Raw genomic sequence first — 71,098 nt, 5'->3', positions numbered from 1 at the left:
TTCACCTTCCTCCATCTCGGCACATCCCGCTACGTCACCATAGATCTATCTGCCGTTCGTGCAAGGTTCAAATTCCTCGGCTTTTCCCGTGGCGTCACCATAGATCTTATTTTCAATCTTAGTGCTGAATGTTATCTTTTCAATATATTTTAGATTCTACTTCCTCGGCTTTTCCCGTGGCGTCATCGTGCTTGCCCGGAAGAACCCACCGCACAAGATACGGCTGCTGAACCCACTCACAAAGAAATCGAACACGATGTTTGAGGCGCGGATGCCATCTCGTTTTTCCGAAATCAGTCGCTGTTATCAAATCCCCGACTATGGTCTTCGTTGCCACACATTACCCGCCGGAAATTGGTTGGGTCGATGAGAGCACTCCAACTAAGGATATAAATGAAGATGGGGATTGGGGAGAAGGAAGATTTTCGATCAAGAACCATGGTTTCCGTTCCATTACCCCGTTCAATGGTGAACCGTATGCGATAGCTGCGGACAATTTTGAGATCGGAAGAATAGTGTGCACCAATATACGGTTGCAGCAGCGCGCGAGCACCTGTCAAGATGGAGACACTAATTTCATTTCCAGAACTTGGACGTCAGAAGTTCTACCTTGTGGAGTCGGATGGTGAGCTGCTGCTTGTGTTGTTGGTCAGCGCGGCTTTGGCGGGCAGACCATTGGTGTACCGTGTGGACACTCAGAGCCGCTCTCTCCATCCGGTCACTAACATTGGCGATAATGCCTTCTTCGTGAATTATATCCGGTGTATCTCCGTCGACACCGAGTGTACCCGACACTTCAACCTCGGCAGCATCTACTACACGGATTTGGGTTATATCGGAGCGTACTCTCATGATACAAATGCACGGGATGAGTGGCCATTACGTGTGGATAGAATAGGATTCTACGGTTTGAGAAATGAACACGAGCCATACCGTTGGAGGATGTATTGGCCTCACACTCTGCAGACGGAAGGAGTTCAATGAATATTTCCTTGGGGAATTGCACGAATGGAGCGACGGAGAAATATATGAGGAGGAATGAAGAACAAATTCATTCATCCTAATCTTCTTGTTGTCCATACATTGCGTGCGTGATCTTGTATATTTTTGCAGCTTAGTTTGTCGTGAACATTAACAATGTTATTGGCTGCTTTTGGCTCGCTGTATGCGGTTTACCTATGTATTATACTTAGTTTTCTCGATTATGCTGCTGTGAATTTATCATATAATAGCTTCTAGATTTGCTACTAGATTTGCTGCCATATTGGGCAAAAAACGAGGGCCAAAAGGCATAAATAACCCCGAAGATTTGCTACTAGATTTGCTGCCATATTGAAGAAAGACAGAAATAGAAGCTTCTCTAGATTTGATACTAATTTGGTGAAAAAGACAGAGAGAGAAAGAGGGGAAAAGGTGCTCTTCAAAATGCCAATTTGGGCCGAGAGAGACAAAACCCAGCTCCTGCTCACGTGCAACCAAACGCTTCTCGTCCCGTCCCACGCGGTCCCTTTCTACCAGCCCCACGCGACGCGGCCCCACACGACGCGGCCCCACGGACGACGCGGCGCAACACGTCGGCACGAACGTCCAAATAAACGGATTCCTTCCGTCCGAGCTCCTTCGCGGGTCTTCAGACAAAGGCTAGGGTAAAACTGAGGAAAAACTAAGGGGCTGGGGAAAACTGAGCACAACTAAGGAACCGAGGGCACGAAAATAGAAATCCCTAAAAACTATTGTGGTGAAGAATATGTACTTATGTATCTTATTTCTTAATAAGTTGCTTGTTGAGCGGTAACCATGTTTCTGGGGACGCCATCAACTTTTACCTTTGTTGAATATCATGTGGGTTGCTATGCATGTTCGTCTTGTCTGAAGTAAGGGCGATTTTCATGATCAAATGGTTTGAGTATGCATATTGTTAGAGAAGAACATTGGGCCGCTAACTAAAGCCATGAATCATGGTGGAAGTTTCGGTTTGGACACAAATCCTCAATCTCTTATGAGAATATTATCTGTTGTTAAATGCTTATGCATTAAAGAGGAGTCCATTATCTGTTGTCTATGTTGTCCCGGTATGGATGTCTAAGTTGAGAATAATCAAAAGCGAGAAATCCAATGCGAACTTTCTCCTTAGACCTCCGTACGAGCGGCATAGAGGTACCCCTTTGTGACACTTGGTTGAAACATATGCTATGCAATGATAATCCATGTTAATCCAAGCTAATTAGGACAAGGTGCGGGCACTATTAGTATTCTATGCATGAGGCTTGCAACTTATAGGATATCTTATACATAACGCATATGCTTTATTACTACCGTTGACAAAATTGCTTCTATGTTTTCAAAATGAAAAGCTCTAGCACAAAAATAGTAATCCATGCTTCCTCTCGCGAAGGGCCATTCTTTTACTTTATGTTGAGTCAGTTTACCTACTTCTTTCTATCTTAGAAGCAAACACTTGTGTCAACTGTGTGCATTGATTCTTACATGTTTACCTATTGCACTTATTATATTGCTTTATGTTGACAACTATCCATGAGATATACATGTTACAAGTTGAAAGCAATTGCTGAAACTTAATCATCCTTTGTGTTGCTTCAATGCCTTTACTAAGAATCTATTGCTTTATGAGTAACTCTTATGCAAGACTTATTGATGCTTGTCTTGAAAGTACTATTCATGAAAAGTCTTTGCTATATGATTCAGTTGTTTAATCATTGTCTTTACCATTGCTTTGAATCACTCCATTCATCTCATATGCTTTACAATAGTATGATCAAGATTATGTAAGTAGCATGTCACTACAGAAATTCTTCTTTTATCGTTTACCTACTCGAGGACGAGTAGGAACTAAGCTTGGGGATGCTTGATACGTCTCCAACGTATCTATAATTTCTGATGTTCCATGATTGTTTTATGACAATACCTACATGTTTTGTTCACACTTTATATCATTTTGATGCGTTTTCCGGAACTAACCTATTGACGAGATGCCGAAGGGCCAGTTGCTGTTTTCTGTTGTTTTTGGTTCCAGAAAGGCTGTTCGGGCAATATTCTCGGAATTCGACGAAACGAAGACCCAACATCTTATTTTTCCTGGAACTTTCAAGAAAGTCAAAGGGGGACCAGAGGGGAGCCCTGGGGGCCCCACACGTGTGGGCGGCGCGGCCCAAGGGGGGGCGCGCCCCCCTAGTGTGAGGAGGCCCCGTCCTGACCTAAAATATCGATACCAATTGACGAAACTCCAGAAAGACTCCAGGGACGCCGCCACCATCGCGAAACTCCAATTCGGGGGACAGAAGTCTCTGTTCCGGCACCCTGCCGGGACGGGGAATTGCCCCCGGAGTCATCTCCATCGACACCACCGCCATCTCCATCGCCATCGCTGTCTCCCATGATGAGGAGGGAGTAGTTCTCCCCGGGCTGAGGGCTCTACCGGTAGCTATGTGGTTAATCTCTCTCTCATGTACCCCAATACAATGATCTCATGAATTGCCTTGCATAATTGAGATCCATATGATGAGCATTGTATCATTATTAGTCTATGTGCTACTCTTGTGATGTTATTAAAGTATTCTATTCCTCCTTCACGGTGTAATGGTGATAGTGTGTGCATCGTGTAGTACTTGGCGTAGGTTATGATCATAATCTCTTGTAGGTTATGGAGTTAATTATTACTATTATAGTATTGATGTGATTTATTCCCCCTTCATAGTGTAAAGGTGACGGTGTGTATGCTATGTTAGTTCTCGGTCTAAATTGCAATGATCTATTATGCTCTAAAGGTTACTTAAATATGAACACCGAATGTTGTGGCGCTTGTTAACTCCGGCTTGAGGGAGCTCTTGTAGCCCTACACAATGAATGGTGTTTGTTATCAAACAAGAGTATATGTAGCACAAGTGAGGAGAAGTTACTTATTTATTATGTGATCAATGTTGAGAGTGTCCACTAGTGAAAGTAGGATCCCTAGGCCTTGTTTCCAATACGCAATCATCGCTTGTTTACCGTTTTACTGCATCTTTACTTCCTCGCAATATTACTACCATCAATCGCACGCCGACAAGCACTTTTCTCGGCGCTCGTTACTACTGCTCATATTCATTCATACCACTTGTATTTCACTATCTCTTCGCCGAACTAGTGCACCTATACATCCGACAAGTGTATTAGGTGTGTTGGGGACACAAGAGACTTCTTGTATCGTGATTGCAGGGTTGCTTGAGAGGGATATCTTTGACCTCTTCCTCCCTGAGTTCGATAAACCTTGGGTGATCCACTTAAGGGAAACTTGCTGCTGTTCTACAAACCTCTGCTCTTGGAGGCCCAACACTGTCTACAAGAATAGAAGCACCCGTAAAAATCAAGGTTCAGCTTTACGATAAGAATCAAAAATTCTAAACCAAGCATCTTTAAAACTCTCCTCATCCCCTTGTTTAAAAGTAAAGATTAATTCATGAGGTGGAGAAGTAACAGGTTCAGAGCTAGACATGATAACAAAATAAACTAAATGCAAGTAGCTAATTTTTTGTGTGTTTTTAATATGGAGAACGCAAACAAGATAGTAGATAAAGTAAAGCTAGCAACTAATTTTTTTGTATTTTGTTTTAGTGCAGCAAACAAAGTAGTAAATAAAATAAAGCAAGACAAAAACAAAGTAAAGAGATTGGAAGTGGAAGACTCCCCTTGCAGCGTATCTTGATCTCCTCGGCAACGGCGCCAGAAAAAGAGCTGCTGGCGTGTAGTTGACGTGGGAGATAGAAATCTTTGTGGTGTAACTTTTCTTCAGGTCCCCGGCAACGGCGCCAGAAAAAGAGCTTGATGCGTGCAGTTAACACACGTCCGTTGGGAACCCCAAGAGGAAGGTGTGATGCGTACAGTAGCAAGTTTTCCCTCAGTAAGAAACCAAGGTTTATCGAACCAGTAGGAGCCAAGAAGCACGTTGAAGGTTGATGGCGGCGAAGTGTAGTGCGGCGCAACACCAGGGATTCCGACGGCAACGTGGAACCTGCACAACACAATCAAAGTACTTTGCCCCAATGTAACAGTGAGGTTGTCAATCTCACCGGCTTGTTGTAACAAAGGATTAAATGTATAGTGTGGATGATGATGTTTGTTTGCGAAGAACAGTAAAGAACAAGTATTGCAGTAGATTGTATTTCAAATGTAAAGAATGGACCGGGGTCCACAGTTCACTAGTGGTGTCTCTCCCATAAGATAAATAGCATGTTGGGTGAACAAATTAGAGTTGGGCAATTGACAAATAAAGAAGGCATAACAATGCACATACATATATCATGATGAGTACTATGAGATTTAATCAGGGCATTACGACAAAGTACATAGACCGCTATCCACATGCATCTGTGCCTAACAAGTCCACTTTCAGGTTATCATCCGAACCCCTTCCGGTATTAAGTTGCAAACAACAGACAATTGCATTAAGTACGGTGCGTAATGTAATCAACACAAATATCCTTAGACAAAGCATCGATGTTTGATCCCTAGTGGCAACAACACATCCACAACCTTAGAACTTTTCGTCACCGTCCTGCATTCAATGGAGGCATGAACCCACTATCGAGCAATAATACTGCCTCTTGGAGTTACAAGTATCAACTTGGCCAGAGCCTCTACTAGCAACGGAGAGCATGCAAGAACATAAACAACATATATGATAGATTGATAATCAACTTGGCATAGTATTCAATATTCATCGGATCCCAACAAACACAACATGTAGCATTACAAATAGATGATCTTGATCATGATAGGCAGCTCACAAGATCTAACATGATAGCACAATGAGGAGAAGACAACCATCTAGCTACAGTTATGGACCCATAGTCCAGGGGTGAACTACTCACACATCGATCCGGAGGCGATCATGGCGATGAAGAGCCCTCCGGGAGATGATTCCCCTCTCCGGCGAGGGTGCCGGAGGCGATCTCCTCGAATCCCCCGAGATGGGATTGGCGGCGGCGGCGTCTCTGGAAGGTTTTCCGTATCGTGGCTCTCGGTACAGAGGGTTTCGCGACGAAGGCTTTAAGTAGGCGGAAGGGCGGAGTCGGAGGAGTCACGGGGGCCCCACACGCTAGGGTCACGCAGGCCCCCCTTAGGCCGCGCCTCCCTAGTGTGGCGGCGCCCCGTGGCCCCACTTCGTTTCTCCCTCGGTCTTCTGGAAGCTTCGTGGAAAAATAAGCCCCTGGGCGTTGATTTCGTCCAATTCCGAGAATATTTCATTTGTAGGATTTCTGAAACTAAAAACAACAGAAAACAAGAATCGGCTCTTCGGCATCTCGTCAATAGGTTAGTGCCGGAAAATGCATAATAATGACATATAATGTGTATAAAACATGTGAGTATCATCATAAAAGTAGCATGGAACATAAAAAATTATTGATACGTTTGAGACGTATCAACCAGCTTTTCCAGATCTTTCACAGAGAGATCCTTGGACAAGCGGTCAACATCTTCCTCGCCAGTGTACATCCAGAGGGGGTTCTTGCGAGCCTGTAGAGGCTGCTCCCTGATCCTAAGGAAGTGTGCAGTAATTTGAACACCCGACAGTTCTTTACCGCGGGTGTTCTGGAGTTCATGAATGCGCTTTATGAGAGCATCGGTAGCCGATATTTCTTCGGCAGTGACTTCAGCGTCCCAAGAACGGCGCCTGAGGATTTTTGCGGTACCATCAAAGGAAGCAATGTTGTATTCTTGAGAGTTTTTCTGCTCCTCTTGGATGTACAGCCATCTCCTACGCCACCCTTCGACGGAGTCGGAGAATTTGACGTCGAAGTAATCGACGTCAGAACGGATGCAGATAACAACACCACCCACATTGTAGGCAATGTTACGAGAGCTGTTGCAGCGAAGATAGAAGATGCGTTTCCATAGGCCCCAATGAGGATGGGTCCCGAGAAAGCATTCACACAAGGTGATAAAGATGGAAATATGGAGGATGGAGTTGGGAGTCAGATGATGAAGCTGAATCCCTTGAATGAACAGCAATCCACGAAGGAACTCATGGATGGGGGTGGAAAGGCCGCAGATGAGGTGGTCGATGAATGTTACCCGGTATCCGATGCGAGGCGTAGGGAAGCTTTCGTCCCCAGGAAAGATCAGCGCCTCTTCTTTCTTCATCAGCCCAAGCTTCTTGAGGGCGCTCACGTCTTGGTTTGAGATCTTGGATCTATCCCATCCAGAGATCTCCGCCTCCCCTGTCGACATGATGGTTCCTGGAGCGGTGTGCCGGAGGAGCTTGGTGCGCGGTGGCATTCAAACATGTGTTGGAGGAAAATGGAGATGAGAGGAAGCGCAAGGAGCTTGGGGACAACAATGGAGATTTTGCAGAGAGAGGGGAAGAGTCGAGCGGCGCAGCGAAGGGAAGGTTTGAAGAAGAAGGAGATTATTTATACTAGGAAATCGATCCGTCGCGTTGTTGGATAAAAAGGAAATGAATCATATGCCCTACACGTGTCTACAGGGGTAAAACCGTATACTCATTGTGAAGTTACTGGACATGCGCTGCAGCGCGCGTGCCGGAAAAAGCGGAGGACGTGTGTCCCCCACTCCTGCGACGTGTCAAAGGCACATAAGTTTGGACCCACACATCAGAGACACGACAACTCTCGCACCTTCCCAATACAGAGTTCGTCGCTATCGTCAGCATTGACGTAGTCACTGGAAAATTTCGAGTACGTATTTCAACATAGCGGCAGGAGACTACTACCGAGGATTCAAGTAAGATAACTTCGAGAGCCTTGGATCAAATACAAATATTTGTTCAAATGCTCGGGGGCTACTTTTATCCAAAGTTTTATGATTATTTCTGATAAGAGGATGGCATAAAGGACAACAAATATATGGTGGTTCAAAAGAAGCTAAAAAGTTGAGTCTACAACCAAGAATAAAATACTTGACTGTAGCCTCGGGGGCTACTCCCATCGGGAGAGCTGGTCGCGCACCCGATAAAATAAAAAGAGGAGCAGAAAGGAGTTTTTTTTTTACTTGAGCCTACACCCAAGTATAAATACTTGCCTATAGCCTCGGGGGCTACACCCGATAATTTGTGCTGAGAAAAATAATTGATAAAATTAAGGGAAGTATGGTTGTCGCCATACATTTACGAGTCATACATAACTCGAAATATACTCCCATCGGGAGCGTCAAGATATTATCATTGTTGACTCGATGAAATTGGCTATTTCAGCAGTCGATAAAGGTACTCGACAATATATTCCTGGAGCGCGTCCGCCGCGAAAAACCTCTGGATGCCGTAAAACTTTACGAAGGTAAGACCCCAGGTTCTGTCCTGAGTGGCGTGGCATCGCACCCGAATGCACTCTGCAACTTTTTCCCGTATCAACAGATACGAAGAAACATTCCTAGCGAACGAGCTATGGATTTTATAAACATGACTGGAATTCGATTCATGAGTAAGTCCTAAAGCGGCACGAATCGAATTACGGCAGTATTCCGAGGTCATGTCTAGGGACTTGGCTTTGAAGTAGGTTTTTGTGGGTTTGCCACGAGAGAAGTTAACTGGTACCTGATCCATCAGATGAACCATCCACATTTACCATTATCCCTGTACAAGATATAAATGTCTCGAATAAATTATCTGTAAATGACTCGAAGAATTTATGGGTGAATTGTATGATGGAGATTTTACTCGACTCTACTATTCAAGCAAAATCTCGGGGGCTACTGACATAGGCATCCCAGATGGGCCTGCCGAAGATAGTACCCGGGGTTTATTGGAAGCCCATTACCCAAAGTTTATGAAGCCCGGAAGCCCATGAAGACGTCGACTATGGCAAGTAGAGATAGATTAAGAATATGGAGATTTGTAACTTTACGGGTCGGATTCAAAGAGTCCCCCGGCAATTGTAACTTGTGTAATACGAAACCCTCGGCTCCGCCTCCTATATAAGGGGGAGTCGAGGGGCAAAGAAAGGACCGAACTTATTGTCAATCCAACCCTAGTTTTAGCAGTCGAGCACCTTTTCCGGCTGAAACCTTCGAGATCTACTTGCCCTCTACTTCCTCGAAACCCAAGTCTACAACTTGTAGGCATTGACAAGTTGATACCTTGTCAACCGACCACCACACATCCTTCCATTGTGTCGCCACGGAACGTCCCCATTGATCAACCAATGCAGTAGCAAAATGCTGCCGTATGTATCTCCAACAATAGTTCCCACCATTTCTTTTTCCGGTTGCGGCGATGGCGGGAAAACCGATGGGAGGAGCGGTGTCTTGCGACGCTCGAGGTATAAGCGTCTCCTCTATCTTCACCGTCTCCTCCCTTTTTGTCGAGGTCGAGGAAGAACCACGCGGCGCATCACGGATGATGATGTCGCTGCCTCGCCTCGGCGGCGGATAGTGCCGCCGACCGCTCCCACCTTGCGGAGGCTGATGAGCCGGAGCGGGAGGATGCGAGGTACGCAGATGTAGCGATGGACTGTGCCGCCTGGAAGAAGACGAATTTTCGTGAGGATCATCGGCACGCTGTGGGCAATACATGTATGTCGCAAGCGACACCCCACCCATACAACCAAGAGCATCGTCCTATTTTGTTGAATTTTTCATCGTCGGGGCTGGCAAAGCGCCCGATTTCCGCCTTTTGCTCGTGTTGGAAAACGGCCGGCCACTCCGGGATGTCAGGAGCCCATAGAGGCTCTGCTACGCCATCGAAAACTATGCTTGATTCTCTTTCATAAGGGCGTGGAGGTCGTCGCCTTCCGGCGCCGGTGGGATGGCGTAGCCGGTGTTAGACAGGTGCCAGCTATGTGGCAACATGTACTCCGGCGGCACCAGCAGGCGCACATGGAAGAGGACTTCCGCCTCGTCGAGGGTGAAGGTGTGCGGGCGGTCCTCCCGAATGCCACTGCTGCAGCCGCCAATTTTTTGGTTGTGCGCCATGGCCGTAGAAGATGATGTGGTCGGGGGGCTACGGTCTTTTGAGGAGAGGGCGCGCAGGGGAATTTGCGGAGAAGATAGTGCATGTGCGGTTTAAAGAGGACGACGACAGTGCATGTTGATGACGCACAGAGCTCATCTATCGGCGTGTTCCTCTAGCGGGCGGTGTTGCGTCATGTCGCTGCCTCGGGAACCAGTGCACCCATTGAAGACGACGACCAAACTTCTGTGTGTAATTTAAAACGTGACCACCGCTTTCTCTCAGAGGCAGGATGGTCCCGTAGTACCAATCCAATATGGTGCGAGGCGCTGGCGCGCTCGACACGTAGGGAGCGGCAAGAGCGTGTCGGCGACTTTATTGGGCTCCAAAACACGACGCTTTATTAGGCTAGCCAGTGTAGCCAAAAAAACTGCGCTAGATCCCGAAATATCTATCGGTGATGCTATGGGGATCATTGATGGGATGCTCTTAGGGGCATTCTTAACCGTATAAGTCACTCCCGATCTCCTCCCACAACTGATGTTTGGACTAAACCTAACAAGATTGATCTTTAGTTAAATTTTATTTGATTTGACCAACTTGTTGAAAATTTGACTAAATTAGTGATAAGGGGTTGCCCGATCTTCTCAGTAAGCACGGTGGTGGTGATGAACACACGATAAGCACAGCGGAGATGACACGATGAGGAGGTGGAGATAACTTGTATGACGCTGACAAAGTCTCTAGATTGATTCATGTCGCCAATGCAACAGCTCTCAACCCTGCAAGATATTCGCAACTCCACACACTTGCACACGTAGCCGCCGACCACGAAGCGGTAAATTGCAATCTTCTAATCCCCAATGGAATAGCAGATCACACAAACATTAGCAAAACACCAGATCGATGCGAATTGGTGTATAGATTCAATAGAGTTGCAAAGCAATCAACTATGAACTAGGGTTTATCTTAAACGTGGTCTAAATCTATTATGGGGGCGTCCTAGGGGGCGGTCGACCGGGCCAGGGACCGAGCTGTGACTGGACCAAGGGGCGGGGCTATCAGTATACCTGTCCGGATGGCACCGGTCTAGGAACCGGCGGGCGCCGGGCTCATCCGGCGTTGGAGCCGGTTAGACCGGGTGTGGGGCCGGGCCGGCCAGCGTGGCAGCCGGTCGAGCCGGGCGTAGTGCCGGCCTGGACTTCCTCCTTCGCGCATGCCTCCCTCTCCTCCCTCGCGGATCCATGAGGCGACTTCATGTCCAGCACCATGTCCAGATGTTCTTCTCCTTCTCGTGCGATGCTTCCTTTATCCTCGTACCTGATCATACACAAGTCAAAGGATTTAGGTAGTATAAAATTCCCATCAATCAAAGTATCGTTTAAGAACAAGTTCACCTATTGTTTTAGTCGCTTCGCACGAGCTCTTGTCATAGGTCCAATTCTGACTTCATTGGACTTGAGCTTCACAACAACATCTTCTTCATCTTGCAATGACGGAGGTAGTGGTTCGGTAGGGATGTCCTCATCATCTCCCCCCTTCAAAAGGTGTCGACCTCGACGCTCCAAGGTCTTCTCCGTCATATGGTGTCAAATCAGCCACATTGAAAGAATTACTAACACCAAAATCATCAGTTGGAAGATCTATAGTGTATGCATTATCATTGATCTTGGCAAGCACTTTGTAAGGACCAACACCACGAGGAAGCAACTTGGACTTCCGAAGCTTCGGGAACTGATGCGTGTAGTTGACACGTCCGTTGGGAACCCCAAGAGGAAGGTGTGATGCGCACAGTAGCAAGTTTCCCTCAGTAAGAAACCAAGGTTTAATCGAACCAGTAGGAGTCAAGAAGCACGTTGAAGGTTGATGGCGGCGGGATGTAGTGCGGCGCAACACCGGGGATTCCGGCGCCAACGTGGAACCCGCACAACACAACCAAAGTACTTTGCCCCAACGAAACAAAGTGAGGTTGTCAATCTCACCGGCTTGTCTGTAACAAAGGATTAGATGTATAGTGTGGATGATGATTGTTTGCGTGAAAACAGTAAAGAACAAGTATTGCAGCAGATTGTATTCAATGTAAAAGAATAGGACCGGGGTCCACAGCTCACTAGAGGTGTCTCTCCCATAAGATAAATAGCATGTTGGGTGAACAAATTACGATCGGGCAATTGACAAATAGAGAGGGCATGACCATGCACATACATGATATGATGAGTATAGTGAGATTTAATTGGGCATTACGACAAAGTACATAGACCGCTATCCAGCATGCATCTATGCCTAAAAAGTCCACCTTCAGTGTTATCATCCGAACCCCTTCCGGCATTAAGTTGCAAACAACGACAATTGCATTAAGTATGGTGCGTAATGTAATCAATAACTACATCCTCGGACATAGCATCAATGTTTTCTCCCTAGTGGCAACAAGACATCCACAACCTTAGAACTTTCACATCACTCGTCCCAGCATTTAATGGAGGCATGAACCCACTATCGAGCATAAATACTCCCTCTTGGAGTTAAGAGCAAAAACTTGGCCGAGCCTCTACTAATAACGGAGAGCATGCAAGATCATAAACAACACATAGGTAATAGATTGATAATCGACATAACATAGTATTCTCTATCCATCGGATCCCGACAAACACAACATATAGCATTAAAAATAGATGATCTTGATCATGTTAGGCAGCTCACAAGATCCGACAATGAAGCACATAAGGAGAAGACGACCATCTAGCTACTGCTATGGACCCATAGTCCAGGGGTGAACTACTCACTCATCACTCCGGAGGCGATCATGGCGATGAAGAGTCCTCCGGGAGATGATTCCCTCTCCGGCAGGGTGCCGGAGGCGATCTCCTGAATCCCCCGAGATGGGATTGACGGCGGCGGCGTCTCCGGAAGGTTTTCCGTATCGTGGCTCTCGTACCGGGGGTTTCGCGACGAAGACTATATGTAGGCGGAAGGGCAGGTCAGGGGGCCACACGAGGGCCCCACACACCAGGCCGGCGCAGCCAAGGCTTGGGCCGCGCCGCCCTAGTGTGGCGCCACCTCGTGGCCCCACTTCGTAAGTCCTCCGGTCTTCTGGAAGCTTCGTGGAAAAATAGGCCCCTGGGCGTTGATTTCGTCCAATTCCGAGAATATTTCCTTACTAGGATTTCTGAAACCAAAAACAGCAGAAAACAACAACTGGCTCTTCGGCATCTCGTTAATAGGTTAGTGCCGGAAAATGCATAAATATGGCATAAATTATGCATAAAACATGTAGATATTATCAATAATGTGGCATGGAACATAAGAAATTATCGATACGTCGGAGACGTATCAGCATCCCCAAGCTTAGTTCCTGCTCGTCCCGAGCAGGTAAACGATAACAAAGATAATTTCTGGAGTGACATGCCATCATAACCTTGATCATACTATTGTAAGCATATGTAATGAATGCAGCGATCAAAAAAATGGTAATGACATGAGTAAACAAATGAATCACAAAGCAAAGACTTTTCATGAATAGTACTTTCAAGACAAGCATCAATAAGTCTTGCATAAGAGTTAACTCATAAAGCAATAAATCAAAGTAAAGGTATTGAAGCAACACAAAGGAAGATTGAGTTTCAGCCGTTGCTTTCAACTTATAACATGTATATCTCATGGATATTGTCAATGTAAAGTAATATAACAAGTGCAATATGCAAGTATGTAGGAATCAATGCACAGTTCACACAAGTGTTTGCTTCTTGAGGTGGAAAGAGATAGGTGAACTAACTCAACATAAAAGTAAAAGAAAGGCCCTTCGCAGAGGGAAGCATTGATTGCTATATTTGTGCTAGAGCTTTGGTTTTGAAAACAAGAAACAATTTTGTCAACGGTAGTAATAAAGCATATGTGTTATGTAAATTATATCTTACAAGTTGCAAGCCTCATGCATAGTGTACTAATAGTGCCCGCACCTTGTCCTAATTAGCTTGGATTACCGGGGTTATCATCGCAATACACATGTTTTAACCAAGTGTCACAAAGGGGTACCTCTATGCCGCCTCGTACAAAGGTCTAAGGAGAAAGCTCGCATTTGGATTTCTCGCTTTTGATTATTCTCAACTTAGACATCCATACCGGGACAACATAGACAACAGATAATGGACTCCTCTTTAATGCATAAGCATGTAGCAACAATTAATGTTCTCATATGAGATTGAGGATGTATGTCCAAAACTGAAACTTCCACCATGATTCATGGCTTTAGTTAGCGGCCCAATGTTCTTCTCTAACAGTATGCATGCTCTAAGCATTAAATGAGTGGTAAATCTCCCTTACTTCAGACAAGACGGACATGCATAGAAACTCACATGATATTCAACAAAGAGTAGTTGATGGCGTCCCCAGGAACATGGTTATCGCACAACAAACAACTTAATAAGAGATAAAGTGCATAAGTACATATTCAATACCACAATAGTTTTTAAGCTATTTGTCCCATGAGCTATATATTGCAAAGGTAAAGAATGGAAATTTTAAAGGTAGCACTCAAGCAATTTTACTTTGGAATGGCGGAGAAATACCATGTAGTAGGTAGATATAGTGGACACAAATGGCATAGTGGTTGGCTCAAGGATTTTGGATGCATGAGAAGTATTCCCTCTCGATACAAGGTTTAGGCTAGCAAAGTTATTTGAAACAAACACAAGGATGAACCGGTGCAGCAAAACTTACATAAAAGACATATTGTAAACATTATAAGACTCTACACCGTCTTCCTTGTTGTTCAAAACTCAATACTAGAAATTATCTAGACTTTAGAGAGACCAATTATGCAAACCAAATTTTAGCAAGCTCTACGTATTTCTTCATTAATAGGTGCAAAGTATATGATGCAAGAGCTTAAACATGAGCACAACAATTGCCAAGTATCAAATTATTCAAGACATTTTATAATTACTACATGTAGCATTTCCCGATTCCAACCATATAACAATTTAACGAAGAAGATTCAACCTTCGCCATGAATACTATGAGTAAAGCCTAAGGACATATTTGTCCATATGCAACAACGGAGCGTGTCTCTCTCCACACAATGAATGCTAGGATCCATTTTATTCAAACAAAAACAAAAACAAAAACAAACCGACGCTCCAAGCAAAGCACATAAGATGTGATGGAATAAAAATATAGTTTCGGGGAGGAACCCGATAATGTTGTCGATGAAGAAGGGGATGCCTTGGGCATCCCCAAGCTTAGACGCTTGAGTCTTCTTAAAATATGCAGGGGTGAACCACCGGGGCATCCCCAAGCTTAGAGCTTTCACTCTCCTTGATCATATTGTATCATTTCCCTCTCTTGATCCTTGAAAACTTCCTCCACACCAAACTCAAAACAACTCATTAGAGGGTTAGTGCATAATAAAAATTTACATGTTCAGAGGTGACATAATCATTCTTAACACTTCTGGACATTGCACAAAGCTACTGGACATTAATGGAACAGAGAAATTCATCCAACATAGCAAAAGAGGCAATGCGAAATAAAAGGCAGAATCTGTCAAAACAGAACAGTTCGTAAAGACGAATTTTAAAGTGGCACCAGACTGGCTCAAATGAAAATGCCCAAATTGAATGAAAGTTGCGTACATATCTGAGGATCACTCACGTAAATTGGCATAATTTTCTGAGTTACCTACAGAGAATTAGGCCCAGATTCGTGACGAGCAAAGAAATCTGTTTCTGTGCAGTAATCCAAATCTAGTATGAACCTTACTATCAACGACTTTACTTGGCACAACAATGCACAAAACTAAGATAAGGAGAGGTTGCTACAGTATTAAACAACTTCCAAGACTAAATATAAAATAAAGTACTGTAGTAAAAACATGGGTTGTCTCCCATAAGCGCTTTTCTTTAACGCCTTTCAGCTAGGCGCAGAAAGTGTATATCAAGTGTTATCAAGAGATGAAGCATCAACATTACCTTGGGCGTTGGGAGTTGCCTCAACAATGCATGTTATCTTATCTATGTAAGTTTCAGAGGTTCCCTTTTCATTACTCTTAGGCTTGCTATTCTCATTAAACAAATTTTCAGGAACAATCCAATCATAATTCTTTTCTAGTGCCTCGAACATTCCTGCGAGCTTGCAAGGTATTGATGTCTTAATATCCCCTACATCATTAATATTATTAGTGTACTTTATTCTGTTGGAGATATGCCCAAGAGGCAATAATAAAGTGGTTATTATAATATCTTTGTGTTTATGATAAATGTTTGCATACCATGCTATAATTGTATTAACCGAAACATTGATACATGTGTGTTATGTAAACAACAAGGAGTCCCTAGTAAGCCTCTTGTATAACTAGCTTGTTGATTAATGGATGATCATGGTTTCGTGATCATGAACATTGGATGTTATTAATAACAAGGTTATGTCATTAGTTGAATGATATAATGGACACACACCCAAATGAGCGTAGCATAAGATCAAGTCATTAAGTTCAATTTGCTATAAGCTTTCGTTACATAGTTGTCTTAGTCCTTCGACCATGAGATCATGTAAATCACTTACACCAGAAGGGTACTTTGATTACATCAAACGCCATTGCGTAAATGGGTGGTTATAAAGATGGGATTAAGTATTTGGAAAGTGTGAGTTGAGGCATATGGATCAATAGTGGGATTTGTCCATCCTGATGACGGATAGATATACTCTGGGCCCTCTCGGTGGAATGTCATCCGATTAGCTTGCAAGCATATGAATGGTTCATAAGAGATCACATACCACGGTACGAGTAAAGAGTACTTGTCGGTAACGAGGTTGAACAAGGTATGGAGATACCGATGATCGAACCTCGAACAAGTAAAATATCGCGAGACAAAGGGAATTGGCATCGTATGTAATTGGTTCAATCGATCACTAAGTCATCGTTGAATATGTGGGAGCCATTATGGATCTCCGGATCCCGCTATCGGTTATTGCTCGGAGAGGAGTCTCGACCATGTCTACATTGTTCACGAACCGTAGGGTGACGCGCTTAAGGTTCGATGTCGCATAGGTAGATTCGGAATATGAGATGGAGACCGAATGTTGTTCGGAGTCTCGGATAGGATCCAAGACATCACGAGGAGGACCGGAATTGTTCTGGAAGAATTCTGCTGTTTTGTATTTCAAGAAAAGTTGTTCTGGAAACATTCTCGGAATTGGTCGAAATAAAAAACAGAAGTTCTTATTTTTTCTGTCACGCAGACGGAGTCCAAAGGGGAGAAGGAGAAGAGCCAGGGGTGGGCCACATCACAGGCCGGCGCGGGCCCCCCCAGGCCGCGCCAGGGTGTGGTGTGGGCCCACCAGGCGCCGACACTAGATGGGTTTCGTGAAACCCTAACCCTAGTTCCCGACTATATATAGTGGGATAGTTTGGCCGGCCAAAGCTGCTCCGTTCGCAACCCTAATTTGCCACCTCTCCTCCCTCCCGGTTTCTCTGCTCCGGCTTGGGCGAAGCCCTGCGAGAATTCTCCTCCACCACCACCACCACGCCGTCGTGCTGCTGGGATTCCGTGGAGATCTACCACACCTCCGCTGCCCGCTGGAACGGGGAGAGGAAGGAGCTTCATCGACACCGTACGCGCGACCGAGTACGGAAGTGCTGCCGGATTGCAGCACCGGGGACGATCATCTACATCAACAACGAGATTAATCTCGTAGACTTTGGAATCTTCGAGGGTTAGTCTCATCTCCATCTCGTTGCTTCGATCTTGTAGATTAGATCTTGGGTGTTCCATAGATTAGATTTGTTGGTTTTATTCGTCTTGCGGTAGGAAAATTTTTGTTTTCTATGCTACGAACCCCATCAGTGGTATCAGAGCCATGTCTATGCATAGATCTGTTGCACGAGTAGAACACAATGGTTTTGTGGGTGGTGATGCTTTTGTTGCTTTAGTTTGTGTACTTTGCTTCTTGCGGGATGGTGGGATGAAGCGGCCCGGGCTAACTTTACATGACCGCGTCTCATGAGACTTGCTCCACGCTTGACATGCAACTTGTATTGCATAAGTGGCTTTGCGGGTGTCTGTCTCTCCCACCATAGTGAAGATTGTAATTTGCACTTCTATTGTCAACATTAGTATCACCGTTGTGGTTCATGTTCGTAGGTAGATTGGATCTTACTCGAAAACCCTAAACCACGTAAAATATGCAAACCAAATTAGAGGCGTCTAACTTGTTTTTGCGGGGTTTGGTGATGTGATATGGCCATGATGTGATGATGATTATATTTGATGTATGAGATGTTCATTATTGTATTATGGCAACCGGCAAGAGCCTAATGGTTGTCTTTAATTTTTGTTAAAGACCTGCGTGTCTATTCATCATGTAATAGCTTTATTTCAAGTAGTTGTTATAGTAGCTATAAGTGATGGACAACCATGAAGCGGCGCCACCGACCTTGACGCCATGCTCTGGTGATGATGGAGATCATGTCCGTGCTTTGGAGATGGAGATCAAAAGCACAAGAAGAAAGGCCATATCATATCACACATTATGAATTGCATGTGATGTTAATCCTTTTTATGCATCTTATTTTGCTTAGATCGCGACGGTAGCATTATAAGATGATCCCTCTCACTAAATATCAAGATAATAAAGTGTTCATCCTAAGTATGCACCGTTTCTAAGACTTGTCGTTTCGAAGCATCTCGTGATGATCGGGTGTGATAGACTCTACATGTGCATACAACGGGTGCAAGCCAGATTTGCACACGCGGATACCAAGGTTGCCTTGACGAGCCTAGCATGTACAGACATGGTCTCGGAACACGGGATACCGAAAGGTAGAGCATGAGTCATATGAATGATATGATGAACACTTGAGTGTTCGCCTTTGAAACTACATCTCTTCTCGTGAAGATCGGACTTGGTGTAGTGGATTTGGTTCGTGTAATCACTAAGACAATGCGAGGGATGTTGTTTTAAGTGGGAGTTCACCTAGTTAATTTAAGAATTGAACTTGAACTCATTTTATCATAAACTTAGTCTAAACTCTTTGCAAATATGTTGTAGATCATGGCACCCCCCACCATCAATTTTAACCAGTTCCTAGAGAAAGAAAAGCTTAAGGGCAATGGTAGCAACTTCACTGACTGGTTCCGTCATGTGAGGATTTTCCTCACTGGTGGAAGCCTGCAATATGTGCTCGAAGCACCGCTAGGTCCCCCACCACCTCCTGCAGTGTCCGAGGACATAAAGAATGTTTATGAGACTCGGGCAACTCGGTACTCCGAAGTTCAGTGTGCCATCTTGTGCAGCTTAGAGGCAGAGCTCCAAAAGCGTTTTGAGCACCACGACCCTTGTGAGATGATGCGTGAGCTCAAACTTATGTTTGAGACTCATGCGGCCGTGGAGAGCTATGAGGCCTCGAAGCAGTTCTTTACCTGCATGATGGAAGAGGGCAGCTCCGTTAGTGAGCACATGCTCGTCATGTCCGGGCATGCGAAGAAGCTCAATGACTTGGGGATGATGATCCCTAACCAGTTGGGTATTCATCGTGTCCTTCAATCACTGCCACCAAGTTACAAGAACTTCATGATGAACTACAACATGCAGAACATGAATAAAGATTTACCTGAAATCTTTTCCATGCTGAAATCTGCTGAAGTAGAGATTAAGAAGGAGAACCAAGTGTTGATGGTCAACAAGACCACCAGTTTCAAAAAGCAGGGCAAGCCTAACAAGGGTAACTTCAAGAAGGGCGGCAAGAAAGTTGCAACGCATCCTGAGAAGCCTAAGGCTGGTCCTAAACCTGAGACTGTGTGCTATTACTGCAAGGGGAAGGGGCACTCGAAGCGTAATTGCCCCAAATACTTGGCCGATCTGAAGAGCGGCCACGTCAAAGAAAGGTATATTTGATATACATGTTATTGATGTCTATCTTACTGGTTCTCGTAGTAGTGCACGGGTATTTGATACTGGTTCGGTTGCTCACATTTGTAACTCGAAACAGAAACTGCGGAATAGACGAAGCCTGGCAAGAGACGAGGTGACGATGCGCGTTGGAAATGGATCCAAAGTCGATGTGATCGCCGTCGGCACGCTCCCTCTACATCTACCTTCGGGATTAGTTTTAAACCTCAATAATTGTTATTTGGTACCTGCGTTGAGCATGAACATTATATCTGGATCTTGTTTAATGCAAGACGGTTATTCGTTTAAGTCTGAGAATAATGGTTGTTCGATTTATATGAGTAATGTCTTTTATGGCCATGCACCTGAGATGAATGGTTTATTCTTATTAAATCTCGATAGTAGTGATACACATGTTCATAACATTGATGCTAAGCGAATTAAACTGAATGATAATTCTACTTATATGTGGCACTGTCGTCTTGGTCATATTGGAGTGAAGCGCATGAAGAAACTCCATTCCGATGGACTTCTTGAGTCACTTGACTTTGAGTCACTTGACAGATGCGAGGCATGTCTAATGGGAAAATGACTAAGACTCCATTCTCTGGTACAATGGAGCGAGCTACAGAATTGTTGGAAATCATACATACCGATGTGTGCGGACCAATGAGTGTAGCATCGCGCGGTGGTTATCGTTATGTTCTAACCTTCACGGATGATCTGAGTAGATATGGATATATTTACTTTATGAAACATAAGTCCGAGACTTTTGAGAAGTTCAAGGAATTCCAAAGTGAAGTAGAAAATCAACGTAACAAGAAGATTAAGTTTACGCGTTACGATCGCGGAGGCGAATATCCGAGTTATGAGTTTGGCATGCATTTAAAGAAATGTGGAATACTTTCACAGTTGACACCGCCGGGAACACCACAGCGTAATGGTGTGTCCGAACGTCGTAATCGAACTCTCTTAGATATGGTTCGGTCTATGATGTCTCTTACTGATTTGCCGTTGTCGTTTTGGGGTTATGCATTAGAGACAGCCGCATTCACTTTAAATAGGGCACCATCTAAATCCGTTGAAACGACACCTAAGCTGTCGTTCCTTAAAGTTTGGGGTTGCGAAGCTTATGTAAAGAAGTTACAACCTGACAAGCTAGAACCCAAAGCGGAAAAATGCGTCTTCATAGGATACCCTAAAGAAACAATTGGGTACACCTTCTATCACAGATCCGAAGGAAAAATCTTTGTTGCCAAGAACGGATCCTTTCTTGAGAAGGAGTTTCTCACTAAAGAAGTGACTGGAAGGAAAGTAGAACTCGACGAGGTTGATGAACCTTCTCTCCTAGATCGGAGTAGCGCGAGTGCCGGAAGAAGTTTACGCGCAGCCTACGGCGATAGGAGAGGAAGCAAATGATGATGATCATGAAGCTTCGAACGAGGAAGCTACTGAACCTCGCAGATCGACGAGGGAACGTACCACTCCTGATTGGTATGATCCCTGTCTAAATGTCATGATTGTGGACAACAATAATGATGACCCTGCGACGTATGAAGAAGCGATGATGAGCCCAGATTCCAACAAATGGCAAGAAGCCATGAAATCCGAAATGGGATCCATGTATGATAACAAAGTATGGACTTTGGTAGACTTACTCGATAGCCGCAAGGCCATCGAGAATAAATGGATCTTCAAGAGAAAAACAGATGCTGATGGTAATATTACTGTCTATAAAGCTCGACTTGTCGCAAAGGGTTTTCGACAAATTCAAGGAGTTGACTACGATGAGACTTTCTCACCCGTAGCGAAGCTAAAGTCTGTGAGGATTTTGTTAGCAATAGCTGCATTTTTCGATTATGAGATTTGGCAGATGGATGTCAAAACGGCGTTCCTCAATGGTGATATTGAGGAAGAGTTGTACATGGTACAACCCAAGGGTTTTGTCGATCCTGAAAATGTCGACAAGGTATGCAAACTTCAGCGTTCCATTTATGGACTGAAGCAAGCATCCCGGAGTTGGAATCTACGCTTTGATAGAGTGATCAAAGACTTCGGTTTTATACGGACTCATGGTGAGGCCTGTATTTACAAGAAAGTGAGTGGGAGTTCTGTAGCATTTCTGATATTATATGTAGATGACATATTATTAATTGGGAATGATATAGAACTATTAAGCAGCGTTAAAGGTTATTTGAATAAGTGTTTTTCGATGAAAGACCTTGGTGAAGCAGCGTACATTTTAGGCATCAAAATTTATAGAGATAGATCAAGACGCCTAATAGGCCTTTCACAGAGTACATACCTGGACAAGATTCTAACCACCACCACATACCTTTCACAGACCTTGGGCGAAGCCCTGCAGGAATTCTCCTCCACCACCACCACCACGCCGTCGTGCTGCTGGGATTCCGTGGAGATCTACCACACCTCCGCTGCCCGCTGGAACGGGGAGAGGAAGGAGCTTCATCGACACCGTACGCGCGACCGAGTACGGAAGTGCTGCCGGATTGCAGCACCGGGGACGATCGTCTACATCAACAACGAGATTAATCTCGTAGACTTTGGAATCTTCGAGGGTTAGTCTCATCTCCATCTCGTTGCTTCGATCTTGTAGATTAGATCTTGGGTGTTCCATAGATTAGATCTGTTGGTTTTATTCGTCTTGCGGTAGGAAATTTTTTGTTTTCTATGCTACGAACCCCATCATATTCTATCAATGTCCATCTTTTCAAGGGTACTAGCAAAGTTTGTGCAAGAACCAAGCATCTTATATTTAATAAAGACTTTTCTAGCCTCTCTTGCTACACCACCAAATTCTTTAAGAAGGGTTTCTAAGATAAAATCTTTCTTTTCCCCTTCTTCCATATCACCAAGTGTGAGAAACATGTGTTGGATTATAGGATTAAGATTAACAAATTTAGTTTCCAACATGTGAACTAAAGAAGCAGCAGCAATTTCATAAGTAGGAGCAAGTTCCACCAAGTGTCTATCTTCAAAATCTTCAGTGGTACTAACATGAGTGAAAAAATCTTCTATATTATCTCTCCCAATTATAGACCCACGGCCTACCGGTATGTCTTTTAGAGTGTACTTAGGAGGAAACATGATTAAATAAACAAAAAGTAAATAAAGTAAATGCAAGTAACTAATTTTTTTGTGTTTTTGATATGGAGAACAAGACAGTAAGTAAGGTAAAGCTAGCAACTAATTTTTTGTGTGTTTTGTTTAAGTGCGGCAAACAAAGTAGTAAATAAAGTAAAGCAAGACAAAAACAAAGTAAAGAGATTGGATTGTGGAGACTCCCCTTGCAGCGTGTCTTGATCTCCCCGGCAACGGCGCCAGAAATTTGCTTGATGCATGTAGTTGACACGTCCGTTGGGAACCCCAAGAGGAAGGTGTGATGCGCACAGTAGCAAGTTTCCCTCATTAAGAAACCAAGGTTTAATCGAACCAGTAGGAGTCAAGAAGCACGTTGAAGGTTGATGGCGGCGGTTGTAGTGCGGCGCAACACCAGGGATTCCGGCGCCAACGTGGAACCTGCACAACACAACCAAAGTACTTTGCCCCAACGAAACAGTGAGGTTGTCAATCTCACCGGCTTGCTGTAACAAAGGATTAGATGTATAGTGTGGATGATGATTGTTTGCAGAAAACAGTAAAGAACAAGTATTGCAGCAGATTGTATTCAATGTAAAAGAATAGGACCGGGGTCCACAGTTCACTAGAGGTGTCTCTCCCATAAGATAAATAGCATGTTGGGTGAAAAAATTACAGTCGGGCAATTGACAAATAGAGAGGGCATGACCATGCACATACATGATATGATGAGTATAGTGAGATTTAATTGGGCATTACGACAAAGTACATAGACCGCTATCCAGACATGCATCTATGCCTAAAAAGTCCACCTTCGGAGTTATCATCCGAACCCCTTCCGGTATTAAGTTGCAAACAACGGACAATTGCATTAAGTATGGTGCGTAATGTAATCAATAACTACATCCTCGGACATAGCATCAATGTTTTCTCCCTAGTGGCAACAGCACATCCACAACCTTAGAACTTTCACGTCACTCGTCCCAGATTTAATGGAGGCATGAACCCACTATCGAGCATAAATACTCCCTCTTGGAGTTAAGAGCAAAAACTTGGCCAGAGCCTCTACTAATAACGGAGAGCATGCAAGATCATAAACAACACATAGGTAATAGATTGATAATCGACATAACATAGTATTCTCTATCCATCGGATCCCGACAAACACAACATATAGCATTACAAATAGATGATCTTGATCATGTTAGGCAGCTCACAAGATCCGACAATGAAGCACATAAGGAGAAGACGACCATCTAGCTACTGCTATGGACCCATAGTCCAGGGGTGAACTACTCACTCATCACTCCGGAGGCGATCATGGCGATGAAGAGTCCTCCGGGAGATGATTCCCCTCTCCGGCGAGGTGCCGGAGGCGATCTCCTGAATCCCCCGAGATGGGATTGGCGGCGGCGTCTCTGGAAGGTTTTCCGTATCGTGGCTCTCGGTACTGGGGGTTTCGCGACGAATACTATATGTAGGCGGAAGGGCAGGTCAGGGGGCCACACGAGGGCCCCACACACCAGGTCGGCACGGCCAAGGCTTGGGTCGCGCCGCCCTAGTGTGGCGCCACCTCGTGGCCCCACTTCGTAAGTCCTCCGGTCTTCTGGAAGCTTCGTGGAAAAATAGGCCCTTGGGCGTTGATTTCGTCCAGTTCCGAGAATATTTCCTTACTAATATTTCTGAAACCAAAAGCAGCAGAAAACAACAACTGGCTCTTCGGCATCTCGTTAATAGGTTAGTGCCGGAAAATGCATAAATATGACATAAAGTATGCATAAAACATGTAGATATCATCAATAATGTGGCATGGAACATAAGAAATTATCGATACGTCGGAGACGTATCAGGAACCTATCCTTGCGAAAATGTACCCAGACCATATCACCAGGCTTGAACAACATCTACTTGCGCTTCTTGTCTATCACCCTTGTAGCATTGTTCTTGCCTTTCTTCTCTATCAACTCTTTAGTCTTCACATGTATCTTCCGTACAAAATCTGCCCTCTTTGATGCCTCCATATTGACTCTCTCATGTATGGGTAGAGGCAACAAGTCAAGTGGAGTAATGGGTTTGAAACAATATACCACCTCAAACGGACACAGCTCTGTGGTAGAATGTACCGCCCTGTTGTAAGAAAAATCCACATGCGGCAAACAATCTTCCCACTCCTTCAAGTTCTTCTTGATCATGGATCTTAACAGTTGTGACAATGTTCTATTCACCACCTCAGTTTGACCATCAGTTTGGGGATGACAAGTAGTGCTAAAAAATAGCTTCGTCCCCAGCTTTCCCCAAAGTGTCTTCCAGAAGTAGCTCATAAACTTCACGTCACGATCAGAAACAATAGTCTTCGGGACTCCATGTAGACGTACAATCTCCTTGAAAAATAGGTTAGCAATATGCGACGCATCGTCGCTCTTGTGGCAGGCAATAAAGTGTGAAATCTTAGAAAATCTATCCACTACCACAAATATAGATTCATGGCCTATTTTAGTACGCGGCAAACCAAACACAAAATCCATACTAATATCTTCCCGTGGTGTAGTAGGTGTAGGTAAAGGAGTATACAAACCGCGAGGCTTCAGCTTGGACTTGGACTTGTTGCAAGTAATGCATCTCTTCACATACCTGTCCACATCCCGCCTCATCTTTGGCCAATAAAAGTGATCAGCGAGCATGACTAGCATTTTCTCACGCCCAAAGTGACCCATCAAACCTCCAGCATGTGATTCCTGCAATAAGAGCAAACGCACAGACAATTCTGAAACACATAGTTTGTTAGCTCTAAACAAGAATTCATCATGTATGTGATATTTCTCCCATGCTTTACCAATAGCACACAAGCGATATGGTTCAGCAAAATCATGATCAGTGGCATACAAATCACATAGTACTTCTAATCCAGGAATTTGAACATCAAGTTGAGTTAATAACATATTCTTCCTAGATACAGCATCAGCAACAACATTATCTTTTCCCATCTTATGCTTAATAACATATGGAAAAGACTCAATGAACTCAACCCACTTAGCAAGACGCCTATGCAAGTTAGATTGAGCTTTCAGATATTTCAAAGCTTCGTGATCAGAATGTATGATAAATTATTTTGGCTATAAATAATGTTGCCAAACCTCAAGAACTCTAATTAAAGCATATAATTCTTTATCATAGATAGAAAAGTTCAACTTAGCACCAGAAAGTTTCTTAGAAAAATATGCAATTGGGAGACCCTCTTGCATCAACACACCACCAATCCAATACCACTAGCATCACATTCAATCTTAAATTCTTATTGAAATCAGGAAGTGCAAATAACGGTGCAGAAGTTAACATACGTTTCAGCTCATAAAATGCATGATCTTGGGCTATGCCCCACTCAAATGCAACACAATTTTTAGTCAATTCATTCAAAGGTGCAACAATAGTACTAAAATTGGGCACAAATCTTCTATAAAACCCAGCAAGATCATGAAAACTTCTTACTTGACTCACATTCATGGGAGTAGGCCAATTTTGAATTGCTTCAATCTTAGATGAATCTACTTTTACTCCATGCTTAGAGACAACATAACCCAGAAATATGACCTTATTTTTGAAAAATGTGCACTTCTAAAGATTACCATAGAGTTTATTATCACGCAACACTTGCAAAACATGTCGAATATGCATAGTATGATCAGATTCATTGCGGATGTAAATTAATATGTCATCAAAGTATACAACCACAAATTTTCCAATAAAATCACGTAAAACATGGTTCATCAGTCTCATGAAAGTACTAGGGGCATTAGTCAAACCAAAAGGCATTACTAACCACTCATATATACCAAATTTTGTTTTAAAGGCTGTTTTCCATTCAGCCCCCTTTTTCATCCTAGTTTGATGATAACCACTACGCAAATCAATTTTAGAGAAAACAACAGCACCACTCAGTTCATCTAGCATATCCTCTAAGCGTGGAATAGGATGACGATATCGAATAGTAATGTTGTTTATCGCTGTACAATCTACACACATGCGCCTTGTACCATCTTTCTTAGGAACTAAAATAACAGGAACTGCACAAGGACTAAGGCTTATGCGGATATAACCTTTGTCGAGTAGCGCCTATACTTGTTGCTGAATTTCCTTCGTCTCTTCGGGGTTCGTCCTATATGGCACTTTATTGGGCAGGGAGGCGCCGTGGATCAAGTCTATTTGATGTTCAATACCACGCAATGGTGGCAATCCTGCGGGCACCTCCTCCGAAAACACGTCGCTGAATTTCTGAAACACATTAGAAACACCAAGAGAAATAGGGGTCATGTCGTTAGAAAACAAAACCCCACCCTTGTACATGAGCACAAGAGGCATGGCTGTAGGATCCTCACTAAACTCTCGCATATCTTTTTTGGTGGCTAATATAACTAAGGAATTCACTCTCTCAATTTTCGTTATATCACTCATGGCATTACAATTCTCTCGCCTATCTATAGGTGCATCCTCCAAGTGTACTTCAGTTTTCTGACGAGATTCGTTGACAATTTGATGTGGTGACATAGGCTGCAAGTTAATTTTCTTGCCCTGAATTCCAAGTGATATGTATTGACACGGTCGTTGTGTTGCACAGAACGGTCATAGAGCCATGGCCGACCCAATAGTAAGTGACACACCGTTATAGGAACGACATCAAAATCAATGGAATATTTGTATGGCCCTATCTCAAAATCAACACGCACCATGTGGTTTACCTTCATCTCACCATTGTTGCTCAACCACTGAATATAGTATGGATGCGGGTGCGGTGCATACTTCAGTTTCAGCTTGGCACATAACTCCCTGCTTGCTAGATTGCGACAACTCCCACCATCAATAATGACCTTGCAAGCTTTATCGGGACCAACTAGTGCCTTTGTTTGGAACAAATTGCAGCGTTGAGTAGATGCACTCGGCTGCACATTAAGAGCACGCCGTGACACAACAATAGTGCGAGCTTCAGGCGGATAAGCATCTACACCATCACTGTCATAATCATCATCTTCTGGAGGCTCCGGATCAGCATCATCTCTAGTCTCATACTCACTGTCCCCATTAATAATCATGACCTTGCGGTTAGGACAATCTCTCTTGAAGTGACCATTACCACCACATGTATGACAAACCATATCTCGGTTGCGCGCTATAGACATGCTAGAACCACTTCCACTTGTAGTAGTTTCGGGCTTCTTTGTGTTGGACACATTGAAGACCGGCTTGCTAGATGAAGTAGGAAACGTTGCGGGGCGCGAGGATAGCGCCGGTACCATAGGAGGCAGCACCCTAGGTGTGTAACGCCCAACACCAGTAGCACGTCCCTTGATTTGCGCTTCTTCAGCTAATTGTGATTCAGTTTCTCTTGCATGATGTAGCAGCTCATTCATTATAGTGTAACGGTGATGACGAACAATGTCTTTGATATTATACTTCAAATATAAGTTGCGTATCATTTTAAACTATATCTAATAAGTTGGTTACCCAAATTATTAGTAAAAAAATGTCTTAAAAAGCAAAGTGACTTTGTATTTAAAAACAGAGGAAGTAAATTAGTGGAATGATGGAGAAGGACATGAAGATGCTTTGGTAGCTCGGTTGGGCGACACGTACGCTGCTTTTACAGTTCCTGTTGCTTTAAAAAGTGTCCGTCTCGTTTTCCGTCTGGGCAGGGCAGCGCAGGAGAGGAGACTCCATGGGTGGAACGTGGCGACGGGTCTTCCTGCCGCTGCCGGATGCCGGCCGACGCGCGCGTGAGGGTCGAGGAAGGAAGCCCAAAATATCCCCACCGCCGGCCGTTTTCTCCGTCCCTCCGACCCGACCTAATCAACCCCGGCGCCAGCCTCAGCCTGAGCCCATCCTTCCGGCCTGGCCCAAGTCAACCCGCCCCTCAAAGCACGACAACCCCACACCGCCGGCACCGCACCGCCGCACCACCACCGACCCTAAACCAGATCGCCTTTCTCCGCCTCCCACCCTAGATCCCCAATTCCTTCCTCCCCGATCCGATCCGCCGCCATGGACGACGACGACGCATCCATGTCGCCCTCGCTCTCGCCGGCCTCCTCCTCGCCGCTCCCCGTCGCCTCCGCGCTCCCCATCTCCGACCCCGTCACCGTCGCCTCCGCGCCTCCCGGCGGCCTCATGGCCCTGGCGCTCCCGATCCAGAAGCACGCCTCCTACCCCACCCACGCCGGCAGCACCACCACCGGCGGCGGCGGCCGGGAGGACGCCTGGAGCGAGGGCGCCACCTCCGCCCTCATCGACGCCTGGGGGGAGCGCTTCGTCGCGCTCGGCCGCGGCAGCCTCCGCCACCCGCAGTGGCAGGAGGTCGCCGAGTCCGTCTCCGCCCGCGACAACTACTCCAAGGCCCCCAAGTCCGACGTCCAGTGCAAGAACCGCATCGACACGCTCAAGAAGAAGTACAAGATCGAGAGGGCCAAGCCCGTCTCCTCATGGCACTTCTTCGACCGACTCCACGTCCTCCTCGCGCCCACATACAACAACAACAACAACAACCACAAGCCCGCTGCCGCCCACCCCAACGGCCGCAACACCGTGCCCACGGCGCTGCGCGTCGGCTTCCCACAGCGCAGCCGCACGCCGCTGATGCCCGCCGCCGCCACCACCGCCAAGCGGAGGGCGCCGTCTCCCGACATGTCAGCGGCGTCCTCCGAGTCCTCCGACGGGTTCCCGCCGGAGCCCGTGCTCCCCGCGGCCAACGGGAATAAGAGGAGGAGGACGGAGCCCGCGGACGCCGCCACCGATGGCGACCGCGTGCAGGGCATGCGGGACCTAGCGCAGGCCATACGGCGTTTCGGCGAGGCCTACGAGCGCGTCGAGACGGCCAAGCTGGAGCAGACCGTCGAGATGGAGCGCCAGCGCCTCGACTTCGCGCGGGAGCTCGAGTCGCAGCGGGTGCAGTTCTTCCTCAACACGCAGATGGAGCTATCGCAGGCCAAGAACCACGCCTCGCCCGCTGCCCCGGCCGCTGCTAGGAGAATGCCGTCCGCTCCGGGGGATTCCTCCTCCCGAAGGATGGCGCCGGTTCAAGATTCCTCCTCCAGAAGAATGTCATCGTTTCCTGATGCCAGGACGAGCAGCAATCACCATGGCCGGTACCGCACCAACGATGGTGGTAGCCGGCACCATCATCGCCCTGCCCCTCGCCCGCACTACCAGTACCATGAGAACAATGTGCCCGCCTCTGCAGCAGCCAGCGATGACGAGGTGGAGGAGGACGACGACGAGGAGGAAGACGAGGACAAGGAAGAAGAGAGCCAGTGATGAGGCTGAATAACAAACCGTTCCATTGGTGATTCAAGAGTTAGTATTGGTATATTCTTAGTGTTGCATTGCAACAACATAGCTTATATTGAAAGCAAGCAGGAACTACTATATCTAGGCACTACTTATTGGCAATTGTTAATCAAAGTGAGCACTAGGAGTATTAGTTAGTAGGTAGTTATGAGAAGCTTCCTCAATGTACCATGTGTTAGCCACATAAAATTCATGTTTCTTTATCTAGTTATAAGAACACCATTTTATTTGATCCAGGTGATTTCACATCAATGCTAAATCTTGTGATCTCTGTCCTTGACATCATACAACTTAGCTTACATTGAATGCAAGTAGAAACTACTATGTCTAGGCATTACTTATTTGCAATTGCTTATCAAAGTATGCACTAGGAGTATTCTTAGTTGGCTGTTATGGTAAGCTTCCTCCCCTGTATCATGTGTTTCATGTTCTCTGTTCTGATATTATTTGTGCCCGGTAGTCTGGCATATTTGGTAAATCTTGTGATCTCTGTCCTTGACATCATACAATTTAGCTTGTATTGAATGCAAGATGAAACTAATATATAGCCAATATTTATTGGCAACTGTTCTATCAAAGTGAGCACAAGGAGTATTATTGCTAGGTAGTTATGATAAGTTCCCACCATGTACCGTGAGCTAGCCACATATTTTCATGATTCTTTATCTGATATCATCTGTGCCAATAATTGTGGTCTTTGTCCTTGCTAATTTGTGTCCAACATCAGCAGCCTGAACCGCAGGTTAAGAGCACTATATCATCAGTTTGTACTGTGTGTGAAATATTTTGCTGTCAGAACTAACTGGACTGATCCATGTTTACAATGTTATGAAGATCTCCTGGTGTATGCTTGCTGCCTTTTGTAGTATATAAAGGTCAGGATCCTGTTGTGTGGTTTATGGAGGTTTGCCAACAAGTATGTCATAGCTGTAGACCTTGTGACCTTTCTCAGGGTGCTACGTTTCATTGTTAAAATCTCTGTTCAGTATCAGCAGCCTGAAGTGGGCCTTAAAAGTGCACTTGTCATCAGATTCTACAATGCCATGGACATAGCCTGGTGTTAGTTATGTTTTGCCTTTTTTAGAGTGTAATAAGGTTCAGGTGATGTACTGTATCTTCTGCTATGATAGTGGCTGTGTGAAGAATCTATGCAAGTGCGATCAATCATCTTTCGTAAAAAAAGAAGTTGATTCCTTGTCTGATTGCGACGGAGCCGCTGTTGTTTTCTGCATATTGCGTGGCTGTGCGACGCATATGAGTCCATGTCACTACCTGGATGAAATCAAACATGTAGCCATTTTTCTTATTTAAAAAAGGGGCAGCAGTTGTTGCCTTGTTGGGTCACCACTTCCTCAATAGCAGGCGCAATATGTTGGGCATGTTGCTTTTAGGAAGAACAGCTACAACCAAAGTGCATGCCGCACAATAAGATTTACAACGCTGGGTATGTACTCCAAAACTGCCCGAAATCTGTCTTTGAATTAAATTACTACAGCTATTAGGAATTCCAGATTACATGATGCACCTCTGTGAAGGTTCACGAGCCGCGCGGGTTAGAAAAAAAGTTTCTCTTGGGTCAAACTCATCGAAAAACAAGCTCACTCTCTTGATGTTTCGCTGACGAGTGCTGCTATTGTAGGGTGAATGCTTGTGCACCCAAGTGTTTTGATCTTTTTGCTAAACATATGGTTGTCCAATTGTTAAGTTGGCTTGTGCGGTTTAGTAGAGTTTGACGTTTGAACTATCAGAATACCAGGTGTTTGACCTTTTGCTAAAGAGGTAGTTGTCCAATTGGTTAAGTGGGCTATGATGTTTTTGGTGACTTTGAACTTTTGAAGTTTGAAATTTGCGAATATCTTATGACGCTCTATATTGTTTTGCAAGACATGATACAATAAACAAGAAAATAACACATCCGATCGATCCTTTTAGGCATGCCAAACTATAAGAGTGCTCCCGAGAACGCCGCGGGGGGGGGGGGTAGATCGCCACAGGCAAGCCTCCCCATAACGCCTCCCTTCCCTTCCGCCGCTGCCGTCGGCTTCGGCTGCGGTGGAGGAGGCCCCCGGTACCTAAGGTGCTAGGGGTGGAGGTCGCGGGGATTCTCATCGATGGGGCTGCTTGAGCGGCGCCAATGAAGAGGGTCGCCGGCGGTGGTCGGGACGGCGATCCCTGGCCAGGCGGCGGTTGCATCTGCTCCGGATCTTCGCGGAACATGGGCGCTGGAGGCAAACCGCGGGCTGAGGCACCCCGCCTAGGCTCGCTGTCTTGAGGCGGTGCGAGGGGGCTTGGGGCGGAGGTGCCGTGGTGGCGGCGTTGAGGCGCGGATCTGAGGATCTCCTTGGCGGCGTTGATGCGTAGCTGCCATGGCGGGCCTTGGCTTGAATCCGATCTGGGCCTACGACTGCGTGCTTCGTCCTGGCGGGATGCTTCAGCGACAGTCAGGATCATCTTCTCCTCTTCTTCCAGCTGGTGGCGTGGGGGCTGCTGGCTTGGATCGAATAATGGCGGTGGTCCTAGGATTTCTTCTATCGCCAAGATGATGATCTTCCGGTGCTTGTCCCCATTGATCTGGCGGAAGTGGCGTGTTCCGGAAGGCTCCGTCGGTGCTCCACTGGGCGTTTTATGCCTGGAGTTTTCTGGATCGGGTGGGTTCGGTCGTGCGCACCCGTGTTTTACTCTGATCATTTGGTTTTAGAGGGAGCGCTTCGAAGCTTTGCTGGCTGTTAATATCATGGAGCATGTTTTCGTTTCGTGATGCTGGCGGAGAATGACATGGAAGCCGAGATCCGAGGTCTAGCAATGGTGGCTCGAGTCTTGATGGCAAAGAGGAATTGGCTTGGTGATTTGTGGCTTGGAGCAGCGGTATGCGAGTGGGGGCGACTGCATAGGAGAAGTTCAAAGCCTTATCTTTCAGGCTGAAAATTCAAGGTCTGGCCTTAATTGGTTGTGCTTGACAATGGCCATGTTGAAGGCATTGTTTTGAGAGTGAGGTCTTTCTTCAGGGTGAAAACCTAAGATCTATGATCGAGCGACGACAACGCTTGTGCACTGTTATCTTCTTTGAGGCGTCGCTTTTGGAGAAGGCTGGTATTGTTGTGGTGTTAGTACTGCTGTTTAAAAGAGTGGATCACTGTAGTGGGATATTTCTTTTTTGTAATTCTTCTTTCTTTTTTGGATGTGTGCATCCGTAATGCCGCTAGGGCAATGCGTTATTTTAGAGGTTAGGTGTATTTGGTATCTTCGCGATATTAATATATCTACTTATCGAAAAATAAAATAACAAGAGTGCTGGCAAATTAACAGAATAAGCTTGCTGGATGTGCTACTAAATACTAATGCAGATTTGGAATGAAAGGAAGTGGTCACTTCCCAATCTTCAGAAAACTAGAAAAGATATAACAATGAATTGGAAGATCACTTCTACACCCCCACCTTCTCCCTCAGCTCGGCCATAATGGATGGAAACTTCTGAACCAGTTGCACATAACAGTCGGTCAAAACGACCTTCTTGAAATTCTTCTCCTCCACAAAGAAGGCAATGCATTTGTCCTTGAGCTCCCGGCAGTTGTATGTTTCGGCACAGTTCAAGGTAGCAGCAACTGTATGTACGGACACGTAACTCCATAACTTGTCGGCGCACATCACCTTCAGTCTATCCATGGCGTACCGGTCGGCTGCGGCAAGCAGATGCGGATACATATCCAAAGGGGAGCTCCCAAGCTTGTCATCTGGAGGTAACACATCGGTGTACATGAACCGGAGGAGAACCTTGAAGACAGCAGGCTCAATGTCTTCCAGTGTGATGCGAGACATCTTAGCCTCCGCCATGGCGCCGAAGAGCTCTACCTTGAACACTGGTGAGCGGGCGGCAAGGACGGCCCGGTGAGCAGCGAACTTCTTGCCGTCGACTATGAAGGAAACGTCGGAACCATCTGCGCCGTCTAGCAGTTGACCGAGATGATCCCCGATGTCAGAGGACGGCACGGCTAGAGGGTAATCACGCACCACTATGACCCCGCACACAAACGTGGCCCAACCATTCACCACATACTGAACCTCGAGATCGCTTCGCTTGATAAAACTAGCCCACCCCCAGGCTGTGTAGCCCTTGAGTGGGTAATCCTGGATGCATCTCTTTGCGTTGGACGAAGACGGTTCACCGTTCTTGTCCATGAAAAAAGCGTCGAAGATGGCCTTGACGACGTTGGACTTGCTCATTAGCTCGAGAAAGATTGCGATGTACTCACCCTTTTCGGCCTCACTGTACCCACGCGGGTAGCAGTTAACCCTCCATGAGTGTCCACCGACGGAGATGGCATCGGAGTGGACGACGGCGCCGATGGCAATGTCCTTCGTCTCCGAATAGTTAAGTTTGAACGACACGAAACCAGAGTCCAACATGTTGCCATGTGCTGCTCCTTGCATTCTGTCTATAGTACTGTACGTATGTCTTGATGAAGCAATCAGTTAATTCTGAAAGTAAGATTAACTCTCTGCACTAGATGAGGAAACATATAGTACCTTGAAGTAGAATCTAGCCAATACTTGATTAATAGGTCGATTCTTATCTCCGTGTAAATTTGTCGCCGAGTTGCTTTCGCAAAATTAGTCTCGAACCGCTGCCTCGCCGAGACCTAAGAGATGAGTACTCGATTAACCGTGGAAACATGAGAAACTTAATGCCCGATTGGAAACGGCAAGGGTTGCAGAGTCCTATGCTACGCCTACACGTAAAGTTTCCATGCCGCATATCAGGTGGTCCTTGTTCATCTCATACACGGGAAAGAAACTCCGTATACATTAATACATCTCTACTGTTGAAATATCATAACTCTTTTTTTTTTGCGGGACAAATTGAATTTCATAACTCTATAGGTATATAAAATCTTTGACGATGGCGGCGCGGCCTGCGTCATTCTACCTCTTGGGGCATCGTTTTTGGAGCAGCTGCTGGATGTTGGTGGATGTCGGTGGAGTTGTATTCATCTACCACATTGTTGGCGCTAAGTCTCAGTGGCATGGTACTGCAGGGTATCGACGACAGATGCGGGATGATGTATGCGTGCAGGATGGTGGAGCCGTCTGGCGTCATGGTGGCATCGACGACATGTCTTGCAAGGTTAATGCGATGATCTCTCTTGAAGATGGTGTCGGGGAAGACGACGGTAGCAACTTCTGTGGCGTGTGCGTTGGCGTGCGTTGAGAGTCTGCTCGACTGGATGTGCTTCCCATCTGCTATTGGGCGGTTTTGGGAAGGCATTTAGTTTTTTGGATGATGTGAGTTGGTGTATTGTCACCCTGTTCATCCCACTGTAGGTATAGTAAGGTTGCTTCGAGATTGATCTTTTGTATTATTCTTGTAAGGTTTTGTGAATAATCTAATAAAAAAGCCGCAGAAGCTGGGGCGATATTTCCCCCATTTCGAAAAAAAATATAAAATCTTTGATTTGATGTTCATTTTATATCTAAATTATAAAATTATTATAAATAAGATCCACCAAAGGTTCATTTTCACAATTTATTTATTCAGTGTAGTAGTCGTTGATATTTTCTTCCATATATTTGGTCAGAATTCGTAAATTCTTACTTTTAGTTAAACGTATATATGATAGGTATTTCGGAATGAATCCAGTACGGAATAATATTTTTTTATGATTGAGGTGAAAACAATCTCGCTTTGTTTGTATCTTTCGAAATATGAACAATGCTCGTTGAAAGGTGGACACCACATATTAGGGTGGGCAACAAGTTGTTAGTAAGGAACGGTAGGCACACCTCACTAACTCTGGATCTCATTTTGTACTCCATTTGTCCCAAAATACCGTATAATTTAGTGAAAAATCAAAGTTACTCCTCGAAACAGGTTTTCACCTCGCTATATTAATATAGCAACCACCCGATACAACGAACAAGCTGGGCCGCAGCACAACCAAGTCCAAAAGAAAAGACAAAGAAATGAAAGAAAAACTAATGCCGACACCGGCAGATCGACGAAAACGATGACGACCCGCAACCCTCCGAAGAAGTACCACCACGCTCCTAGCATGCCGAGACGCCGCATACCAAGAAACACTTTCAGCAAGGAAACGACGACGACACCGCTGCTGCCCGTAGTATTCCTAGGGTTTCCCCCGGTACGCGGAGGGGATTAAGGAGGAGGTACACCCGACGCCCTTCAGGAAGGCAAGGTGACACCCGCAGGCATCACCGCTTTGGTGTCGAACATGCCGACAAGGATTTCTCCCGACCACCCCAGACGCTCCGACGTGCTCCACCTAACATGCCGCCCACGAGCACACGCCACCATGGTCTTGTAGCCATCCTCGTCACCTAACTATGGTCACTGGAAGAGAAGGGATGCAACAGGGATAGGGGTAGCAGCACCCCAGCTGCTCGAGAGGGAACTGCCTCCACCGCCTTCGCGGTAGCCGACCGGATGTGGCAACGAGTCAAACCAGACCCGAACTAGCCCGGCCAGACCCAAATTGGCCCGCAAAGCCCCACTGCTACGCTGCAGCTGGCCGGCCGAAGTGCCGCCGCAACCCACCCACCGCCATTGTGCCTTCTCCGACTCCAGGGAGCACCGCCGGTGTGCTAAACGCAGGTCGACCGCCTAGCCCCTTTGGACCCAGATCTGGGCTGAGCAGGCCCTGCCATGACACTGCCTACACTGCTCCGCCGCCCCTCCTCCCACCCGATGCGCAGGTTCCACTTTGCCACGTCGGACCGCCGCCAGCCCGAGGTCCCCGCGCCCCCAGCTTCGCAGCCGGTAGAGTCATCCCCGTCGCCGGCACCGCACGGGCAACGCCCGGCGGCACATGCCGACGAAGGCGGCAGGGGAGGGCGGGGGAGGAGGAATGAGGGGATCTGGGGAAGAGGCGCGGCCTGGCCGCCGCGCGGGCGGCACAGGTCTCGAGAGCGGAGGATCGGGAGGGGAGGGGAGGGGAGAAACTTCTTTCCAAAAATCAAAGTTACTAAGTTTGACCAAATACACGTGAAAGGAAATCCACCTTTGCCACACCCGCTGCCGAACCGCATAACCTCGCAACAGCCCATTATAAGGGTACTACAGTCTTAGTATCCATTTGTCAAGAAAAAAATACGTTGGGAGAAGTTTTATGCTATGGACATTGCGTTTTATAAATTTTACTACTCCACAATCATTCGTTTGCGAGTTCCACAAGTACCTCTTCAAATACATCGAAGTAGTTTGTTATGAGATCAAGAAATGATTTAACTTTCATTGCCGCAATCTTTGTACAGTTTTAATCTTAACAACTGTAATGGAGCATTACCAAACTATATGTAGCGCATGAGATTTCTTCTTGGCAAAACAGAGAGACGAAGAAAAAATGGAGACGCGGGGAATCGAACCCCGTGCCTCTCGCATGCGAAGCGAGCGCTCTACCATATGAGCTACGTCCCCTTCTTGGAAACTGTGCCAAAGTGCTGTAATCAATTCGTAAATTACGATTCGAGTCGACTATGTATCCTGCAGCTGCAAACTGGTAAATTCAGACGGCCGATGAGCTTCAGGTTTCCGGGTACGAGAAGGTGATCCCGACATCACGTGAATCAAACTGTGCTTTTCTGCTGACCATTCCAATAACAGTCGCTGACCACCTGGGCTTCAATGCTCTTCTACACAGTAGTACCATATTCCATCCTTGCTCATATATAAGCACATTTTTCTAGAATTAACTTTGGCTTGTCGATTACTAGTATCTGACACTAAACGACACAACTGAGACGTGTTTTCAATACGAAACTAAAGATACCAATTCACATAATCTACATATGATTAGACAAATTCCTTGACAGAGATAGCATTCGAGAAGAGCTTGCACGTTATATTAAGTTCTTGACAGAATAAGAGAAGACGGCACAATATGGACATGTCACATGATATTTCACTTAGCATTACACGTTACGCATATCAATAGAAAAGGATCACACAAGTTTAACATCATTCTACAAACACGTGGATGATCAAAGTCAAGAGAATGTTAAAACCATCCAACAGATATACAAGGGCAAACATAACAACTTACACATCGCACAGGGGCCCTAAGATGCACAGCACGGAGTAGCAAGTTCTAGTATTAGGGAGATTTAGCTTCTCAAACCAAAGTCAGCGAAATACAAGTGCATCAAATCCAATCCAGATCGACAGCAAGATATGAAGAACAGGATGCCACACAACTAACTAAGTCATCTGAAGCAACTGGGCGAGTCACATTCTTCCCATCTTGGCAGGCGGTTACCTTGCACAACGGTGTACAAATGCAATTGCTGCTAGTGTAGAGTGGCTACGATCTGCAAGTAGCAGGCCCTAATCCATTTTCCAAAGCTTGTCACAGATCTCAACTGGTGGCATTGTCTTCTCAAACTCAAACTTATGTAGCTTCTTCTTGTTCTTGTCAACAATATCTGATAAAGGCTAAGGACTCCACACAAGTTTTGTTCACTGTAAGACAAAAGCAATACTCTGTAATGAAGTCCAAAGAGAAGGCAGAGTAGCAGAAACTGGCATCCTTCCTTGACTAGGAAAAAAAAAAGCCGAAACAGTAACATATTGAAAGGATACATCCAGAAATCTTATCCCGGTCTTCAAAATTTGGCATTATATTCGTAACTGACACACACATGGAAAGCGTATTTCTGCACAAAAAGGTAGCCAGTCAATTTAACTGATAAACAGGGCAACCAGTAAAAGCGACAGTGCCTAATCTAATCTCATATTGAATTAGTTGGCAGCATTCATATAAATTTCAAGCAGTATTTAAGCAAGTCACCAAACTTTGCACGGGAAAGATAAGGAAATGGTAGCAATCAGTGGCAAAATATGTCAGAGGAAAGACAAGGCAGCAATAGCATTATCCAAAAATCAAAATTTTGTAACGAACTATAAGTATCGATTTTGAGTTGGTGTATCTTATAATATGATAAATATCAACCACACTACTACATCAAATTTGCTATTGCATTGGATAGATGGACAGCGTCATGGTACTGCTAACATTACAGCCAGGTTTGCCCATAAGAGAGTTTCTGAATAGTTTTGTCATCAAAATAGTATTCTTGCTGATGGTATGTGTGTTTGAGGAAACAAAATACACTCAGTCACAGAGAGAACGAATCTCGACTTACTGCGCCTTGAGCAAGTCTTTCTCCTTCTTTTTGACAGCATCCTTCCTTTCTTCTATTGAAGCCCTTTGAAGGTCTAGGTTATCAAGCTCACCACTTAGTGCCGTGTTGACAACGTAAACTGTATTAGCAATCTAACTTGATATACCACTTCAGATGATAGAGCTATGGATGCTGAAGTAAGAACTTATCTTAATTCTTGGCGAAGTTGTTGCTCGCTCTGGAGCTTCTCTTCCATCTCATTTTGCAGCGTGTTCAGTTCTTCATCAGTAACTGTTTCAGACTTCACTTTGTCTATCTTTTCCTTGCAAGAGTTTATCTTCTCCTGATACTCTGTTGTTCAAAAGAAGCATGGCATTTTTATTGTGAAATACTAAAACAGTCAATCACTAAGTTTGCTGCAACACAACTTCTGTAATTTTCTCAAAAGTAACCGATTGTTTATTACTAGTTTGTTTGCATAGCAGGTGCTTGAATGAATGAACTTGAAGTGTTTCGTCAACCCTTTGGTATGCAGGTGTTGTAATGCTAAGTAAATTACTACTAGATGATATATTAACTCTGGTCATAAAATTGTGACATGCGTTGGTTTCTGTTCTAAAATCAACCCTTTTATGCAAGATTTTCAACCACACATGCTCAAATTACTAGTGGTATATAGTACATTAATCTCAAATTTCCGCACGGAACTTGAGTACTCAAATCGTTTTCACCATACGAGGGGTCCTGAACATGACATGAATCCGAATCTCAACAGGGACGGGGAGAACGGACCTTTCACTTGGAGCTCGAGGTCCACGGACTCGGAGCGGCAGACGGAGCGCAGCATCAACGCCCTTTCGCCGGCCTGCGCGAGGGATTCGCCGTCCTTTGTGTCGAGGAGCACCCCGATGAGGTCGTCGCCGAGGGAAAGGAGGTTGGCTACCTCCACCCGCCTACCGGCATCTGCCGCCATCGGAGAGGCGCCGGCGAAACCCTAAACCTATCTCGCTTCTCACGGGCCGAGAACTGGTGACGAGATATGGATTGGGATCCGTAGGTCGCCGGCGTTCAGGCGCCGCCGCTGCTTCCTCGTGTACAACAAGTGAAGAATTGGTTGAGAATTTTGATTTCGATGTGGCTCGTCCTCGTGTACAACAAGTGAAGAATTGGAGAGTTCAGGAGAATGGCTACTTTGGGCTCTAATTTCACTCACTGGCCCAGTTAGGTCTCTATGGGCCGCGCCCCTCCCGTGTCTAAAAAAATACACCCTCCACCTAGAATAATCAAATAAGTGCCTCAAATTTATCTAGGTTGGCACTATCTATATCCGAGTCACTTATTTCTTGAGTGAGGAAGTAATCAAATATCGATTCTTAGATTCTCAAAATAAATAAAAAACTCGAAACATGATTTTGTCTATCTTTATAGGTAAAACCACACATGGCCCATAGGAGATGATGAGGAGACCCTCTTACATAGCAAATCGGAGATAAAAAACAGAAAGTACAAGAATAACCAAGATTTGCTACCCACGACACCGAACAAGCTAGAAGGATAACGGAGCTCCGCGCCGACGCCCTCAAGAGCGTAACGACACAATGCTCTATCGTCGGCCAGGCCAATCGGTCAAAAAAACTTCACACGGAGCCCACAGGTGGAGAATGTGCTCACAGAGGCACCCGCAAGAGGGTTACGACACTCGCAGGCGTTGGAGCATTGAGTTTTCGTCCGGAAAAACCCTTGAACCACAACCGGTATTACCGTCTGCCCACTATCCCCAAGTTAAGCCTCTAAAACGCAAATTGGGAGCTGCGAAAAACCCTAGCCGCCTCCAGGTAGCCCACATGACTCAGAGGTGTCTGTGCCGCCACCGCAAAGCCATCGTCTCCCACACCCAGCTTCCCCACCACCGCCATAGGAGTCCATCTCCAGTGGACGGCGGTAGGGCGCCATTTTCACCTCGCGAGCCCACCATCCACCCAGGAAATCCCTCCCAATCGACCACCGACCTCCACCACGGAGCAAGGCGTGCTTCAGGCTCTAACGGCAGGCCTGCTACTCCAGCCATCTCTCGGCACACTTAGCTCGGCCTCGTGGGAATCGACACCGGCAGTGGGCGGCACTCGCACGCCCCCAGTCCGTGTCGATCCGTTTTCTGCTGTAGCGAAAACATGTATCCTAACCAATGTCAACCCGCAAGGGTGGACAAGCACCTGATCTTGTAACGCTCTTTTGATGCAATATATTTAGGTGGGAGTTCTCTCTCGGTTTAAGCTTTAAACAGAAGTTTGGGAGCTGCTTTTGCTGAAGCGCCGCTAACCCCATATCCACATCACCCGCTCCTCGCCAAAAAGAAAAAAAAAAGATCAATTTCCTAAAATCATTAGTACAAAAAAAAAACCCTAACAAAAATCTGAATTGGCGGTGGCGGTACTTCCTTGTGCGCTTTTGCTTTGGCTTCTGATTGTGTAGGAAGGTTTAGCACGCGGCATTCATCCTTGCGGAAGATGGGGAACATAATAGCCTCAAATTCGCATCACATTGTGCTAATGCGCTGAAGAATGTTGCTGGAATGCCAATATGGAGTTATACGACGACACGGAGCTGTGTGCATTGCGTCTTGCTGGTGTGTGTCAGCTCTAACCCTCACTCACGATCACGATCGAACGAGAGAGAGAGGGAGCTGGAAGTAGACGATGTACACTTGGTAGTTTTGGTGCCCTGCTTTTCTGTTTCATTCATCCTCTTATTGAGCGATTACAAAGCAATGCCGTGACTTTCGCCATGTTCCCGACTGAATCGTGCCATCCCACGACTCGGAACAAGCTCCACGACGATCCTACAAACATGGAGGTGCTCGCACTAAACACGACGCGGTCCTCCTAAATTCTCTCTAACAGAAACCCTGACGAAAATGTCGAAACTGGATCCTATCGACACTAACAGCTACTAACTGAAACTTATTCAACAAATCTCCCCCTAAGTTTTAGTCGCGGATGATGTTGGTGACGCCGATCCTCGCGCGCAGGTCCTGGAACCGAACGCGCCCAAGGGACTTGGTGAGAATATCGGCGAGCTGGTTGGTGGTGCCGATGTGTTCGACGGCGACCTTGCCGTCGGCGACGTACTCCCTGATGAAGTGGTGGCGAGTGTCGATGTGCTTGCTGCGATCATGGAACACTGGATTCTTGATCAGCTGTATGGTGCTTTGATTGTCGATGAAGAGCTTCACCGTCTTCTCCTCCTCGTTGAGCAGTTCGCCAAGAAGACGCCGGAGCCAAGCTGCCTGGCACGCAGTCGCTGTGGCAGCCATGTACTCTGACTCACACGACGAGAGTGCCACCGTCTTCTGCTTGACAGACTGCCAAGACACTGGGCAGCCGTTGATGAGGAAGAGACTGCCCGCCGTGCTCTTGCGATCATCCAGGTCGCCGGCCAGGTCTGCATCATTGTAGCCCACGAGCTCGAGCTGCTCGCCGCCGCCACGAAGTGTGCACCCGTAGCTCTTGGTGCCTGCGATGTACCGAAGAAGATGCTTGACCATGCTCAGGTGTTCCGTCGTTGGCGTCTCCATGAAGCGACTGACGAACCCCACTGCAAACGCAATGTCAGGCCTGCTATGCACCAGGTACCGGAGACCACCGACGATGGAACGATACATCATGCCATCCACCGGTGGGTTTGAGCTGATCTTGCTCATCTTCAGGCGTGGCTCCATTGGCACCTGGGTCGTGGTGCAGTTTGCCATTCCAGCCTTCTCCAGGAGCTTGCCGGCGTAAGCGGACTGGCAGAGGGTGATCTCGCCGCCGCCCTGAGACACTTCGATGCCTAGGTAGTAAGCGAGGAGACCCAGGTCACTCATCTTGAACCTGTTCATCATCTCGCGCTTGAACTTGGCGATCTCCTGCTTGCCGCCGCCAGTGACGATCAGATCGTCGACCTAGACGCCCAGCAGCAAGCGTGAATCATCCTCGCCGCGTGTGTACACTGCGTGCTCTGATGGGCTCCTGGTGAAACCCAGAGAGAGGAGCGTGCTGTCGAGCTTTGCGTTACAAGCTCGCGGCGCTTGACGCAGCCCGTAGAGCGCCTTCTTCAGGCGCAGCACCTTGCCCTCCATGCCGTCGACGACGAAGCCAGGGGGCTGGGAGACATACACTTCCTCCTCAAGGTCGCCATTCAGGAATGCGTTTTTTACGTCGAGGTGGTGCACCTCCCAGTTGTGATGTGCGGCGATGGCGAGGAGGACGCGCACCGAGTCCAGGCGTGCAACTGGCGCAAAGACTTCTTCAACGTCTATGCCAGCTCGCTGCGCATAGCCCTTCGCCACCAGCCTCGCCTTGTGCCGCACCACTTCTCCTGCTGGGTTTTTCTTCAACTTGAACACCCATTTTAGCCCGATGGGACGGTGCCCAGCAGGAAGGTTGGTGAGCTCCCAGGTGTGGTTCTCCTCGATCGCGGCCATCTCCTCAGCCATGGTTGTGCGCCATCCAGCTTCTGCTTGAGCTTCACTGAACGACGCAGCCTCCTCTCCTTCGTCAAGGAGGAGCCCTCGTTCGAGTTCGGCGTCAATGTTGGCGACGGTCCTGTACCTGCGCACATGAGTGTCTCGGTCCTCCATAGACGGAGTGTTAGCACTGGAGGGCGTCGCGAACTCCACGGAGGGCTCCAGGGAGTCCCCTGTGTCGTGGAAGTGTGGGATCGCCGGTGTCTGTGGTGACGCCGTGCCGTGCGCGCTCTGTGCGTGCTCTGGCGCTGGAGATGCCGCGCCGTGCGCGTTCGGTGCGCGCTCTGGCGTGGGAGGATCGGCACCAGACCCACGTGGAGCAGCGGCTTGAGCGAGCGTGTACTCCACGTCGAAGTCGCTGTTCACTGCTTCCAGGCCGCCGTTCTCCCAACTCCATGACGCAACTTCGTCGAAGACAGCGTCGCGCGTGACATGCACCGTCTGCGTCAAGGGGTCGAAGACCTTGTACGCCTTGGAGCCTGGCTCGTAGCCCAGCAGGACCATCTTCCTGCTGCGGTCCTCGAGCTTCTTGAGGTGTGGCCGAGCCGTTTTGACGTGCACGACGCAGCCAAAGACCCGCAGGAAGTGCATATTTGGCATCTTGCCGTGCCAAAGTTCGTACGGCGTCTTGCCATCCATGGCGCGCGTGAAGGAATGGTTCAGGAGAAACACCGCCGTCTTCACTGCCTCCCCCCAAAACGTGTTGGGCACACCTCGCCCTTTGAGCATGCTGCGTGCGGTGGCCACCACCGTCTGGTTGCGGCGTTCCACCACGCCATTGTGCTGCGGTGTGTAGGGCGCGGAGAGGTGGCGTTGGACGCCTCTGTTGGCGCAGAACTCGTCGAAGGAGCGGGAGGTGGACTCCCCCCCCCCCCCCTCGGTCGGTCCGAAGGGTGCGCAGAGTACAACCGCTCTGTACTTCGGCGGCTGCCTTGATGCGACGGACCGCAGCTTCGGCCTCATCCTTGGTGGAGAGCAGCACCAGCCACATGTAGCGGCTGAAGTCGTCCACCATCAAGAGGAAGTAGCGCTTCGCTCCTGGCGTCACCGGCGTGATCGGTCCGGAGAGGTCGGCGTGGATCAGCTCGAGGCGTTCCGTGGCGCGGTACTTCGCCACCTGCGGGAACGAGGCGCGCCTCTGCTTCCCTGCCAAGCAGGCGTCGCAGAGCTGGTCCGTGTGGCCGATCTCTGGCAGCCCGCGAACCATGTCGTTGCGTGACATGGCGCGGAGAGCACCGAAGTTTTGGTGGCCGAGCCTCTCGTGCCAGGTCCAGCTGTTGTCGCCGGAACGCAACGACAAGCACACCGGCTGCACCACCTGCAGGTTCACCTTGTAGACACGGTTCGGGGAGCGAGGTACCTTGGCGAGCAGGCGATTGCTCCGATCCCAAAGGGACATGAAGCTGTTGCAGATCGCCGAGGGACAGCCGTTTTCATCGAGCTGGCCGAGGCTGACGATGCTCGTCTTGAGCTTGGGGATGAGGTAGACGTCCGTTAGGGCGCGGTGCTCGTCACCACGCACCGCGATGACCACGGTGCCACGCCCAACGATGTCGACGATGGAGTTGTCGCCGAAACGCACCGTGCCAGTCACCTTGGTGTCCAGCTCGGCGAAGATAGCCCGACTGCCGGTCATGTGGTTGGATGCGCCGCTTTCGAGGTACCAGGGCACGTCGACCGGCTCATGCTCGTCGCCAAGTCGCACCTTGGCTCGCTCCTTGTTGAGGAACACGTTTCCGCCTACGCGTTCGGGCTCGTCGGCGACTGGGCACAGCTGCGCCATGAGAAGCGCGGCCGGCTCGTCGTCGTCGCCGTCCTTGACCAGGTGAGCCTCCTCCCTTTTCTTCTTGCGACAGTCACGGGCCCAGTGCCCGAACTTGCCGCAGTAGCGGCACTTGTTGTCGCGTGCGGCGCCGCCGCCGCTCGCCCCTTGCGGCTTGTCGCGCGCGGCGTCGTTCCCGCGCCCCTTGTTGCTGCGGTTGCCGCCGCCGCCACCGCTACCTGACGAGCCGTCGCCATCGCGGTGCTTCATGCGGGCGCGCCACTGCTCCTCCGTGAGCAGCAGCTGGCCGCCGCCGGCCGTGCCTGCGGGCTCGTCCTCGTCGTCTTCCTCGCAGACGTTGAGGCGCCCCGTCAGTTCTTCAATGGACATGGTTTTGAGATCGAGGAGACTCTCGATCGACCGCGCCATCTGCTTGTACTTCTTTGGCACGATCCGCAGGTACTTGAGGATCACCTTCTTGTCGTCGATGGGGTCTCCATGGATGTCCAACTGGTGGACCAGCTCCTGCAGCCTCAGCCCAAAATCATCGACAGACTCACCGGGTTTGAACCGAAGATCCTCGTACTGCTTGCGGAAGTTTTGGGCCTTCGAGTCCCTAACTCGATCTGCCCCGACGCGGATCGTCTTGATCGCATCCCACGCCTCCTTCGCCGTGTCCTTGACGGTGAGCATCAGAATCATCTCCGGAGGTACGGCGCGGAGGATCGCTTCCAACGCCGCACGGTCATCGCCGTACTCACCCACGCCCGTGTCGATGACGTCCCACAGGTGACGAACCTGCAGGATCACCTTCATGAGCAGCGACCAGGTGTTGTAGTTCGTCCTCGTCAGCACGGGCCATGCCGTGCTGGAGCTGCCGCCCACGTCGCGCGTGGAGCGCGGGACAGCCAGTGCCCTTTGTGCTGAGGAGAGTGGTGATGAAGCGGCGCCCGAGTTCTTCCCGTCCTTGTCCGCGTCTGCGGCGGCCTTCTTGGACGCGTCATCGCCGTCCTTCGTCATCGCTCTCTCCCAGACACCTCCTAGGCTCTGATACCACTTGTCAGCTCTAACCCTCACTCACGATCACGATCGAACGAGGCAGAGAGAGAGAGAGGGAGCTGGAGGTAGACGATGAACACTTGGTAGTTTTGGTGCAGCGTACGACTTGCTGCTTTTCTGTTTCATTCATCATCTTATTGAGCGATTACAAAGCAATGTCGTGACTTCCGCCACGTTCCCGACTGAATCGTGCCATCCCACGACTCGGAACGAGCTCCACGACGATCCTACAAACATGGAGGTGCTCGCACTAAACACGACGCGGTCCTCCTAAATTCTCTCTAACAGAAACCTGACGAAACTGTCGAAACTGAATCCTATCGACACTAACAGCTACTAACTGAAACTTATTCAACAGTGTGCAGCTTGTTCACGAGGGAAGCAATCTGGGATGCCCGTAATGTAGACAGGTCTGCTTGTTCATTAGATTTTGGTTATCATGTTTGGATGATTGATTAAACCTGCTATAATGGCGACTATTTGCTGGAAGCGCCCATAACGATGAATGGATATTTATCGTCCACTAGGAACCAAGCGAAGACAGAATGGCGGTGGAAGATGACAAAATTGGCTTGCAGAAATGCAGCGCGCAGCGTTGGTATTTAGCTTCACGGGGATGCGGGCCTGTAGGCCGCTCTTCTGGCTCCGTCGCCTGAAAAGCTTCGCGTTGCGTCCAGTTGGAACTTGTCAGGTTACCAAGGAGTAGCCGGGGCCTCTCTTTCACGGGCAGCGTGAAGGTACAGCTAAATCGGACATATCAAATACGAACTTCATGGCAGAAACAAGTGAAATCACGGGCAGCGTTCTCTCGTTCCCGGGCAGCGTGAAGGAGAAGGAGGCATAGCGGCTAGATCTCAAAGACATCAAACAAGAATTCTAACGGCAAAAAAAAAGAGTCGAACACGCATTTGTTATTTTCTTCTCCATCGACCGATCCATTTGCTGATCTGACTTACACTGGCGGACTGGGCACGGCAGTACGCATCCTGCTCGCTACAACGAGATCACGATCAGCATGGCCACGGTGGTCAGGTCCACGGCGTCGGCGTTTACCTTGCCCAGCGGCGACTCATCCTTCTTACCCGCGGCCGCGGCGCCACGCGCGCCGGCGAACGCGTCGTCGCAGTCGGTGGCGGCCCTCCTGACGGCGCCCATGTCGGCCACGTACGCCTGCTTCCGCCCCGTGGCCAGCGCGTGGACGGCGCTGTGCACCACGTTCAGCGCCTCGATGTACCGCTGCCGGCACGTGGCCAGCGCCGCCAGCTGCCCGTCCGTCCAGCCCCCGCGCCGCTGCAGGGCCTTGATCGTGGCCACCGCCGCCGTGTAGTTGGCCAGCGTCAGGTTCGTGGCGATCACGGCCAGCCCGTGCGCGTCCGCGGTGGCGCTCCCCGGCGCCGCCTGGAGCGTCGTCACGCAGAAGGCGTCCAGGTCCCTGCGTTCCGATCCCTTCGTCGCGTTCGCGCACGTCTGCTCCACGGTGGAGGAGGCGAGCGCCGCGTGGGAGCCGGCAAGGAGGACGACGAGGAGGGGGATGAGAAGCCTTGCTGCCATTTTTTTGGTTCGATGGTTTGATGGGATTGCGAAGTCTCTGCTGGCTTCCTGTATGAAGATGAGGCAAATCTTGAGGCTTTTGGTGGGTTTATGTAGTACTCCGTACTATAAGATCTCGTGAGCAAAGAGAGTAAATGGGAGATCAAATTTTGCGATATAGCTGTATCTTCGCTATATATGGATCTTCTCAATGAATTGACAAACAATGATCAAGTGCCACGACAAACGCGTCTTGGTAGTAATAAACAGCAAAAATTAGAGAAATGCGGCGTAATTTGTCATAAATGTACTACTGTCCAATGTTTTTAATGTTTAAATTAGCGGCCCACAAATGATGGACTTCAGGCAAATATTCCGCATAAAAACTACCACAAATCAGGCTACGGGTGCATTTGGTTTGGTTCCCAAATAGCCTTGCCAAAAAAAAAATTTGTTGCTCATAAAGTTTTGGTTATGTCAAGTCCTGATGATCATATGATCATCAGTAGTGGTGGTTGACTGTTGTCCTATGGTTTAGTGCTTTAATTGTGCTTCTCCTGATGTCTGTGTGGCACCAAAACTTGTGGTGATGCATGCTCTTGCTTGTTTCAGCATCTGCTGATGTTTGCAGTGATCATTAGGATCATATGCAAGTTCCTGATGCATGCTTTAATTGTCTATCTCATTTATCTGTATAGTTCTGGATTATTAAATGAATAAATGAGGTGAACTGCAGTGGTGATCCTATTGACGTTGTACGCGGAGTTGGACGCCGGGGAGCAGGGACGGCGGATGTAGAGCCAGTGCGTGGACAGGCGGCGGCGCAGCTATCGATGTACCTCTGCTTGTCGCTCTGTTTATTCGTACAGTGCAGAGGAACGTGGAGGGGGCCAAGGAAAATACGTATACTGTACTATACACAGGGAGATTATCATACAAGATGGCGTGGGCCAACACAAGAGGAGAGCTGGAGAAGTCTGATTCGTTGCAAGGACTCGGGTAGGTACTGGCGTCGGTAAAAACGAGTTTTCGCCCATCCAACGACGCTGCAACCTGGAGGTTGCTCGGGCCACAGCCTTCGGAGGATTTAAAACATTTTCCAAAAAATAAGTCGAATCACGCATCCCATGTTATTTTCTTCTCCATCGACCAATCCATCTGCCTACTGATTTGACTACCACTGGCGGAATGGCCACGGCAAGATCTACGTACGCACCCTCCTTGCTACAACGACATCACGATCATCATGGCCACGGTGGTCACGAGCTCGGCGTCCCAGTTCACCTTACTCGGCATCGACTTATCGTCCGGATCTGCACCGACGAACGCTTCTTCGCAGTCGAGGGCGGCCTCCCTGACTTCGCCCATGGCGTCCAAGTACGCCTGCTTCTGCCCCGTGGCCAGCGCGTGGACGGCGCTGTGCACCATGTTCAGCGCCTGGATGTACCCCTGCCGGCACTTGATCAACGCCCCCAGCTGCTTGGCCGTCCAGCCCCCGCGCTTCTGCAGGTCCTTGATCGTGGCCACCGCCGCCGTGTAGTTGGCCAGCGTCAGGTTCGTGGCGATCACGGCCAGCCCGTGGGCGTCCGCGGTGGCGCTCCCCGGCGCCGCCTGGAGCGTCGTCACGCAGAAGGCGTACAGGTCCCTGCGGTCCCCTCGCACCACCGCGTTCACGCACGTCTGAACCACGGAGGAGGAGGCCGTGTGGGAGCCGACGACGAGGACGAGGAGGAGGGGGAGCACAAGCCTTGCTGCCATTTTGAGCGCTGGCTTGATGGGTTTGTCAAGTTTTTGGTGGTTCGGTGTGGGGTGAACGGAGATGAGGCAAACCTTAGGCTTTTGGTGGATTTATATACTATACTGTACGCAGTAAGATCTCGTGGGCAAAGAGAATAAATGGGAGAGCAAATCTTTTGATACTAGTAGTACTAAAGCTGTAATTTCGCATAAATGGACTTTCTTTATGAGGTGAGAAACAATGATCAAATTCCACGGTAAATGCCTCTTGGTCATCCTTTATGTGAGTAATAAGCACAAAATGAGGGAAATGACTTATAGACTAGTCACAATGGATACTATCACATACTAATATCATCTATATGATACTAATGTATGTTAGTATCTCCATAATGGATGATATCATATAGTAGTATCATATTTTTATAACATTTATTAATTTGTAGAATTCCAATGCAAATATATGTACAAGATCTATTTGATATTAAATTTTCTAGTACTACGTGGTATGATACTACTATATTCTCTCATCTTTAATTGCGATGTCTGGATAGTCTTAGTATTTTTGGCATTATTTAAATTAAGACACATAAATGTACTACCTCCATCCTGAAATATAAGCTTTTTAAGAAAGCTAAAATGGTTTATATTTAGAGCAAAAAAAATATTATTTAATGTTTCAGCAGAGTATCGTGGAAATGACTTATAGACTTTGGACTGCTTGCCTGGCCTCACCGGTCTATGTGCCAGTTGTGCAAAATGCCAACCAGAGCAAAATCACATCGTATCGTAGCAGATGATGTAAAATAGAGAACACTGCCATTGGTCTAGACAAATATCAAGATATCAGATTCTAATTTTGTAAGATCATCGCAAACATATCAACATGATTAAAAGTTATTTAAGCATGCATAATTTCAACACGATGAGATAGAGCTTATTGCTCAGAATGTTTTAACATATATTGTTTTTTGTTTTCTCTCCGTCGTTTAAATATATTTATGAAAATTCTAGAAAAGATAAACTGCCTTGGGGTCATGTTGATGTCAGCACGACTGGATGCTCTCCTATCTACGAACCATACAACGGAGGAGCCGAAGAGGGGCTTTGCGAGCTAGCGTTGGATGTTGACGACCAAGGGGCACCAAATAGGGGCGGCGCCGCTGTTTATTGACCACCGGAACAACAAAAGTGAGGATGTCAAACAGCGGGGTGCGATGGTGATCGGCGTGGGGATGCTACAGAGCAAGAGGGAGACATGGGAGGGGTCCAGGAAGACCGTAAACTAGCCACAATTGCGACGAATGGGCATGTGTGACTAGAGATGACGAGATGACGTCGGGCGGACTTCGAAGAGATGAGATTGATTGACTCGATCGTGAGCTTCCCGGCAAGCTTGCGTCAATGAAGAGGTGGCAGAGCTTCGGCGAGGCTCGAAGGAGCTCAGCGAGGCCTGGTATTGCGGCATGAAGGGATGCGGGGACTTTTTTTTCACGTGCACGACAGAAGAACGGGGAGAGGGAGAATGGGTGTGGCGGCTAGGCTTTACGCGCATCAGAGCATCTCTAACCGAGCATCTCTAACAGAACCCGTAAATCTCGCCGGAACCGAACTTTTCCGGCGGATTTACGGGTTCGGGCTGAATGTGTCGCAGATCAGTGACCGAAAAGATGGGCTGGCCCGTAAAATAAGTTCAGGGGCCCGAACAACTCCCCGAACGGCCCCTATTAAAGGGTTCGCGGAGGGGAGTTCGGGTCGCAAACCCTACTCCCCTCCGCCGTTCCTCTCCCTCCGCCGCTGCTAAGCACCATCTCCGGCGAGCAATCCAGCGAGCCCCAGGCAGCGATCCACCGGCCGACGGTCGGCGATGGCGTCCCTTGGCGGCTCCGCAGGCCGTGGCGCCGGATTGGGCGGCGACGACTCGTCGCCGCGTCCACCCGTCTTCCGCACCGACGCGGAGCGGCGCAAATGGAACCGGTCGGAGGGCGCGCGCAAGCACAGCGCCCGCCGGTGGACGAACTGGGGGCTCATGCCCCCAGGGAAGCTCGCCAGGTACGGCAACGCCGGTGAGGGCTCCTCGTCCGGCCAGTCAAGTCGCGCACCGCGGCTCCCCGTCGCGGACAGCAGCGACGACGAGGTCCTCGTCCCCACGCGGTCGCCCACCTTCTCCGCCGGGGACTATGTCCACGGCAGCGATGAGGAGGACGCCGTCCTCGCGCAGACCAAGGCCATCAGCGCGGCGGAGGCTCGGCCATCCGCCTCGTCCGTGAATACGAGGCGGCCCGCCGGGAGGCCCGCGTCCGCCGCGTCAAGCTCGAAATAGTCGAGCTTGACGCCGACGACGCGTGAAGATCATCGACGGCAGCGTCGGCGCCCTCTGCCGCCGAAACGCTGCGCCACCACCGGCATCGCCGAGCGCGTAGGTCACTATCTTGGCCGCATTTTGCTTTCGCTTACTAGCGCCCGCCGGTGTACCAGTAATTTAGCTCTAATGTAACGAACAATGTATGTTTTGATGCTCAATCGGAGCATCAATTTGATGTCGAATTATGATCATCGCCTAATTTACCTGCGCCCTTTCAAATTCCGCTTTTCAGTTCCATTTCTACGGTTTCCTAATCTGCGCCACTGCCAAAATCTGCGCCACTATCGTTTTCGGAAGACTGAAAACCACTTTTTCGGTTTACACTTTTTTTGGACTCTGTTAGAGACGCTCTTAGAGTATTGATTTTGATTATTGAGATGTTCCGGCCACGCGCGGCACTGAGCGGAGACGATAAGAAACGAGTGGGCCGGAATTGTTCTACCTGCTTTCTTGTTTGTGCAGAAGAAAACCTGGGCCACTCATCGGCAACAGAATCGATAACCTTCCATTCATCGCTTACGCTGTTTTCTCCTCTGCACTACACCGGCCCCGGCCCAGGACACCATTTACCCGTGCTCTACTTACACATGGCGAGCCCAATCCCAATGGTTGCCACCCCAATCCAGCTCCAGCTCCAGACCGGCCGGCTCAGATTCAGCTCCCCCTACACAGCCTCCAGAGGGCGATTCGCGGCGGTGAGAGTGATGGCGTCGGCGGAGACGGTGACGACTGAGAAGCTGGGCGTGAGGGTGGAGCGCAACCCGCCCGAGACACGCCTCTCGGAGCTCGGCGTCCGCCAGTGGCCCAAGTAAGCTCCGATCTTGGCCTCCCTTGGCGTCTCTTTCTTGTCGGAACATCGACCGACGGTGATGCGACGGCGGCTGCCTTCCTGCAGGTGGGGGTGCGAGCAGAGCAAGTTCCCGTGGACGTACTCGGCCAAGGAGACGTGCTACCTGCTGCAGGGGAAGGTGAAGGTGTACCCGGAGGGCGAGGAGGGGTTCGTGGAGATCGCGGCGGGGGACCTGGTGGTCTTCCCCAAGGGGATGAGCTGCACCTGGGACGTCGCCGAGGCCGTCGACAAGCACTACAAGTTCGAGTAGTAGTTTCCAGTTCCACCTAGGCCGCCCGCCAGGCCAGCTGCCGCTGCTACTAGAATCTAGATGGAGATATTCCGGCAGATCAGATCGCAGCGCTCGTGTAACTTGTAGGCCGATCATGCTCCTGTAATCTCTCTCTTTATTGGAATAAGACATCGGAATAGTTGGTTGTGTTTGCTGAACCTTCTGTGAGGTGCTCCAGAACTGGAAGCAAAGAGTGAGCATCTCCGTCTTACGTTTGTTGGATCCCTCACACCTGTGTCCACTCGATTATGATACGACACAGCATGTTTGTTGGATCCCTCGCACCTGGGACGCTGACAAAAGTTTTTAGAGCATTTCCGGTTGCTGTCACTTAAACGGACCGGATCAGGTGTTTGGGAGGGAGAAGTTTTGTTTTCTTTGTGTCGTATTTGGGGAATGTTGCGCCCTTAAAAAAAATCTCAAATCAATGAAAAAATAAAAAATGGACAAAAATAAAGGTTACATTCAAATTTGATTATATTTTACAAAATATGATTATATTTTACAAGTTTGAATGAAAACACCTACATTATCTAACCTTAGCCTAATGGCCGTTCGGCGGTGCGTTCGACGGCTCTGCCCCGTCGTCGCCTCCCCTGCGTCATGTGCCGCTTCTCCCTACGAAGCATGACGAGAAGACGCTGGTGCTCGTTCGCCGCGTCATTGCCTACACTCCGCAACTGCTCCTGCTCGAGGTAGAGATCTACGCGACGTAGAATCCGCGTCGTTGTCCTCCTCACGGGCACGGGTGGCATCCTGCAGCTTCTTCTGCGACTCGAAAGGCTCGAGGAGCGCCAGCTGCTGCATCACCATCTCCTCCGGGTCCGGTCCGTCGTCGTCGGACCAATCGAAGTCGCCGTCGTCTTTGTCCTCCTCCTCCACTTGTGTCGTCGCCACCAACGCATCCGCCTCCGCCGCCCAGGCCGCCGCTTCCGCTGCTGCCGCCTCCTCCCGCAGCTGCTGCTCCAGCGGGTGCCACCGCTGCCGTTGATGGAGCTCTCGCATTCGCAGCAGCTCCTGCAGCTCCTCAATGCGCCGCTGCTTGTACAACTCGTCTGAACGCCGCTGCAGCTCCATCTCGTTCGCACGACGGCGCCACTGCAGCTGCTCTGCACGCTGCCGCTCGTCCATCTCCTCCGCCCGGCAGAGGCGCGCCTCTTTCATCGTGGCGATGTCGAACATGGCTATGGTGTCCGCTAGCGTCGCCTCCTCCGACATTTCATTCTCCGTAGCCTCCGGGTTGACGTCGAACTCCGGTGGTGGTGGTGGTGGTGGAGATGGAGCTGGAGGTAGAGACGGTGGTGGAGGCAACTGGCTACCGGCGGCACGGTTCATCATTGGGTTGGTGATGCGTAGACGACGAGGTATGTGTTTGTGGTGGAGAAAGAGATACCGGCGACTGTGGTAGCGTCCATTGAGTGAAGGAGGCTTTTATAGACGCCGGCGATACGAGAAAAGGCGAAAAAACGTGGAAACAGTCTAGAAGCCACGGGAAAAAAGAACGAGAACGCGTGGTAAAGTGCAAACCACACGACGCCGACGCGTGAAAACTAGCGAAACGAAATTTGTGAGGCAAACCTAGCCAAACTGTGAGCCTTTGACTCGCATCTGCCCAGTAAAAATGGTCCGTTTAGTTGCCTGTAAGTGGTTTGTGTTGTGATCCAACCAATTTTTAAAGTACCCCTGGGACAGGCTCTGGAGGAACGTCTGAATCGGCAGTTTCCAACTGGTCTGTCCCGTTGTCATGTCATTTTACATGCCTGGAGAAGCGCGGGAGACAACGCGTTGCCTTGGTCCTTGCTCCCCACTTCCCCTCACCGGTTCGCTCCTTCTCTCTCCCTATTCACTCCTGGCACAGACAACACCGCCCTGTCCCATCAACCGCAGCCATGGCCTCCTCGCCTCCTCCTCCTCCGCCATCCTCTCCAGCGTCAACGGATCCAGCCGTTCGGCTGACGGCCACCAGGTCCAGCGAGGCGCTCCTGCGCCTCGTCCGCGAGTACGAGGCCGGAGGCCGTGACTCGGCGGCGCAGATCGATGCCGGCCACGTGCCGGTGTTGAATCGGTTGTCGCTGTTTGCGAGCACGAGGCCGGTCGGCGTGGCAACCCGGAGCGCCGCCGTCCTGGCTCTTCAAGCCGTCGGGATTCGACCGGCGGATCGGTCGGGGGCAGGGTTTTTTTGCCTCCTCCCCACTAGGATTTCCGACGGCGAGGGCGGCCACAATGGCGTCGACCCCGATGCACGCGCCGATGCCATGGGGTATGCCGCGTCCGCCTGCACCCAATGGCGCGCCTCCCATCGCGCCGCCGCCGGGGTTCAGCCGGCCTCGTGCTCGTCGTCAGACGACAGCACTATCGGTGCCCCGCTTCCCGACCGCTGCACCGGCACCGCGATGAGGACGTACGCGCCGGGTGCGCCTCCTCCTCCACCCGGATTTGGTCCGCGAGCTCCTCGAGGACCAACCGGCACCTGCGCGCGTCCTCTTCCTTCTCTGACTGGGCCGCTGTCCATCCACCCAATCGTAAGTACCTTCAGTCGACTCCTTCTCGCTTGTTTACATGGACTAGATGACATTGTACATGTGAATGTAGATAGTAATGTAGATAGGATTCATGGCAATATGCATGCGTGTTGTTGACAGTGTTTATGCTTGCCATGCCAAGCTCAAGCACCATCATGGACTTGGCAATGCCAAGTCCATGACTGTGCTTGAGATTGGCACTGCCATTGTCTATGACATTGCTTCTGCTTCGCAATGCTAAGCTCAAGCACCTGGCAATGCCAATCTGAAGCCCCATGATTGGCTTGACAGTGCTTGTGCTTGGCATTGGCACAATGTCAAATCCATGTCACTGCTTGTGCATGCTTGTCCATGGCATTGCTTGCTTCTGCATGCTTGTGCTTGGCAATGGCATTGCTAGCTTCTGCTTCTGATTGTCCATGTTATTGCTTGTTTGAGCTTGGCATTGCTTGCTTCTGCTTGTGCATGTCCATGCTTCTGACTGTCCATGCCATTGCTTGCTTGAGCTTGGCATTGCTTGCTTCTGCTTGTGCAAGTCCATGCTTCTGATTGTCCATGCCATTGCTTGCTTGAGCTTGGCATTGCTTGCTTATGCTTGTGCAAGTCCATGCTTCTGATTGTCCATGCCATTGCTTGCTTGAGCTTAGCATTGCTTGCTTCTGCTTGTGCAAGTCCATGCTTCTGATTGTCCATGCCATTGCTTGCTTGAGCTTGGCATTGCTTGCTTCGGCTTGTGCAAGTCCATTCTTCTGATTGTCCATGCCATTGATTGCTTGAGCTTGGCATTGCTTGCTTCTGCTTGTGCAAGTTTATACTTCTGATTGTCCATGTCATTGCTTGCTTGAGCTTGGCATTGCTTTCTTCTGCTTGTGCAAGTCCATGCTTGTGCTTGTCCATGTCATTGCTTGCTTGAGCTTGACATTGCTTCCTTGTGCTTCTGCAGAACTGGCCCTTCCTGGAACTGTTCTCGGAAGGGCCCATACCGAACGCTATCGACTATGCCGTCCGTGTGCAGCTGCGTGATCCCAACGTAGCGTTCATGGAAGCCCACCAGCAGATCACAGCGCCGAGGCTTCACGCCGGCCGTCCTGCTGACCTGGGGCCGCTGCCAGTCAGCGTCTGCCGGCGTTCTTCATGCAGGTGGAGAGCCACGACATCCGTGCCCTCGCCGTCCCGACGTACATGGAGCAGCCCCTAATCACCAAGTACAAGCTCAAGAACCATGGCCCCCGGTGAAGGTCTTCTTGTACTTGGGCGAGCGTTGCAAGTGGAAGGTGCAGCTGCAGTGGACAGGGCAGCGCGTCGGGTTCATCAAGTCCTGGAGCGAGTTTTGCACCAGGATTTTGCTGCACATCGACGACACGCTCGTCTTCACCCCTCTGGACGACGACTTCAAGGTCAACGTTTTCAGGAAGGATTGATACGTCTCAAACGTATCTATAATTTCTTATGTTCCATGCTACTTTTATGATGATACTCACATGTTTTATACACACTTTATGTCATTATTATGCATTTTCCGGCACTAACCTATTGACGAGATGCCGAAGAGTCGATTCTTGTTTTCTCGCTTTTTTTGGTTTCAGAAATCCTACAAAGGAAATATTCTCGGAATTGGACGAAATCAACGCCCAGGGTCTTATTTTTCCACGAAGCTTCCAGAAGACCGAAAGGATAACGAAGTGGGGCGACGAGGCGCCGCCACACTAGGGTCGCGCGGCCAAGGGTGGGGCCGCACTGCCCTAGCGTGTGGGGCCCCTGTCAGCCCTCCGACTCCGCCCTTCCGCCTACTTAAAGCCTTCGTCGCGAAACCCCCAGGACCGAGAGCCACGATACGGAAAACCTTCCAGAGACGCAGCCGTCGCCAATCCCATCTCGGGGGATTCAGGAGATCGCCTCCGGCACCCTGCCGGAGAGGGGAATCATCTCCCGGAGGGCTCTTCATCGCCATGATCGCCTCCGGATCGATGTGTGAGTAGTTCACCCCTGGACTATGGGTCCATAGCAGTAGCTAGATGGTTGTCTTCTCCTCATTGTGCTATCATGTTAGATCTTGTGAGCTGCCTATCATGATCAAGATCATCTATTTGTGATGCTACATGTTGTGTTTGTTGGGATCCGATGAATATTGAATACTATGTCAAGTTGATTATCAATCTATCATATATGTTGTTTATGTTCTTGCATGCTCTCCGTTGCTAGTAGAGGCTCTGGCCAAGTTGATACTTGTAACTCCAAGAGGGAGTATTTATGCTCGATAGTGGGTTCATGCCTCCATTGAATCGGGACGATGTGACGTAAAGTTCTAAGGTTGTGGATGTGTTGTTGCCACTAGGGATAAAACATCGATGCTTTGTCTAAGGATATTTGTGTTGATTACATTACGCACCATACTTAATGCAATTGTCTCGTTGTTTACAACTTAATACCGTAAGGTGTTCGGATGATAACCTGAAAGTGGACTTTTTAGGCATAGATGCATGCTGGATAGCGGTCTATGTACTTTGTCGTAATGCCCTGATTAAACCTCATAGTACTCATCATGATATATGTATGTGCATTGTTATGCCTTCTTTATTTGTCAATTGCCCAACTGTAATTAGTTCACCCAACATGCTATTTATCTTATGGGAGAGACACCACTAGTGAACTGTGGACCCCGGTCCATTCTTTACATCTGAAATACAATCTACTGCAATACTTGTTCTTTACTGTTTTTCGCAAACAAACATCATCTTCCACACTATACGGTTAATCCTTTGTTTTCAGCAAGCCGGTGAGATTGACAACCTCACTGTTACGTTGGGGCAAAGTACTTTGATTGTGTTGTGCAGGTTCCACGTTGGCGCCGGAATCCCTGGTGTTGCGCCGCACTACACTCCGTCACCAACGACCTTCACGTGTTCCTTGACTCCTACTGGTTCGATAACCTTGGTTTCTTATCGAGGGAAAACTTGCTACCGTACGCATCACACCTTCCTCTTGGGGTTCCCAACGGACGTGTGTTAACTGCACGCATCAAGCACTTTTTCTGGCGCCGTTGCCGGGGAAATCAAGACACGCTGCAAGGGGAGTCTCCCACATCCAATCTCTTTACTTTGTTTTTGTCTTGTTTTACTTTATTTTATTTACTGCTTTGTTTGCTCTTTATATCAAAAACACACAAAAAATTAGTTGCTAGCTTTACTTTATTTACTGTCTTGTTTGCGTTCTCCATATTAAAAATACAAAAAAATTAGTTACTTGCATTTACTTTATTTAGTTTGCTTTATTTACTACTGCTAAAATGAGTAATCCTGAAGTTGAAGCTCGTTCGTTTAAGCAACAAGGTGGAGAAAGCTTTAAAGATGCTTGGTATAGAATTAGTGATGCTCATCATAGGTGCACTAAGAAACACTCCACTATTATCCTACTTAGGAACTTTTATGTTGGTATATCTAGTTGGAATAGGTATGTTCTTGATACTCTTTCGGGGGGTAATTTCCTAGGTACCCCTGCTTTAGAAGCTAGTTGCATCATTGAGAGCCTAGTTGGAATACCACCTATTAATGAAACTAAAACTGAAATCTCTCTTGAGGATGTCATGAAAAAGTTGGAAGCCATAGAGAAAAATCTTCCAAGTGTTGATACTAAACTGGGAATATTACTTGATAAATCCCTAGGAGGAATTAATGAAAGAATTGCTATTTTAGAAACTTGTGCTATCCATGATAATCAAACCCATAGGATTGGTAAACTTGAAGAAGCTATGGGAATATTGGGGTCAACTTTTTCTTCTCTTAAATTTAAGGAGAAAGCTTATGTGGGCAAGGAGCAAAAATTCATGTATGTCTCTAAGGTGCCTAAGCCAAAGAATTATTATAAGCCTAAAATTGATAAAACCCTTAGTACCACTATGGAAAATTTAGATAATGGAGCATCTAAGGTACCCTCTGCAACAACTTGTGTTTGTAAGGAAAATTATGATGTCGATGCTTCATCTCTTCATAATACTTGATTCACACTTTCTGCGCCTAGCTGAAAGGCGTTAAAGAAAAGCGCTTATGGGAGACAACCCATTATTTTACTTCTGCACTTTGTTTTATATTTGAGTCTTGGAAGTTGTTACTACTGTAGCAACCTCTCCTTATCTTTATTTTATTGCATTGTTGTGCCAAGTAAAGTCTTTGATAGTAAAGTCAATACTAGATTTGGATTACTGCGCAGAAACAGATTTCTTGCCGTCACGAATTTGAGTAGAATTCTCTGTAGGTAACTCAGAAAAATCTGCCAATTTACGTGCGTGATCCTCAGATATGTACGCAACTTTCATTCAATTTGAGCATTTTCATCTGAGCAAGTTAAGTGCCCCAGAAAAATTCGTCTTTACGGACTGTTCTGTTTTGACAAATTCTGCCTTTTATTTCGCATTGCCTGTTTTGCTATGTTTGATGGATTTCTTTGTTCCACAATGTCCAGAAGTGTTAAGAATGATTATGTCACCTCTGAATATATGAATTTTCAATTATGCACTAATCCTCTAATGAGTTTGTTTCGAGTTTGGTGTGGAGGAAGTTTTCAAGGGTCAAGAGAGGAGGATGATACAATATGATCAAGAAGAGTGAAAAGTCTAAGCTTGGGGATGCCCCCGTGGTTCATCCCCGCATATTTCAAGAAGACTCAAGCATCTAAGCTTGGGGATGCCCAAGGCATCCCCTTCTTCATCGACAACTTATTAGGTCACCTCTAGTGAAACTATATTTTTATTCGAGTCACATCTTATGTGCTTTACTTGGAGCGTCTCGTTTGTTTTTGTTTTTGTTTTGTTTGAATAAAATCGGATCCTAGCATTCTTTGTGTGGGAGAGAGACACGCTCCGCTGTTGCATATGAACACATGTGTTCTTAGCTTTATTCTTAATGTTCATTGCGAAGGTTGAACTACTTCGTTCATTGATATATGGTTGGAAACGGAAAATGCTTCATATGGTAAATGGTATAATGTCTTGAATAATTTGATACTTGGAAATTGTTGTGCTCATATAGATCATGTTTAAGCTCTTGCATCATGTACTTTGCACCTATTAATGAAGAACTACATAGAGCTTGTTAAAATCTGGTTTGCATGATTAGTTTCTCTAGAGTCTAGATATTTTCTGGTTAAGGTGTTTGAACAATAAGGAGACGATGTAAAGTCTTATAATGCTTACAATATGTTCATATGTGAGTCTTGCTGAACCATTTTATACTTGAGTTTGCTTCAAACAACCTTGCTAGCCTAGCCTTGTATTGAGAGGAATTCTTCTCGTGCATCCAAATCCTTGAGCCAAAAACTATGCCATTTGTGTCCACCATACCTACCTACGACATGGTATTTCTCTGCCATTCCAAAGTACATTACTTGAGTGCTACCTTTAAAATTCTATTCTTTGCCTTTACAATACATAGCTCATGGGAAAATAGCCTTAAAAACTATTGTGGTGAAGAATATGTACTTATGTATCTCATTTCTTAATAAGTTGCTTGTTGAGCGGTAACCATGTTTCTGGGGACGCCATCAACTTTTCACCTTTGTTGAATATCATGTGAGTTGCTATGCATGTTCGTCTTGTCTGAAGTAAGGGAGATTTTCGTGATCAAATGGTTTGAGTATGCATATTGTTAGAGAAGAACATTGGGCCGCTAACTAAAGCCATGATCCATGGTGGAAGTTTCAGTTTGGACACTTAATCCTCAATCTCTTATGAGAATTTTATCCGTTGTTAAATGCTTAGCATTAAAAGAGGAGTCCATTATCTGTTGTCTATGTTGTCCCGGTATGGATGTCTAAGTTGAGAATAATCAAAAGCGAGAAATCCAATGCGAACTTTCTCCTTAGACCTCTGTACAGGCGGCATAGAGGTATCCCTTTATGACACTTGGTTGAAACATATGTTATGCAATGATAATCCGTGTTAATCCAAGCTAATTAGGACAAGGTGCGGGCACTATTAGTATACTATGCATGAGGCTTGCAACTTATAGGATATCTTATACATAACACATATGATTTATTACTGCCGTTGACAAAATTGTTTCTATGTTTTCAAAATGAAAAGCTCTAGCACAAAAATAGTAATCCATGCTTCCCTCTGCGAAGGGCCATTCTTCTACTTTATTGCTGAGTCAGTTTACCTATTCTTTCTATCTTAGAAGCAAACACTTGTGTAAACTGTGTGCATTGATTCCTACATGTTTACCTATTGCACTTGTTATATTACTTTGTGTTGACAATTATCCATGAGATAAACATGTTGAAGTTGAAAGCAACCGCTGAAACTTATATCTTCCTTTGTGTTGTTTCAAAGCTTTCTACTAAGAATTTATTGCTTATGAGTTAGCTGTTATGCAAGTCTTATTGATGCTTGTCTTGAAAGTATTATTCATGAAAAGTCTTTGCTATATGATTCATTTGTTTACTCATTGTCTTCACCATTGCTTCGAATCGCTGCATTCATCTCATGTGCTTTACAATAGTATTGATCAAGATTATGATAGCATGTCACTTCAGAAATTATCCTTGTTATCGTTTACCTACTCGAGGGCGAGTAGGAACTAAGTTTGGGGATGCTTGATACGTCTCAAACGTATCTATAATTTCTTATGTTCCATGCTACTTTTATGATGATACTCACATGTTTTATACACACTTTATGTCATTATTATGCATTTTCCAGCACTAACCTATTGACGAGATGCCGAAGAGCCGCTTGTCTGTTTTCTGCTGTTTTTGGTTTCGAAATCCTACAAAGGAAATATTCTCGGAATTGGACGAAATCAACGCCCAGGGTCTTATTTTTCCACGAAGCTTCCAGAAGACCGAAAGGATAACGAAGTGGGGCGACGAGGTGCCGCCACACTAGGGCCGCGCGGCCAAGGGTGGGGCCGCGCCGCCCTAGCGTGTGGGGCCCCTGTCAGCCCTCTGACTCCGCCCTTCCGCCTACTTAAAGCCTTCGTCGCGAAACCCCCAGGACCGAGAGCCACGATACGGAAAACCTACCAGAGACGCAGCCGCCGCCAATCCCATCTCGGGGGATTCAGGAGATCGCCTCCGGCACCCTGCCGGAGAGGGGAATCATCTCCCGGAGGGCTCTTCATCGCCATGATCGCCTCCGGATCAATGTGTGAGTAGTTCACCCCTGGACTATGGGTCCATAGCAGTAGCTAGATGGTTGTCTTCTCCTCATTGTGCTATCATGTTAGATCTTGTGAGCTGCCTATCATGATCAAGATCATCTATTTGTAATGCTACATGTTGTGTTTGTTGGGATCCGATGAATATTGAATACTATGTCAAGTTGATTATCAATCTATCATATATGTTGTTTATGTTCTTGCATGCTCTCCGTTGCTAGTAGAGGCTCTGGCCAAGGTGATACTTGTAACTCCAAGAGGGAGTATTTATGCTCGATAGTGGGTTCATGCCTCCATTGAATCTGGGACAAGTGACGTAAAGTTCTAAGGTTGTGGATGTGCTCGTTGCCACTAGGGATAAAACATCGATGCTTTGTCTAAGGATATTTGTGTTGATTACATTACGCACCATACTTAATGCAATTGTCTGTTGTTTACAACTTAATACCGGAAGGGGTTCGGATGATAACCTGAAAGTGGACTTTTTAGGCATAGATGCATGCTGGATAGTGACATAGGCATACCCAATGGGCCTGCCGAATATGGTACCCGGGGTTTACTGAAGGCCCACGACCCGAAGAATAAGGAGAATCGGAAGCCCAAGTTGTTACTAAGGAAAGCTAGAGTTGTAATAGGAGTTGTCGTTTGTAATCTTGCGGGATGGGTTGGAAACCCTCCCGGACTCGTAAACTTGTGTATCACGAATCCCTCGGCTCCGCCTCCTATATAAGGGGAGTCGAGGGACAAAGAGAGGATTGAATTTACCGTCAACACAACCCTAGTTTTATATTCGTCGAGTACTTTTCGGCTGAAACCTTCGAGATCTACTTGCCCTCTACATCTAACTAAACCCTAGTCTACAATCCGTAGGCATTGACAAGTTAATACCTTGTCAATTGGCGCCGTCTGTGGGATCTAGAGGCGACAAGGAGCTGATCTCGATGGCACGTTCAAGATCGTCGACTTCATCAGTAGCAAGCAACATCATGGACAGAGGTAAACAGATCGAAACTGGTCTCGTTGATTTTATTCCTCACCCGCCCTCCCGTTTGGATGCATATGCGTATCTGGAGGAGCCCATGAAGATGACGTTTGGAAAGTTCCACTTCCGCGTCGAGAAAGAAGGAGCGTATCGTCTCGAAGTTCCGATCTCGTCGGGATTATCGGCGGTTGGTCCTGATTTCTCAAACTCAGTATCATCCATCGAGTCAAGCGACAAGGAGATTTTGTCGCCACGCTTCATCGGCAGCAGGGCAAGCGAAAAACTCGCCAAAATCTTCAGCGACATGTCCTTCGAGTCATCTGCGGACTCCTATATAAGCGATGATTCAAGCGACACCGACAGCTTCGACTTCATCGACAAATCCATCTCTATTGGGAAGGTCTTCACCAATCTCTATGATGGTGTCACCAAACCAAGAAAAGTGAAAACTCCAAAATATCACCAAGTTTATGCCATTGGAGAAGCAAGTCGCGATTTGGGAAACCCCTATGTCGATCCCTCAGATCTAAGGAGAGGTTTGGGCACTAAATATGTCGGGCCCACACCACGTGTCAGAGTTCAACTTTCACAAGCAGCCTGGGATAGAGCTGCGAAAGTTTGGATGGCTCTGAACCAATGGAGACAACTACTACGGTCGAAGAACTGCAAGCTTATCAATATAGACTCGCCCGAGCTGGAAGAGAATTGGAAAAACAGACAGCTGCTTTGAACAGAAGAAAGGAGGCAGCTTCCGCATCAAGCAGGCGACGAGCGGAATTAAGTCGACAATCAGAAACTTCGGGAGATAGTCACAGAGAAGCTCGGAGGAGAGCAAGATCTCGGCTGCAAAATATACCGGAAGCTGAAAGAGAGACTCTAATCCAAAACCTCGACATGTCCTTTATGTCAATCGACACGAGGGGGAATATTATTCCAAAAACACCGGAGCAGGGTACATGGCGACACAAGCTTTCATCTTAGCGTCCAGGCCACCTCCCGGAGATCCAAGAGAAGCGTTGTACAACATGGCCATGGCAGGATGTGGAGCCATGGGAGCAGCGTTCACAGCTACACCTCCCGAAGGAACTGCAAGACAAAATAGTTCGAGACCTACCACAGCAGTGCAAGGTCCACCAAGAGCGGGTGGAGCCAGAGACACAACAACTCAGGCCAGAGTTGATAGAGCGCGACAAGAAAGAAGGGAACGACGGCATTCACCAGAACTTGCTGAAGAGGACATGTGTGGACTTCCATGTTTCACACGACGGGTCCGAAAAACTCGAGTTCCATCGGGATTCAAGCTACCCGATAGTTTCAAGAAATTCGATGGCCCGCAAGACCCCGAGGATTGGCTAGACGATTACCTCGAGACAATGAAATTGATAGGCGGGACCAGAGCGACAGCCATGCAGAGCATCCAGATACATCTGAGCGGAGCCGCCAGATCATGGATAAAGAAGCTTCCCCCAGGTTCCATCGACAGCTGGGAAAGTTTTGAGGACGTGTTTGATGTCTACGCCCCCTCCTTTTCCTTTAGACAGTGTTGGGCCTCCAAGAGCAGAGGTTTGTAGAACAGCAGCAAGTTTTCCCTTAAGTGGATCACCCAAGGTTTATCGAACTCAGGGAGGAAGAGGTCAAAGATATCCCTCTCATGCAACCCTGCAACCACAAAGCAAGAAGTCTCTTGTGTCCCCAACACACCTAATAGGTGCACTAGTTCGGCGAAGAGATAGTGAAATACGGGTGGTATGAATATATATGAGCAAGTGGCAACGACACCAGGAAAGTGCTTTGCCCGAGACAAGTAAACAAGCGAGTAGTAACGCAGCGAGTAGTAACGCAGATAAAACAAGAAACAAGCAGCGATAGCGATATTTAGGAACAAGGCTTAGGGATCAGACTTTCACTAGTGGACACTCTCAACTTTGATCACATAACAGAATAGATAAATGCATACTCTACACTCTTTTGTTGGATGATGAACACCACTAATTGCGTAGGATTACACGAACCCTCAATGCCGGAGTTAACAAGCTCCACAATATTCAATGTTCATATTTAAATAACCTTAGAGTGCATGACAGATCAACACAACTAAACCAAGTACTAACATAGCATGCACACTGTCACCTTCACACTATGTAGGAGGAATAGATCACATCAATACCATCATAGCAATAGTTAACTTCATAATCTACAAGAGATCATAATCATAGCCTACGCTAAGTACTAACACGGATGCACACACTGTCACCATTACACCGTGCGGAGAGGAATAAAACTACTTTAATAACATCACTAGAGTAGCACATAGATAAATTGTGATACAAAACACATTGCAATCATAAAGAGATATAAATAAGCACTTCACTATGCCATTCATAACGGTGAATAAGTATTCTGTGAAATATAGCCTAAGAGACCCACACGGTGCACACACTCGTCACCTTTACACACGTGGGACAAGGAGTCTCCGGAGATCACATAAGTAAAACCCACTTGACTAGCATAATGACATCTAGATTACAAGCATCATCATATGAATCTCAATCATGTAAGGCAGCTCATGAGATTATTGTATTGAAGTACATAGGAGAGAGATGAACCACATAGCTACCGGTACAGCCCCGAGCCTCGATGGAGAACTACTCCCTCCTCATGGGAGACAGCGAGCGTTGATGAAGATGGCGGTGGTGTCGATGGAGAAGCCTTCCGGGGGCACTTCCCCGTCCCGGCGGCGTGCCGGAACGGAGACTCCTGTCCCCCGGATCTTGGCTTCGCGATGGCGGCGGCTCCGGAAGGTTTCTCGTACCGTGGCTTTTTCGTATCGAGGTTTTAGGTCCGGGACCTTTATATAGGCGAAGAGGCGGCGTCGGAAGGTCGAAGGGGCGACGACACTATAGGGCGGCGCGGCCGGGGCCTCGGGCCGCACCGGCCTATGGTCCGGGGGCCCGAGGCCCCCCTCCGGTCCTTCTCGTGTGTTCTGGATGCTTCCGCGCAAAATAGGAACCCGGGCGTTGATTTCGTCCAATTCCGAGAATATTTCGTTACTAGGATTTCGAAACCAAAAACAGCAGAAAACGGGAACTGGCACTTCGGCATCTTGTTAATAGGTTAGTTCCAGAAAATGCACGAATATGACATAAAGTGTGCATAAAACATGTAGATATCATCAATAATGTGGCATGGAACATAAGAAATTATCGATACGTCGGAGACGTATCAGTGTTTATCAAGAATTTCCGGTCAACCTGCAAGAAACCTGCGACACTAGAGGAGTTGAGGTCATGTCGACAAAAGCATGATGAATCAATGAGGAAGTACATCCAAAGGTGGAACATCATCAAAAACTCGGCAGAAAATATATCTGACGAAAGAGCGATAGATGCATTTGTTGCAGGAGTTCGACGAGGAGATTTCGTGGAGGACTTGGGGAGGACAAACCCAAGAACAGTATCAGCATTAATGGAAATAGCAAACAGATGGGCAGATGGTGAAGATGCGGTACATAACAAACGACATAGGTCCCCAGAGGAAGATCGCAGTCGAAATTTCCAAAATAGACGCCGATTTCCCCGTCAATTTTCAAGTTATGATGCACCTGGCCAAATATCGGCTGGCTTTCGGGAAAACAATGGAGGAAACGATAGAGATGACTACCGTGAGAAGCAACGCACAGCAAGGCGACAATAGAGATAACAGGCAAAATAGCGGGTCAAGGTTTCAAAGACCTTTTGTGTCCCCCGAAGAGATGATGAACGGGCCATGTCAGATGCATTTCTTTCTCGATAGCAATGGAAAAAGACAGTCAGGACACTTGCAAAAGAATTGCCGAAATTTCCAGGCAATGTTAAGATGGGCAGGACATGCAAATGCTCAGGCAGCGCACAGAAATCCTCAAGGACCTAGAAGTGAGATTCACTTGCCACCTCCTCCCGTGATTACAGATGAAAATCGACATCAGCTCAGAATAGCAGCAGCACCTGCTGCACCGCCCTATGTTGATCCTAACTCTAACGGAGCGGTCTCGATGATTCAGAAAGGCAGGCCATCCAATAGAGCTCAGAAAGTAATCTCGCGACAGGTGTTTATGGCAGAGAAGATGCCACCACCAACAGTCGAGTACCTTAATTGGTCAGGGCAAGATATTGGCTTCACAATAGCTGATCATCCACAGCAAGTTCCTCGACCAGGGCAGTCAGCACTGATCTTACCAGCAGTAATTGCGGGATTCGATGTATCTCGAGTATTCATAGATGGCGGCAGCAGTTTAAACCTTATGTACGCAGATACGCTAAGGAAGATGAATATTTCCCTCGCAAATTTGAAACCAACCGACACACGTTTCCACGGCATCACACCAGAGAAGCCAAGTTACCCACTGGGGAGGATCAATCTCGACGTTCAGTTTGGGACCCGAGAAAACTACAGGATAGAAAGGTTGGAATTCGAAGTTGTGGATTTCCCGTCGCAGTATCACGCTTTGTTGGGGCGACCAGCATATGCCAGGTTTATGGCGATACCACATTACACGTACTTACTTTGGAGGTTACCTGGACCCAAGGGACCAATCACAGTCAAAGGAAGCTTTGCGCTGGCCGATAAATGCGACAAAGATTTTCATCGACTATCAGAAACTTTCGGGATGCAGGCAGAGTACGCAGCGTCAAGGCTCATGACTGATTATGATGTGCTGCCAGACGTAGGGAGGCCCAACAAGGAATCAACTTTCAACACCGCTAAAGATTCTAAGGAAGTGCAGATCCACCCAACCGATCCGAAGAAAACGACATCCATCGCGACAAACATGGACCTCGCATAGGAAAGCGCGCTCGTCGAGTTCCTCCGTGAGCACTGGAAAATCTTCGCATGGTGTCCAGCTGACATGCCAGGAGTACCCAGAGAACTTGCCGAGCACCACCTAAACTTGGATCCAATAGCAAGACCAATCAAACAACCGTTGCGGCGTTTTTCGGAACCAAACCGCAAAGCCATGCTGTCAGAAATTGATCGACTTAGAGAAGCTGGTTTCATTAAAGAGATATCTACCGAGGCCACTTGGGTAGCTAACCCGATGATGGTGCCGAAGAAAAACACGAAAGTCCTTCGCATGTGTGTCGACTTTACGTGCCTCAATAAACATTGTCCAAAGGATCACTTTCCCCTCCCAAGGATCGATCAGATTATCGACTCCACGGCAGGATGTGAACGTCTTTCCTTCTTGGACGCATATTCTGGTTATAACCAGATCAGATTAAAAGAAGATGGCGAAGCCAAAACAGCGTTCATCACACCGTATGGCGTATTTTGTTACAAAACAATGCCTTTCGGGTTGAAAAACGCGGGAGCAACATATCAACGGATGATGCAAAAGTGCTTAGCAACACAGATTGGGAAAAATGTACAAGTATACATCGACGACGTCGTCATCACATAAAAAAAGGGGGCAACATTAATCGAGGACTTGAAGGAAACTTTCGACAACCTCGACAAATTTTGTCTCAAGTTGAATCCGACGAAATGTTCTTTCGGCGTCCCTGCAGGAGAACTTCTCGGGTTCCTAGTTTCAGCAAGAGGGATTGAAGCAAATCCCGAAAAAATCCAAGCTATCGTAACAATGAGGAAGCCAACAAAGTTGAAGGAAATACAGCGAGTTAACTCGGGCGAGTCGCAGCTTTAACCAGATTCATCGCCAGTCGGGAGAAAAGGCGCTACCATTCTACGCCTTAATCAAACAAGGAGAGAAGTTCCAGTGGAACGAAGATGCAAATAGGGCCTTCGAGGACCTCAAACGGAAAATTTCGACACCACCAATTCTAGTGGCGCCAAAAGAGAAAGAACCGCTCCTGTTATATATTGCGGCTACACCTCAGGTGGTCAGCACGGCGCTAGTTGTCGAAAGAGAAGAAGAAGGAAAACTCCATGGAGTGCAGAGGCCAGTATATTTCATCAGCGAAGTATTATCGCCTTCAAAACAGAGGTACCCGCAGTACCAAAAGCTAGCATATGGAGTATTCACAACCGCAAGAAAATTGCGCCACTATTTTTCGGCGCATCCGATAATAGTGGTCAATGAGGCACCTTTATCCAACATACTCAATAATCCAGAAGCTACAGGCCGTGTCTCCCTTTGGGGAATAGAACTTTCTCCTCGGGACATCACGTATGAAAAAATAAAGGCAATAAAGTCACAAATTCTACCAGACTTCATCGCAGAGTGGATGGAGTTGCAAAACATAGGACCTCCGGATTTATCGAGAACCTGGACTATGAACTTCGACGGGTCCAAAAGGTTAGAAGGAGCTGGAGCAGGGGTGATACTCATATCACCTGAAGGCGACAAATTGAAATACGTCCTGCGGATGACGTTCCCAAACGCATCTAATAATGAGGCGGAATATGAAGCCCTTATACATGGGATGAAGATGGCGAAAGCCTGCGGCGCAACTCGACTAAAAATATTTGGCGACTCACAATTGGTAGCTCAGCAAGTCATGAACCAATGCGATGCGGTCAATGATAGCATGGTAGCATACAAAGAGATGTATAATGAACTGGAGAAGCTGTTTGATGGACGCGAAGAAAACCATATTAGTAGGTTGAGCAATGACGAAGCCGACGTTCTTGCAAACATCGGGTCGCAGTGCCTCGCAATCCCTCCAGGTGTGTTTTGGGAAGAGATAACAGAAAGATCCACGAAGCCGAGGAAATTAACAAAGAAGGAGAAGAACGAGAAACCCTCGGGGGCTGCGAAAGAAGCATTGGAAGAAGAAGAAGAGGAACAGGATCTAGTACTGATGGTGCAAATCCCATGGATGCAGGCGTACGTATCATACATCCTAAGAAAGACAATACCCGACGATCCAGTCGAAGCAAGGCGAGTTATTAGGCGATCCAAAGCTTTCACGGTGGTCAAAGGGGAGTTGTACAAGCGAAGTATCTCGGGTGTGTTACAAAGGTGCGTTACACCCGAAGAAGGAAGGATAATTCTGAAGGACGTGCACGAAGGAGTATGT

General features: G+C 47.6%; 5 protein-coding genes, 1 non-coding gene and 1 pseudogene across 7 annotated transcripts; 2 read left to right on the top strand and 5 right to left on the bottom strand.

Moving 5' to 3' along the window:
* The first annotated feature begins 28,779 nt into the window (after positions 1-28,779).
* Positions 28,780-30,488, top strand: LOC124676980 (trihelix transcription factor ASIL2-like). 2 transcript variants are annotated; one of them, XM_047212991.1, is made up of 2 exons: positions 28,780-29,904; positions 29,965-30,488. In XM_047212991.1, exons 1-2 carry the CDS (start codon positions 28,916-28,918, stop codon positions 30,182-30,184), a joined length of 1,209 nt encoding a protein of 402 aa, XP_047068947.1. In that variant the 5' UTR covers positions 28,780-28,915; the 3' UTR covers positions 30,185-30,488. The 2 variants fall into 2 exon arrangements, with proteins under 2 accessions (XP_047068947.1, XP_047068946.1); XM_047212990.1 differs by having other exon boundaries at positions 28,780-30,488.
* A 3,152-nt stretch (positions 30,489-33,640) lies between these two features.
* On the bottom strand, positions 33,641-34,621 carry LOC124672015 (annotated as a pseudogene).
* Positions 34,622-37,573: 2,952 nt separating this feature from the next.
* TRNAA-CGC lies at positions 37,574-37,646 on the bottom strand. The gene has a single exon. It is a non-coding gene; the product is annotated as a tRNA-Ala (tRNA).
* A 526-nt stretch (positions 37,647-38,172) lies between these two features.
* Positions 38,173-40,432, bottom strand: LOC124675266 (kinetochore protein SPC24 homolog). The gene is made up of 5 exons (XM_047211334.1): positions 40,142-40,432; positions 39,559-39,700; positions 39,371-39,472; positions 38,808-38,881; positions 38,173-38,650 (listed from the first exon to the last, which is right to left on the bottom strand). The coding sequence occupies exons 1-5, from the start codon at positions 40,320-40,322 to the stop codon at positions 38,553-38,555; spliced, it is 597 nt and encodes a 198-aa protein (XP_047067290.1). The 5' UTR covers positions 40,323-40,432; the 3' UTR covers positions 38,173-38,552.
* A 7,235-nt stretch (positions 40,433-47,667) lies between these two features.
* Positions 47,668-48,225, bottom strand: LOC124674166. Its single transcript, XM_047210202.1, has one exon. The coding sequence runs from the start codon at positions 48,223-48,225 to the stop codon at positions 47,668-47,670; it is 558 nt and encodes a 185-aa protein (XP_047066158.1).
* A 1,203-nt stretch (positions 48,226-49,428) lies between these two features.
* Positions 49,429-49,962, bottom strand: LOC124674227. The gene has a single exon (XM_047210265.1). It carries the CDS (start codon positions 49,960-49,962, stop codon positions 49,429-49,431), a length of 534 nt encoding a protein of 177 aa, XP_047066221.1.
* A 2,791-nt stretch (positions 49,963-52,753) lies between these two features.
* On the top strand, positions 52,754-53,638 carry LOC124677300. Its single transcript, XM_047213304.1, has 2 exons — positions 52,754-53,114; positions 53,202-53,638. The coding sequence occupies exons 1-2, from the start codon at positions 52,894-52,896 to the stop codon at positions 53,404-53,406; spliced, it is 426 nt and encodes a 141-aa protein (XP_047069260.1). The 5' UTR covers positions 52,754-52,893; the 3' UTR covers positions 53,407-53,638.
* Positions 53,639-71,098: the final 17,460 nt, after the last annotated feature.

This window comes from Lolium rigidum, chromosome 7 (genome assembly GCF_022539505.1).
Source record: "Lolium rigidum isolate FL_2022 chromosome 7, APGP_CSIRO_Lrig_0.1, whole genome shotgun sequence".
Taxonomy (NCBI): Eukaryota; Viridiplantae; Streptophyta; class Magnoliopsida; order Poales; family Poaceae; genus Lolium; species Lolium rigidum.
Note: the sequence above shows the minus strand (reverse complement) of the source record. Positions and strands in the feature narration are given on the sequence as shown.

Bases quoted from the DNA above. Each gene is read 5' to 3' on its own strand.
- LOC124676980 (XM_047212990.1), top strand. From the start codon at position 28,916: ATGGACGACGACGACGCATCCATGTCGCCCTCGCTCTCGCCGGCCTCC.
- LOC124675266 (XM_047211334.1), bottom strand. From the start codon at position 40,322: ATGGCGGCAGATGCCGGTAGGCGGGTGGAGGTAGCCAACCTCCTTTCC. The intron at 39,701-40,141 runs GTCCGTTCTCCC...TTTGAACAACAG, and splicing joins CCTCGAGCTCCAAGTGAAAG to AGTATCAGGAGAAGATAAAC. The intron at 38,882-39,370 runs GTAAGTCGAGAT...CTTTTTGTGCAG, and splicing joins AAAGACTTGCTCAAGGCGCA to AAATACGCTTTCCATGTGTG.
- LOC124674166 (XM_047210202.1), bottom strand. From the start codon at position 48,225: ATGGCAGCAAGGCTTCTCATCCCCCTCCTCGTCGTCCTCCTTGCCGGC.
- LOC124674227 (XM_047210265.1), bottom strand. From the start codon at position 49,962: ATGGCAGCAAGGCTTGTGCTCCCCCTCCTCCTCGTCCTCGTCGTCGGC.
- LOC124677300 (XM_047213304.1), top strand. From the start codon at position 52,894: ATGGCGAGCCCAATCCCAATGGTTGCCACCCCAATCCAGCTCCAGCTC. The intron at 53,115-53,201 runs GTAAGCTCCGAT...GCCTTCCTGCAG, and splicing joins GGCGTCCGCCAGTGGCCCAA to GTGGGGGTGCGAGCAGAGCA.